This window comes from Choloepus didactylus, chromosome 5, assembly GCF_015220235.1.
Source record: "Choloepus didactylus isolate mChoDid1 chromosome 5, mChoDid1.pri, whole genome shotgun sequence".
NCBI lineage: Eukaryota > Metazoa > Chordata > Mammalia > Pilosa > Megalonychidae > Choloepus > Choloepus didactylus.
In genome coordinates, this window is record NC_051311.1 from 75,405,650 (window position 1) to 75,477,738 (window position 72,089).

General features: G+C 37.0%; 1 protein-coding gene across 1 annotated transcript; it reads right to left on the reverse strand.

Moving 5' to 3' along the window:
* Positions 1-6,993: 6,993 nt before the first annotated feature.
* Positions 6,994-42,735, reverse strand: ANKRD7 (ankyrin repeat domain 7). The gene is made up of 7 exons (XM_037837761.1): positions 42,506-42,735; positions 34,299-34,413; positions 33,961-34,134; positions 22,527-22,633; positions 14,388-14,525; positions 11,910-12,019; positions 6,994-7,175 (listed from the first exon to the last, which is right to left on the reverse strand). Exons 1-7 carry the CDS (start codon positions 42,733-42,735, stop codon positions 6,994-6,996), a joined length of 1,056 nt encoding a protein of 351 aa, XP_037693689.1.
* Between the last annotated feature and the right edge of the window lie 29,354 nt (positions 42,736-72,089).

The following is a 72,089-nucleotide window of genomic DNA, read 5'->3' on the forward strand; positions in this document are numbered from 1 at the left end:
AATCCCCTTATTTTTCCATCTCAACCTCATCTAGTTGGCTGTTCCCCCCCCCCCGCCCCCCCCCACTTCCTCTGTTTGTTTCTTCTTTGGTGTTTCATCTTTCTCCCTATTCATGTCCCTCTTTGATTGATCTCCCAGTCAACCTTCCTTACCATGTGTCCCTTTCCCCTCTTCCTTTTTCCTTCCTTTCTCTCATTACCCTCCTTGTTCTGTCCTATCTTCTGTGTTATCCTCTCTACCCAACTTGAACAGGATTTTTTGAAAAACTGCTGCTTATCATTATATACATTAAATTTTCAAACTCAATTCTTGAATAGTGACCCTGTGATAACACCTGGTTTATCTACAATAAGGATCCATATCTCTAATATCAGGCTAAAAGGATAAAACAGAAGAAAGATTAAATATTTTTTTCCTAAATAATCCAAACTCGTGTACACTAATGGAAAATACGTGTTGCCACAGGATATCTCCAACCAGTTTCAATCTGTACCTCTATATATTCTGCATGAGCCCTCCATTTTACAAATCTGAGCAGAACTTAGATTGTCCACTAGATGGCAAACAGTTACACCTGGAGGCTGACAGTAGAAAAAAAATTTATAGAATTGTAAATTTGGTTATAAAGATGAGGCAGCTTTTTTCCTTTTACAAATAAAACAACTACCAAATAAGATGTCCTAAAAGCACCTTAAATTTTTATCCAAGACAAAATCCTTCCAAATTCCTATTACCTTGTAATTAGTTATGAATTAGAAATAAGGTATAAAAATAAAGTTTACATAGAGAAAATGTTTCTTAGCTATAGAGATTAACCAAAAGGTTTACAATTATTTATCTTTGAAATATGTGTAAACAGATTTAAAATGTGCATAAGCAACCCTGTGAGCAAAATAGTCTGGACTTAAAAACACTGTGATAACTAATAAATGATAACTATGTCTAGAGGGGAAAAAAATATTGATCATAACCAGAGGGCACATTCAAATAATTTAGTAATTCAGTAAAGGATAAACATAGTATGGAGGGTGACACTATAAGGAATCACTAACTTTTTCATATGCAATAAAAATGACAACAGGTTAGTAACCTTAATATTTAAAGAAGTCATGTAAATTAATAAGAAAAAAGTTAAGCAAAGGATACGAACAGGCATGTCATATTCTCCCCCAAAAAGAAATCAAATGGCTAATAAACATGATAAATGTTCCCCCTCCACTATATCAAATGGGCAGATTCTGAAGATTGCTAATAATCAATGCTGGCAGGAGCAAGAGGGAGGCAGGCAGGAGTGGTGGGTAAGTATGTTTATCCTCTATTTATAAGAATATAAATGGGTCCAAGTTTTCTGAGGTCATTTGAGAACAGGTATCAAAGTCTTTAAAACATTCTTCTTTTATCCAGCAAATACACTTCCAGAATTATACTCGAAGAAATAGTTGGACAAGTTTGGGAGCCCAGGGCCCAGGCCTCTCCCTGAAGCTCTGTGAAATTCAAAAAGCACATAGCAGAGCCTGCATGACCTAGGTCAGCTAATGTTTAGCTCACCTCCCTAAGAAGGGAGGGGTGTAAAGATGGTCACTGTAAGCTAGGCACCAGGCTTTCCTCTCCCTAGGATGTCAGCCCATGCCTCACTCTTCTCCCAGAGCCCTTGAGGTGTTATCTGACACCTTGAGGATAGTTAATCTTTCCCCCATCTCACAAACCCTCTTCCCTTCATGTATCTATGTTCTTATACTCATTGGAATGCCTTGTTCAGGCCTCAGTAACTAGCCTTGCTAATTCCCACCTCATTGCAGAGTACTTTCACACCGAGCTCTGAACTGGCCACCATCAAAGCAGCTTGACTGGCTTCACTACTTTAAATAAGATCCCGTAATGAAGTTTATATCTCACTTTGTTCCTGGAGTTTCTTTCATCTCCCAGCTGGACCAGCCCCCTGCAGGCCAGAACAAGTAAACAAAGTTGTATATATAAGAAGGCTCACCAAAATATTGTTTATAGTAGTGAAGAAGTAGAAATAACCTAAATGTTCTCAACATGAGACTATTGTTGAATTAAGTTATGGCACATATAATGAAATTTTTGTTGTAAAAGAATGTTCTGTGACTTAGAAATCTGTTTATAACACATTGCTATGTGAAAAAAGTAGATTCCAAAACAGAATGTAGTATATGACCCTATTATCAAACACGCAAACACACACACACACAAACACACACACACACACGACAGACAGACAATAGAGAGACAGACAAATTGATTTTTATATATACAACATACTAACAGAATTATATTTAGGTTAAAGGATTAGGGATGCTTTTAATTTTATTATCTGTATTTTCTAATGCTTCAAAAGAAACTGGAAGAGTAAATGCAGCAAAGTATCAGCAGACTCACCAAGATAGAATGCTCACTAGCAAGCAACAGAGAAACTTATTTCTCATATTTAGCATTAAGAGAAGATTAACTCACCCTAGAATTCCAAGGCACCCCTATTATGGAACTCTTAAATTATTTCTGAATGCTTGCTAATTTAAATAAATCTGTGATGTACATCAGTGTACATAAAGCTTTGCCTTCTTTTTTGGTCATTTCCTTAAAATATATTACAAAATGTAGAATGAGCAGGTCAAAGAATGAAGATATGCTTTTAATAGCACCATTGTTGATACAGATTCATCTGAAATTATACAATGAAAAAAGATTTCATCTTTCTAAAATAAAATCCTATCACATACCTTTATTATTTCTGAAATGTATGTATCAAAATATTAAAAATTATCAAGTTCAAAAATATAGGGAGTATTTCCAGGGTGCCAAACTAGAGTGGATATTCTTTTCATCTTGTAAAATGTATAGATTCAAACATGTTTCGCATATATATGGGAAAACAAGCAAAATCTAAGCCATATTTCTGAGCTCCTAAGTCTCTTCTCTCAATGACATTTTTAGAATTTTAGACATTTTCTCAGAGGACACAGTCTCTTAATAGTTCTTTAGTAATGATTAAAGTCTCATCCCAAAAGGAATCCATTTTATATATCATTATTTGGTCCAGGGTTTTCTTTTTTAATTTGTTTCCTTATTTTTATAGCAGCCTAGCACTAAAATGCTACTAACTCATTATCTGGCATAGCACAAAATACAAGATAAAAAGTCAAAAATGCCTTGCAAGTAAATAAAAATGAGTGGCTTATAACTTTACCTCTTATTCATTGATTTAAATGCAGAAAGATTCCACTCATTAAAAATTTTCCATTTTACAGGTGTTTGGAATTGAATCATGTCCCCTACAAAAAGCATGTTTCAGTCCTAACCCCTGGTCCTGTGGCTATGAACCCATTTGTAAACAGGACCTTTGAAAAAGTTATTAGTTCAGGTGTACCCAAACTGAATGAGGGTGGGCCTTAATACATTATGGCTGAAATTCTTATAAGCAAAGGAAGTTAGACACAGAAAAAGAAGCCACAGGGAGCTGCAAGAAGCTGGAAGTCAACAGAAGCTGGAAGAGAAAGGGGAAGACACCACTATGTACACTGCCATGTGACAGAAAAGCCAAGAACCAAGGAGCTTCAGCAGCCAGCCCCAGATTGTCACCTTGGACAACAGCAAGGAGAAAGCCTCAATTTTGGGTTTCTTCTAGCCTCAAAACTGTGAGCCGATAAATCCCCATTATTTAAGCCAACCCATTGTCTGGTATTTAGCAACTGGGAAACTAAAACAACTGACTTGATCAAATTAACTGTTTACATTAAGGTTTGAATCCATCAACTTTGTAGAGATCTAGCATGATTATCTAAAGTGCCCAAGGGACAAAATCTTAATTACTTTAACATGTTTATTGTTTCTTTAAAGACATATCACAGTTACTTCTGAACAGATATAGTAGAATCTTTGCTTGAAAGTATTTTATTGGACAGTTATCAGAGAAACTACATGTAGTTCATGTTTTTGTTGTTTAGGTAAAACTTAAGAAATGACTACATACAAAGAAACACACAGTAACTCTTTTAAATTTAATTATATTTTTAGCTAGACTGTAATCAAACCCTATCAAGGAAGTGGCAATCATTTCTATAATAAAATAATTTTAAAAACCGTTATAAATATATGTCTCTATAAAACTTGAAATTAAGACCAGAAAATAACAAGTGAATATACTTAAAAAAACAAAAACAAAAACAAAAAAAAAACTAGCCCTTAAAAGCAAATAAAAAAGGTCAGAGTTTTGCAATTGCTGGGGATTGTGAATCAAGGAAGGTGGATGCCCTCGAGAAGTTGGAAAAGGCAAGGAAATGGATTCTCTCCTAGAGCCTCCAGAATGACATTATGCTGACACCTTCATTTTAGCCCATGAGACCCATTTTGGACTTCTGACCTCTAAAACTGTAAGAAAATTAATGTGTTGTTTTAAGCCACTGTTTGTGGTAATGTCTTAGGGCAACAATAGGAAACCAATATAACTCCTTAGAAAAAAAAACAGCAGCTATTTCTTTTAAAGCAACCTGAGCTAGTTTGGATGTACTGTCCTCCAAAATGCCATTATCTTTGCTGCAGTCTTGTGGGGGCAGGCTTATTGGTGTTGATTAGGTTGAAACCTATTGGTTCAGTGTTTCCACAGAGATGTGACTCAATCAACTGTGGGCGAGAGCTTTCATTGGATTATTTCCATGGAGTTGTTGCCTCCCACCCATTCAGGGTGGGTCTTTATTAGATCACTGGAGAACTTTAAAAAGAGTCACACAGGCCAGACGCAGAGCAGCTAAGAGTAACATTTTGGAGAGCAACTGAGAGTGACATTTTGAAGAGGAGCTGCAGCTAAGAGAGGACAAAACACCCTAAGAGCAACATTTTCAAGAATGCCATTTTGAAATGCAATCCGGGAGCAAGCAGACACCAGCCACGTGCCTTTCCAGCTAACAGAGGTCTTCCGGATGCCAGTGGCCATCCATGATTCACTAAAAGTACTCTATTGTTGATGCATTACCTTGGACATTTTATGGCCTTAAGACTGTAACTTTGTAACCAAATAAACCCTCTTTATAAAAGCCAATCCTTTTCTAGTATTTTGCATCATGGCAGCATTAGCAAACCGGAACACAACCTGAGTGAGATTTGTTTACATTTCACAGGAAACTCCAGAATAAAAGCATCAATTTTAAGTAAAATATGAAGGAATATTTTTTTCCTTGCTACTTGTTAAAACAAAATCTATTTGTGGTGAAGAGCCTGATTTCTTGGAAATGTACCTGGATAAACATATTGCAAGTAAGATGCATCTTGTGGAGCTAACAAGCTTCTTACAAGTTTCACAAACAAGAGAAAAACAATTACCCATAATAAAGAAGGCTATTGATGGGGTACAGAACCAAGTTGCTTTGAGACAATTAGGGAAGAGGAGCAGTGGGCAGTCCAGGTATGGGGCAAAGAGCATGTTTCTTGGTGACTACGTGAATGCAATGCCAGAAACTATAGGCTGTGAACCACTCCCCATGGCTTCTGTATCAGTGAGTTTTGGTGTGGCAATAAATGATTCTAAAATCTCAGTGGTTTAAACAACAAACATTTATTTATCACTCATGAATCTGCAGATGTTGACTGTGGCTTTGCTGAGCCTATCTGGGTTCCTGAGGTCAGCTAGGCTTGAGTTCCAATATGTACCATGTGTATCTCATTCTGGAACCCAGATAGAAGAAAGAACTATTTTATAAGCATGCCCTTCTTAAGGAGGATGGTAAGAGCACAAGAGGGTGATGGGCTTCTGCTAGAAAAAAGGCAACCTTTCACTTCCACCTATATTGCTTTGGGTCATGGCAAATCATATGGGCAAGCCAAGTCAGTGGGGAAGAAAGATAAACTCTAGCCCAAAAAGGTCAGGGAGGAAAAAGTGAATATATGTTTAATAATATTCCAATCTACCAAAATCCCATAATACTTAAGTCAAACTGGGAAAATAATGACATACCTCATGTCATGTGAAATTTTGGTGAAAGTCAGAGTGTATGGTGAGTTTTGCATTAAGGTCTGTATCAGTTTGGATGTGTTACGTCCCCCAAAATGCCATGTTTTTTAATGGAATCTTGTGGGGACAGATGTATTTAGTCTTGATTAGGTTGAACCTTTGAATGAGGTTGTTTCCATGGAGATGTGACCCACCCAACTGTAGGTGATAACCCTGATTGAATTATTTCCATGGAGATATGGACCCCCCCGCCCATTCAGGGTGGGTCTTGATTTAATCACTGGAGTCCTATAAAGAGCTCACAAACAGAAGGACTTCAGAGCAGCTGAGAGTGATATTTTGAAGAACTCCTGAGAGAGGAGGTGGAACACAACTTGGGATCAGCAGACGCCAGCCATGTGCCTTCCCAGCTAACAGAAGTTTTCTGGACGCCATTGGCCTTCCTTTGGTGAAGGTATACTTGTGTTGATGCCTTAACTTGGACATTTTTATGGTCTTCAGACAGTAAATTTGTAACCAAATAAACCCCCTTTATAAACCCCCTTTGTAAAATACCATTTCTGGTATTTTGCATAACGGCAGCATTAGCAAACCAGAACGAGGTCTGAACAGAATGGAATAGGGGAATAGGAAACCCAAATGCAAAGGAAAACAGAAAAAAAAAAAAAAAATCCTCTTTCTTCAACCCAAAGTGAAAGGAAAGTGAGCTAACATTTTGATGAGCAACATCTCTTTATCAGGTATACTGCTCTGAAAAATTACACTCACATTTACTTTCACAAGTTTTTCAAATAAGGAGACTAGTTCAAAAAGGTTAACATTCTTGACTAAGTTCTTCAGTTTGTGTTCTAAGACCACAATACATGAATGCATCATTAAAGAAGGAGCAGAGGAGCTGTGAGGAAAAGCAGTGAGCATACAAAATGAATTTTTAACTACAGAAGACTAGGAAAATGCAAAAGATGGCAACATCTATCAAAATGCAGAAGGACTTGTTTTACATGGAAATGAGGTTAAGACAAGTTGGATCAGTAAGTGCAGGTAAAGGCGTGGTCCATGGGTTTCTGGAAGGCAGCAATGCAACACTGGCATCCAGGAGACTGCTGGTTGCCAGTGGAGGCTGCAGTTTCAGTGAGATAAACAAAGGACACAACTTTGAAAGAGTTCTGTGATGAAGCTGGAACAGGACCACTACTAGCCCACAGGGTAACTGTGAAAATTAGAAAAACGAGCCCTTTTCTCCTTTGGCACGAATCTATGTTAGGGTACATGGTTTGGCAATCCCACTTGTTCCCTCCAAGAGGGTGCCCTAAATCTGTACAACTTCATGCTGTGACCCTAGGTTAGTTGGGGCAGGGGAGAAGTGAAGGTTGAATACTCATTCACGAAGAAGCATTTTCCTATAACACTTTCTATTTGAGTGAGAAAGGTGGTCGATTTATATGGTTGCTTAAAGGAACTTTAAATATACACCTAAAGTTGGAAATGTACTAGTGTTTTCTGTTGTTAAAATTCTTAAAGGAACAGTGAAAATGCTCTATTTTAGTACTAAGAAGTAATTCACCATTTGGAAGTATTCTAAGGATTGGAATACTCAGGAGAATTCAGAAAAGCATGCACAGATAAAGATACAGCAGGGGAGAAGCAGAGCTGGCAAACTCAGGTCAAATATCTTTGCACCATACCCTGTCCATATCACCCTGAGTACACATTTTACCCAAATGGTAGTCAACACAAATTCAATTATAAAATATGCAAGGCTCTTTCTCTCTCCCATATGGTGTTTTATTAGATGTCCTGAATCAAAATTCCCCCCAACCTTCATACTCTGATACACATCCCCACTCCTCCACCAAGGTTAAGCTGGTGATCACTTTCACAAATGATCTCTCCCTCCTCTGATTCTTGGGTGTTTTGTTTGTGCCTCTGTTTTGAATTAACTTTTATTATGGTTAGGTTAAGTTTTGATGGGAAGACCCAGAGAAATCCTACCTATCATTCAAATTCATCCAGAGTTCTTTTTTTAATTGAAATCATCCCTGACCCTCCCTAACCTATTCTAGGTAGCTTACCACTCCCTCCATCTGTGATAATGGTAAAGGTACAGTACACCTGGTCTGACCCTCATATACTTACATGGTTGAGAAAGGCTAGGGGAACTATACACTTGTGAGCTCACTAAAGGCAGGGGATATTTCTCATTCATGTTTGTTCCCAGCACATAATATAGAATCTGGATCACGGTTTCTCAGCTTCAGCACTATTGACATTTTGGGCCAGATAATTCTTTGTTACGTTGGGACCTATTTTACACCAGGCATTTTACAAGTGGTGCAGATTTAACTATGAACAAAACGAAGTAAATTCTCATAGAGGATTGCATTCCAAAAAGAAAGGAGGAGAACAGATAACAAAGTGCTTCTCTGGGTAGCCAGAGAAGGCTGCACTGAGGTCACATATCAAGTGAGGAAGCTGTCCCAAGAGATATCTAAAAGAAGGCTTCCATGGAATATTCCTGAAGTCAGAGCATGCTTGACATATTTAAGGTACAGCAAGGAGCACAGTGAAAACCACATACTATGTACTGTGTTTTTAAAAAGCAAAATGTAAAATTGTAATTTCTCTTTGAGAAAAAAAAAAGGCACATTTTAAAAGACTAGAAAAATATGCCAACATTTAACTAACGTTTTGTTTGGGTGATGAAACTATAGGTGATGTATTTTCCTTTTTTCTTTTCTATAATACCCAAGTAGTTATCCACATTTGTATTTTTAAAAATCAAAAGCCTTTATCAATGAAAATACTTGTAAGGAAAAGAGAATTTCCATTTACATGGAATTATTTATAGTAATCTATTTTGCAGCTGAAATGTTAGCATTTTTACTTTATTTAAATTTTCTTTTGGATGCCTAACACTTAGGAAAAAGTTTACTCTTACTGATATCTCATTCAACATTTTGACTGCAAGTTTTTCTTTGCCAATGTACTGAATATAGATGATATCTTTTCAACTGATGGTTCATTGTATAGATGTCTGTCTTTTGAAATTTCTTCACTTCTTCTAAGGTCTCCTTTTAACAAACTTTTCTTCAAATAGGTATTCAGCAAAAATGCTGCAATAGTTCACTGAACCGCTCTTTCACAAGACACTTTTTTAATTTACAAAAGCAGTAAGGATTTGTAGAAATGAGGTTACACATCTAAAAAACAAATTATATTTGTAACATGTTCATTTGTATTCAAATATTTTCACTCTTAAGCATATTTCTTAAATTCTATGCCTCAACTACAACACAATTCCAATTAAATGCTGATATCTGCATTTTATAGCCATTTACAAAAATGAAAAAAATTAAGTTGCCTCCTTTGAATCTGAAAAAAAAATACAACTTTTTAAGATCATCATGTTTTGCATTGTCCTTGGATAATTTTCTTGACTTAATATTTCTATTAATGCTTTAAACATAAATATTGACAACCTAAAATTTTACTGGAAGTTGGAAATATGTATCACCAGGGTTAAAGGATTGGTAATGGTTTATAAATGTTTACCATCAGGAGACATTCAAAATATAGAAGTAGGGCTTCTGTTTTTCAGTTTCCACTGCCTTAGTTCCCCCTTAGGAATGAAATATAAATCACAGGAGTTCTTTGCTTTGTATAGTTAGAATAAAAAGAAGAAGTGGTGGTAGGATAGGAGGAAATAAGAGTATAGACTAGGAGTTTTAAACACCAAAACTTCTTGAATGTGTGAGATTAAGAAATCAAAGATGAATTCAGAGAAATTTTTTAAGTTTAACTGCCTAAAGTCAACAGGGGTAAGTATTGTTCTAAGCATCATAACTATAGACTTGAGGGGATGAAAAGGGTCTTTTTTTTTTTTTAACACTGTGGGTGAAGAATAAGATAGGAGTTTGGTTGCTGGTGGATACAGAAAGGATAGTTCTAAGAATGGTTTTTTCATCCAACAAAGAAAAAATTGCCAGTATAAGACATATTCACATACTGGGGGAAAAAGCTACACTTTACACCTAAATAACTGTATGTAATTTTGAAAATGAGCACTCAAAATTATTGTTGTAGATGTATTGTAAATTCAGTACTTCACAAATATTGTGTTCATTTATTTTATATTTGTTGTAATAAGACATATATTGGATTACCAGAATTACTTATTTGAAATGTTTTTAGAATAAAATGAAAATTTTTATAATAGTTTCTATCTATTAAAATCTCTATATACATGAAAAAAATATGTTGTATTTTTTTTTTTAAAACTAGGTAAGACTATGAATGAAAAAGAGATCTTGGTCAATCATTCAAGATATCTTTACATTACATATTCAGTCTACACAGAGTAAGAATATTTTAATCACAAATATTCTTAAGAACATTTCTTAAAAATACTTGTCCTCCCATGATACTGACTGGGTTTTAAAACTACAATGTATGTATGAGACCAAGGGAGGAGATATTTCTGGTGCAGGATCTATATTTTCTGTAGCTCACTAGATAATCTAACTTGTAGGATCAGTTTGTTTGAATGCCATAGCTGCAGGGAGGGGTGAATGGGAAGTGGGATTTGGTGAGTTTGTACAGGCTGGGGTGAAATCCCAACACATCCCAGAGTGATATGGGCAGAGAGTGTAAGTGTATTTGTGGAGCCCCCGAGGAGCTGGGGAGAAATGCAGAGGTGTTGGACTTCCCCACCTGGGCTATTGCTGATTTTCCCACAAACTGAGGACTGCCAATTTAGTGGGTGGAGCCCTCAATCTGGGGGCTTTCCCCTTTGAGGCTAGTTGCTGCAAGGGTTGCTAAATTGCTAAGCCCACTTATAATTGTGCCTAGGAGTCCCCCCAGAGAGCCACTTTGTTGCTCAGATGTGGCCCCCTCTCTCTCTAAGACCACTTGGCAAGGCAAGTGAACTCACTTTCCTCCCCACTACGTGGGAAGTGACTCCCAGGGGTGTGAATCCCTCTGGCAACGCGGGAAATGATTCCTGGAGATGAGCCTGGACCCAGCCCTGTGGGATTGAGAGGATCTTCTTGACTGAAAGGAGGAAGAGAGATGAAGCAAAGTAGGGTTCCAGGGGCAGAGAGATTTCAAATGGAGTCGAGAGGTCACTCTGGAGGGTATTCTTACGTGTTATATAGATATCACCTTTTAGTCTTTAGTGTGTTGGAATGGCTAAAGGGAAATACCTGAAGCTGTCAAACTGCAACCCAGTGACCTTGATTCTTGAAGATGATTGTATAACTATGAAGATTGCAAAGTATGACTGTGTGACTGTGAAAACCTTGTGGCTCGCAGCGACTCCTTTTATCCAGTATATGGACAGATGAGTAGAAAAATGGGGACAAAAATTAAATGAAGAAGAGGGTGGGATGGAAGGATTTAGTTGTTCTTTTTTTCTTTTATTTTTAATTTGGAGTAAGGCAAAGGTTCAAAAATTGATTCTGGTGATGAATGCACAACTGTATGATGGTGCTATGAATAACTGATTATACACTGTGGAAGACTGTAGGATGTACGAATATATCTCAATTGAACTATATTAAAAAAAAGTAAATGAACAATGGGAGGAGGAGGAGAATGTGATGTTTTGGATATTCTTTTTTATTTTAATTTTCATTTTATTTTTGGAAGTAATGAAAGTGTTCAAAGTTTGATTGTGGTGATGACAGCACAACTATATGACAATACTGTGTTACAACTGATTGTGCACTTTGAATGATTGTATGTTATATGATTATATCTCAATAAAATTGCATTAAAAATATTTTTTCTCTCAAAATATAAAATTTATACTTCAAATTTACATATTCATTAACAAACTTATTGCTAAACTTTAGTGTAGTTATTCCTAAAAATCAATCCATTGATTAAACAAACAACAAAAAGCAACATCAAGAAAAAATACTTGTTTGGTTTTTAATCTTCCTACCTTTCTTCAGTTCTTCTGGACCAAAAGTAGTGCCCAGAGTTGGATTTTCAGAGTAAGAAGTCTGTTTACCTTTCTTCTCCTTTCCATGATTAGCAATTAATTGATGATATCTAACCATAAAGAGAAAATATGTATGAATTCCAAAACATAAAAATTCAACTCAATTCTTAATATATAAGTATCACATCAAAACCTTAGACATTAGCCAGTTCCTTGCCAAGTATGTCACACTCTCCCTGATGACCTCAAACCTTCTCTCATTCCAACACCACCAATGGACACCATTTTCTACCCCCCCACTCTTACTCTCTGGCACCTCTTTTCTTCCTGAAATCACACACACACACAAAAAGCCACTAGCAAGGTAGGAAAAAAATGGCATTCAATTACATTTAGGTTTAACAGTAAATTGACAAATTGAAGACAACTCAGGGACTGAAGCATGCCTACTAAAGAATAAAAGAGCCAATTCTAGTCACTCATTTATAGGCATATGGTTTCAGAATTTCAGTGAAAGGGATGGAGAATCATATGGGTTAAAGTTAACTGTAAAATAAATACCTAAATATAATTCATTCATTTGAGACAGTTTTGCTTATTTAAAAAAAATCATATTAGAAACATTTTATTTCTCACTTTCTCACTAAGCCATAGAACCTATGAGCTGGGGAAGAGAGCTAATAAATGGTCCTAATGAGCAGATGCCATGTGCTAATTAAGTCAGACAGGCAACTGCTAGTCCAGCAAGAGTCCCCATTACTAGGGGGAGCTAAATACAGAAAACAGGGTGAAGGAATTAGTTTGTAGTTTAGAAGAGTTATTTGCAATTTTTACTATATGCTGATAGTTCCCATATCCTAAAAGTAACTTCTTATTCATTAGGAAGTTACCTCTCTTACTTTTATGTCTTTTAGAAAAAGAAAATCGATGTAATCTTTTTTAGTACTTTCAACATGAAAATAACATTGAAAGGATAAAAATTCCATGAGCAGCTTACCATCTTCATCTAATGATGGAGCAATCAACAAAAAGAACTTTCTGTTCTAAAAACCGTTTGGGGGATGAAAGATCATGAGACTTCCTTCCCATCTAAATATGCAATAATGGCTTCACAAGATTTACAGATATAAACAAGTTATTTGAAATATTTTTTTGACCAGATACATCTGTCTCCTAGTTTCATATATCCAAACTTTCAAGGGATGGGAAAATTCAATATTTGATGAACCTTATAAAATGAGGAATCCTTTTATAGTACAGATATTTACCAATATTTATATTAAATGAAACACCTATTTCATCTAAATTTTTATACACGATTTCTTAAGCCAAAGTAAACTAGGATATATATGTCCAATATCACAAACAAAGATATATTGGATCCTATTATGGTTCATACATTTAATAGAGTATGAATCCTTTAATGTCTAATGTGCAACTAAGACTTTAAAATAAATATCAAAATGTATATGTGAGGATTATTTCTTTTTTAATCTCTTTTCTTCCTACGCTTTTCACATGAGATTAATGATTGACAGGTAACACTAAACTGTGAATAAAGTAGGAGGAAGAAGAATAAGAAAACAATAAACAAAGAATACCTATGAGTAATTAAAAATTGCCCTGAAAATAAAATTATAAAGCAAATAACCTCCATGTTGTTTAACTTCATTGGCTATGAAGTAAATTTCTGTTCATTGCATCTTATTTTCACATTCACTATTAAAAATCAGAAATGTATGTTCATATATGAAAATGTTTTGTCCTTTGGGTGTAATAACTAAAGTTATCTAATAAAATATTAACAACATTCAAAGCATGAATAAGGTCTTTATATTTCTAATGTCTGAAAACAATGAAAGGACCATGTGTGGATTAATCACCTTTTGTCCAACTCTATAGTCCGTTTTATTAATGGTCATGTTAGTATGTGCCTGAATTTCTCCCTTGGCATACCTTCAATTCTCATGCTGCTAGAAGTCAGGCTATAGATTTACCCACTCATAGCTGTTATACCTGCTTGTATCCTAAAAATGGGAGAAATCAAGGATCCAGAGTTCGTAGTAAGGTCTAAGTCTATTCAACCTTTGTACTTTGGAGCTCATGCTTTGTCCCTTAGGATCAAACTCTAGCCATTTTTCCCCCAGTTCCAATAAACAAATGTGGATTGAGTACCTGCATTGGGGACCTACTCAGTATCCAGTTTTGCTGGGATTGGGTTCTCGCCTCAAAGCCCTTCTCTTTCATCCTTAGCAAGACTGGATTCTTTGCCCCTAAAGTCTACTCCCCATGACTAACTTCCGACTATCTATGCCACATTTCCTTAGGTCATGGGCCTGCCTTCCTACACTTCTCTTGCCTGCCATCATTGACACCGTATTTTCTGCAGTGGATTTCTTCCTATTACAACCCATAAAAAAATAACAATATTTCATATACAATTGTTAAAAGATAGAGATTTTATGTAGCCTTACTTACACAGTAAAACCATTAAAAGAATCATATTCCTCAGCTGTGAATCCATAAATATCTTGGCAAGATAGGTCTACATTTTGTTGAAGAAGAAGACTGACTAAACTTGTTGGTTCATCACTGAGAGCAATCATAAGAGCTGTTCTGGAGCAAGAGATGTAAAGAAATATCAGTTTATGGATCTTAAACATGTCCTGTACTTTTTCAAAAAGACAATCTTCTCAACTTAATATTCAAACATAGAATTTCTATCAGGTAAAAAGTCAGGAGAAGAACGTAAAAAGTGAGTCAGATCCACTAAAAGGTGTGTCAATCACAGATCATATATCAAGCAGCCTAAAGACAAAGAGTCTCTAGGAAGCACCTACCTTGATGGTTTTCAATCTCTGTTCCCTCAAAGAGAAGCCTCATTTAACTATAGCAGCTGGGATTTAGAGATTGGACTTCTGTGTACAGGTCTAATGTTATAAATAATAACAATAATACCAGTACAATAACAACCTACCAATCTGGCCCAACTATTTGAATTTTTTCCTTTATTAGAGAAATCGTGGTATAAAAGAAAAATCATGCATAAAATACGAATTCACATATACCTCCTATTCCAGTTTGCTAGAGCTGTGTTATGCAAAATACCAGAAATGAATTAGCTTTTATAAAGGGTATTTATTGGTTACAAATTTACAGTTCTAAGGCCATGAAAGTGTCCAAACTAAGGCATCAACAAGGTGATTCCTTCACTGAAGAAAGGCCAATGGCTCCAGAACACCTCCATCAGCCAGAAAGGCACACGGCTGGCGCCCACTGGTCCTTTGCTCCCAGGTTCTGGTTTCAAAATGGCTTTCTCCAAAATGTCTCCAGGCCTCTGTCTCTCCCAGCTTCTCTCTCTCAGCTCCTGTGCATCCTCGCTTGTTCTCCAGGGTGTTCCCTTGAGCTTCTCCAGGGAAAACTCTGGGCTTCATTTCTTAGTCTAGCATCTCCAAATGTCTTTCTGTCTGCATCCCCAAGCATCTGGGTCTGTGTCAGCACCTGGGCTCTCCCAAGAACTCCAACAAGCCAATCAAGACCCACCCTGAATGGGTGGGGTCACACCTCCAAGAAATGATCCAATCAAATCTCATCCACAGTTGGATGGGTCACATCTCCAAGAAAACAACCCAATCAAAAGATCCCAACCCCAACAAGTCCGCACACACAAAACTGGATTAAAATAACATGGCTCCAATGGAGGACACAACAGATTCAAACCAGCACCCCACTCCACCACTAACACCCCACAACACCACATTGTATTGGTGTGCTACATTTATTATAGCTGATGATAGCACATTTTTATAATTGTACTATTAATGAAAATCCATGGTTTAACTTAGGTTCACTGTTTGAGTAGTGTAGTTCCATGGATTTGTTTTATAATTTTTTATTCTGTTGCCATATATACAATCTAACGTCTCCCCTTTTGATCAAATTCAGATACATATTCCAGTGCTGTTAGCTGCATTCACACTGTGGTGCTACCATCACCACAATCCATTACCAACACATTTCCATCATTTCAGAGGAACCCTGTACATTTTAAGCCTTAACTTCCCATTCCTTATCTGCTTCCTGCCCCTAGTCCCTTGTAACCTATAATCTAGATTCTGACTCTATGAGTTTGCTTTATTCTAAATGTTTCAAATCAATGAGATCATAAAAAATTTGTCCTTTTGGGTCTGGCTTACTTCACTCAACATGATGTCTTTGTTATCACAAGGCTCATCTATGTTGTCACATTTATTATAACTTCATTTCTTTTTACAGCTGAATAATATTCCATTGTGTGTATATACCACATATAATTTTTCCATTCATCAGCTAGCTGATGGACACTTGGGTTGCTTCCCTCTTTTGGCAATTGTGAATAAAAACACTACAAACATCACTGTGCAAATATATGTTTGAGCTCCTGATTTCAATTATTTGGGTATATACCTAGTAGTGGGATTGCTAGATCATATGGTAGTTCTACTCTTAGCTTTCTGAGGAACCACCAAGCTGTTTTCCTCAGTGGCTGCATGGCTACATCATTTTCCATTGCCACCAGCAATGAATGAGTGTTCCTATTTCTCTGCCTCCTTTCCAGCACTTATTATTTTCCATTTTTTTTTAATACCAGCCATTCCAATGGGTGTGAAATGGTATTTCATTGTGGTTTTGATTTGCATTTCCCTGACGACATAATTTTGAGTATCTTTTAATGTGCTTTCTGGCCTTTGTGTATGTTCTTTGGAGAGACGTCGGTTCAAGACATTTGCCTATGTTTTTAATTGGGTTGTTTGTCTTCTGTTGTTAAGTTGAAGGATTTCTTTATATATATTGGATATTAATTGTTTATCAGATATGTTGTTTCCAAATATTTTCTCTGATTGTGTAGGTTGTCTTTACTTTCATGATTAAAATCCTTTGAGGAATAAAAGTTTTTGATTTTGAATGGTTCCATTTATTTGTTTTTTCTTTGGTTGCTTGTGCTTTGGCTGTAAAGTCTAAGAAACCATTGCCTAACACAAAGTCCTAAAGAGGCTTCCCCACATTTTCTTTTAGGAGTTTTCGAGTTCTAGCTCCTATATTTAGGTTTTGGTCATTTTGAATTGATTTTTGTATATGGTGTGAAATAGGGGTCCTTTTTTTTTTTTTTTTTTTTCAAATGGAGATCCAGTTTTTCCAGAACCATTTGTTAAAGAAACTACTCTTTCCCAATTGAGTGATCTTTGCACCTTGTCAAAAAGTTGGCCATAAATATATGGGTTGATTTCTGAAATCTCAATTCTATTTCACTGGTCTATATGTATGTACTTGAGTCAGTACCACGCTGTTTTGATTACTGTGACTTCGTAATATGTTTTAACATCAGAAAGTATAAGTCCTCCAACTTCATTCTTCTTTTTCAGAAGAATGGGCTCCTTACCTTTCCAAGTCCTTTGATTATTGGCTTTTCCTCTTCTGAGGAATACTGATTGAAATTGCATCAAATCTATGAATTGTGTTAGGTAGGACTGACATCTTAATGACATTTAGTCTTCCAATCCATGAACACAGAGTATCCTTCCATTCATTTAGGTCTCTTTTATTTCTTTTAGCAATGTTTTGTAGTTTGCTGTATACAAGTCCTTTTCACTCTCCATTACATTTATTCCAGGATATTTGATTGATTTAGTCGCTATTGTGAATGAATTTTTTTTCTTGATTTCTTGTTCCAGTTGTTCACTGAAGTACAGAAACACTACTGAATTTTGGGTGTTGATCTTATACCCCACAACTTTGCTGAATTCATTTATTAGCTCTAAGAGCTTTGTTGTGAATTTTTCAGGATTTTCTGCATATAAGATCATATCATCTGCAAACAGGGAACATTTTACTTCTTCCTTTCCAATATGGTTGCCTTTTATTTCTTTTTCTTGCCTAATTGCTCTGGCAAGAACTTCCAATACGATGTTCAATAACAGTGGTGACAGTGGGCCTCTTTGTCTTGTTCCTGACCTTAGGAGGAAAGTTTTTGGTCTTTCACCATTAACTAAGATGTTAGCTGTGGGCTTTCCATAGATGCCCTTTATCATATTGATGAAGTTTCCTCCTATTCCTTGATTTCAGTGTGTCTTTATTGAAAAGAGCTGCTGGATTTTGCCAAATACCTTTTCTGCTTCCATTGAGATCATAATGTGTTCTTTTCCCCTTCATTTTTTAATGTGGTGTCTCACATTAATTGCCTTATATCTTACTTATATCAGGGATAAATCCCACTTGATCTTGGTGTATGCTTTTGTTAACATGATGATGCATTCAGTTTGCTAGCATTTTTTTGAGGATTTTTGCATTCATAAGAGATATTGGTCCATAGTTTTCTTTTATTGTGATATCTTTATCTGGCTTTGGTATGAGCATGATGTTGGCCTCATAGAATGAGTTAGTGGATGTTCCTTCCTCTTGGATTTTCTTGAAGAACTTGAGCAGAGTTGGAGTTAAGGTTTATTGGAATTTTGGGTAGAAATCCCCTGTGAAACCATCTGGTCCTGGGCTTTTCTTTGTTGGGAGGGTTTTGATTACTGATTCAATCTCTTTACTAGCAATTATTTTCTTGAGATCTTCTATTTCTTCTTGAGTCAATGTAGATAGTTTGTGAGTTTCTAAGAATCTGTCCATTTTATCTAGGCTATCTAATTTATTAGCATGCCACTGTTTATAGTATCCACTTATATTTCCTTTTATTTCAGTGGGGTCAGTAGTAAATTCACTTTTTCACTTCTAAGTTTCATTACGTGTATCCTCTTTTTTTTTTTTTTTTTACTTTGTCGGTCTAGCTAAATCTTGTCAATTTTGTTGATCTTTTTGAAGAACCAACTTTTGGTTTTGTTGATTCTATTGTTTTTCTTTTCTATTTTTCTCCACACTCTAATCTTTGCTGTTTTTTTTCCTTCTGCTTGCTTTGGGTTTATTTTGCTCTTCTTTTTCTAGTTCTTCTAGTTGTAAGGTTAGGTCCCTGATTTGAAGCCTTTCTTCTTTTTTAATGTAAGCATTTAGAGCTATAAATTTCCCTCTCAGCACTGCCTCTGCTGCCTCCCATAAATTTGGGTATGTTGAATTTTCATTTTCATTCACCTAAAGGTTATTTCTTAATTTTGCTTTTGATTTCCTCTTTAACCCATTGGTTGTTTAAGAACATGCTGTTTAATTACCACAAAATTTTCCATTTCTCCCTCTGTTATTGATTTCTAGCTTCATTCAATTATGCCTGGAGAATATACATTGTATGATTTCACTATTTTTTAATTTATTGAGATTTGTTTTGTGACCAAACATATGGTCTAACCTGGAGAATGATCCATGTGCATTCTAGAAGAATGCGCATACTGTTTTTGTTGGGTGCAGCATTCTATATATGTCTGTTAGGTCTAGTAGATTTAGTGTATCATTCAAATCCTGTACTTCCCATTGATTTTCTCACTAGAAGTTCTATCCATTATTGAGAGTGGCATGTTAAGGTGTCCTAATATTAACATAGAACCATCAATTTCTCCCTTCAAATATGTCAGTATTGGCTTCATATACTTTCAGGCTCTGCTATTAGGTACACATATATTTATGACTGTTTTATCTTCCTGTTGAATTATTCCCTTTATCAGTATGTAATGTCCATCTTTGTCCCTTGTATTTGTTTTTTACTTAAAGCCTATTTTATCTGATGTTAGTATAGCCACTCCAGCTTTCTTCTGGTTGCTGCTTGCATGGTATAGTTTTTCCTATTCTTTCACTGTCAACCTGCTCGTAACTTTGACTTTAAGGTAAGTCTCTTTCAGACACCATATAGTTGGGTCATGCTTTTTTACTGTTCTGACAAGCTCTGACTGTTGGAGAGTTTAATCTATTTACATTCAAAGTCACTACTGATACTATTTAGCTTTTGTAAGTCTTTAACTATGTTTGTTCATCACTCCATTAAAGCCTACTTCTATATATATTTTCTTTTTTGTGTTGTAGCTATACTATATTGAGTGCCTTCTCTTTTCTATCTGGATATATTTTTCATCTGTTTTCCTTGTGGTAAAAATGGGGTTAAAATTTTACAATCTTAAATATATAACAATTATATTTGCTTTGATACCAACTTAACTTAATAGCATGCATATATTTTCCTATACTCCACTTGTCCCCCCACCTTTTTTTTTACTTGTTACCACTTATAACTTTGTACATTGTATGTCCAAAAACATAGATGTATCATTAATTTTAATGCATTTGCATTTTAGCACCTGTAGGAAGAAGTGGAGTTATATACCATACCATACCATACAATAGAATATGATAACACTGGCATTTATAAATACCCAAATGGTTACTTTTACCATGTTTTTATTTCTTTATGCTGCCTTGAGCCACTGCCTAGCATTCTTTTGTTTCAGTCTGAAGAACTCCCTTTAGCATTGCTTGTAGGGCAGGTGTAGTGGTGATATACTCCCTCAGCTTTTATCTCTCCTTCATTTTTGAAAAAGTCTCACTGGATATAAAATTCTTGGCTGACAGTTGTTTTACTTCAGCACTTAATTTCAATACACTGCTTTCTTGCCTTCAGGGTTTTTGTTGAGATATCAGCATTCAATCTTATTGGGATTCCCTTGTCTGTAACACATTGCTTTTGTCTTGCAGCTTTCATAACTTTCCTTGTCTTTTGCATTTGATAATGTAATCAGTATATGATAGGGTGTATTTTTCTTCATGTTTATTCTGTTTGGTGTTCTCTGAGCTTTCTGGATGTGCACATTAATGTCTTTTGCTAAGTTTTGGAAGTTTTCTGTCATCATTTCATTGACTATTCCTTCTGCCCCTTTCTCTCTTTCTTCTCCTTCTGGGACTCCCATCATGTATATATTGGTGTGCTTGATGGTGTCCCATAGCTATCTTAGGTTATTTTTACATCTGATATTTCTTTTTTCTTTTTGCTCTTCAGCCAAACTCACTTCAAGTGTCTTGTCTTTAAGTTCACTGATTCGTTCTCCTGCTCTTGAAACCCTCCTAGACATTTTTCATTTCAGTTATTGCAGTCTTCAACTCCAGTAGTTCTGTTGGGTTCCTTTTTAAAATCTCTATCCCTTTACTTGGTCTCTTTATTGTTCATTCATTGTTTTCCTGATATCCTTTAGTCCTTTCTTTGTGTTTTCTTTCCTCTCCTTAGCATTTTTAAGATCATTTTTTTAAAGCTTTGTTTCATATGTTCACATTTCCATCTTCTTCAATGATGTTTTCTGTATTTTTAACCTCTTCCTTTGGAGGGCCATCATTTTTCTTTCTCTGTTTGTCATATACTCTTGTTGCAAACTGTACATTTAATATTTTGAAATGTTAACTCTGGGATTTACTCCCTGGGATGCCTGTTTCCTGATTTTATAACCAGGTAGTAATAAGACAGAGTTTTTCTTGAGCTTCAGCCTTCCTATCAGGAAGGTCTGCCCAAGGAAAATGCACTGTGTAGTCTTTTTCCTGTCTTACTGGGCCTCTGTCTTGTCCTGGGCTTTTGTTTGTTAGCTGTTTTGAAGTTCCCCTGCTTACAGGAGTTTGGTTGCACTCTCTGTTTCTCAGGGGACAAATCTCCCTCTCCTGGGTATCAGAAGCTGGCAGGCCTTTGTCCCATACTGTCTGCCTCTATAGTTTTCAATACCCCTTTCATTGTCTCATGCTGCTTTTGCCTAGAGGACAAATTCTGGGAAGAGGGTCACTCTGGGGAGGACTTTCCCAATTCAGTCTTTCCCAGTTGAAATAGGGCCAGGGACACATGAAGGGGTGCAGACTGGCTCCAAAGTGTCCTGAGGAGGGGATCAGGAAGAGCGCCAAAATCTTCTCCAATGGCTCCCCAAAGCTGAGCTTTCCTGGCCTGAGCAGCAAATGCAGTCCTTTAGCTAACTTTCCCCTACAGCCCTGAGGAAGCCCTGTATTTTTTAATTTCTGCCTCCACCCCTCTCTGAGGAAGTCTGAAACAATGGCTGCCACCACCTTGGTCCAGGGCAGGGCTGAAACAATAGTCGCTGCTGCCTTCGTCTGAGGTGGGCTGAAACATCAGCTGCCATCAGAGTTGGACCCAGTGATCCAAATTCACTAATCAAAAGCCATGATCATTTATCAGCCATGCATACTCATTCTTGGGGAAAAAGACTTTAATGTCCCTTTCTATTGGTAACAGCTAACTAGGGACTGGAGCCTGCCATTGTCTGCCATGAGTGTTGAGGAAGGATGCTGGTAGCTGTCTTGCAGAGAGGGGAATTTATAGCTCTTTACTATAATTTATCAGCCTCTTCCCCGGATGCTTTACAGTGTTCTTCTAGCCTCTACAGTTTCAAAATAGTTGGTTCAGACAGTTTCTGACTGTTTAATAGTTGTTTTGGTGGGAGAACTGAGTCCCAGATCTCCCTACTCTGCCATCATCACCAGAAGTCTCCTCCCAACTGTCTGATTTTATAGATAGAAAAACAGATCCTGGGAGTCTAAAAAATTTATCCAAAATCATGTCATATAGTTATTTTCCAATATCAAATATATATCACATATATCAAATATTTGATCTCATCCCCTTAGGTACCTGTAGTTATACATTATCTCATTTAGCCTTATTAATTATACCTTTGGGACTTATCTGAAGCATTCACATCTGCTCCTCTCTTCAGAAGAAATTCTACCATTTTCTCATTATTTTCAGTTATGGCAAGTAAAAGTGGGGTATACCCATCCTGAAAAATTATTTCAAAATGATTATTTTAAATATTGTACCAACATTACAAGCCTTTTAGATTTGAGTTAAATTTTAAAAATAATTGTGCTATAAGAAATCTCTGAATATACACTTCAATTTTTAAGAGGTTTTGATGCATAACAACATATGATTTCAAAGATCAAGAAACAAAGTGGGGTTGGGCTAGACAAAAAATAAAATTATAGGCTTAATTCAAAATGTGGAAAGGTGGAGGCGGGGCAAGATGGCAGACTGGTGAGCTGTATGTTTTAGTTACTCCTCCAGGAAAGTAGGTAAAAAGCCAGGAACTGCGTGGACTGGACACCACAGAGCAATCTGTCTTTGGGCATACTTCATACAACACTCATGAAAACGTGGAACTGCTGAGATCAGCGAAATCTGTAAGTTTTTGCGGCCAGGGGACCCGCGCCCCTCCCTGCCAGGCTCAGTCCCGGGGGAGGAGGGGCTGTCAGCTCCAGGAAGGAGAAGGGAGAATTGCAGTGGCTGCTCTTACCGGAAACTCATTCTACTGATTCAAACTCCAACCATAGATAGACTGAGGCCAGACACCAGAGACTCTGAGAGCAGCCAGCCCAGCAGAGAGGAGACAGGCATAGAAAAAAAACAACACGAAAAACTCCAAAATAAAAGCAGAGGATTTTTGGAGTTCTGGTGAACACAGAAAGGGGAAGGGTGGAGATCAGGCCTTGAGGCGCATATGCAAATCCCGAAGCAAGGCTGATCTCTCTGCCCTGGGCACCTTTCCTTAATGGCCCTGGTTGCTTTGTCTATTAGCATTTCAATAACCCATTAGATCTCTGAGGAGGGCCGTTTTTTTTTTTTTTTTTTTTTTTTTTTTAAATCCTTTTTGCTTTTTCTAAAACAATTACTCTAAGAAGCTCAATACAGAAAGCTTCAAAGAATTGAAATTTGGGCACGTCAAGTCAAGAGCAGAACTAAGAGAGCTCTGAGACAAAAGGCAATAATCCAGTGGCTGAGAAAATTCACTAAACAACACAACTTCCCAAGAAAAGGGGGGTGTCCGCTCACAGCCACCATCCTGGTGGACAGGAAACACTCCTGCCGATCGCCAGCCCCATAGCCCAGAGCTGCCCCAGACAACCCAGTGTGACGGAAGTGCTTCAAATAACAGGCACACACCACAAAACTGGGCGTGGACATTAGCCTTCCCTGCAACCTCAGCTGAATGTCCCAGAGCTGGGAAGGGGGAGCAGTGTGAATTAACAGAGCCCCATTCAGCCATCATTTGAGCAGACTGGGAGCCTCCCAACACAGCCCAGCAGCCCAGAACTGCCCTGGGGGGACGGCACTCACCTGCGACATAGCACAGTCATCCCTCAACAGAGGACCCGGGGTGCACAGCCTGGAAGAGGGGCCCACTTGCAAGTCTCAGGAGCCATACGCCAATACCAAAGACTTGTGGGTCAGTGGCAGAGACAAACTGTGGCAGGACTGAACTGAAGGATTAGACTATTGCAGTAGCTTTAAAACTCTAGGATCATCAGGGAGAATTGATTGTTAGGGCCACCCCCCCTCCCCGACTGCCCAGAAACACGCCCCACATACAGGGCAGGCAACACCAACTACACACGCAAGCTTGGGACACCAATTGGGCCCCACAAGACTCACTCCCCCACTCACCAAAAAGGCTAAGCAGGGGAGATCTGGCTTGTGGAGAACAGGTGGCTCGTGGACGCCACCTGCTGGTTAGTTAGAGAAAGTGTACTCCACGAAGCTGTAGATCTGATAAATTAGAGATAAGGACTTCAACTGGTCTACAAACCCTAAAAGAACCCTATCAAGGTCAGCAAATGCCACGAGGCCAAAAACAACAGAAAATTATAAAGCATATGAAAAAACCAGACGATATGGATAACCCAAGCCCAAGCACCCAAATCAAAAGACCAGAAGAGACACACCTAGAGCAGCTACTCAAAGAACTAAAGATGAACAATGAGACCCTAGTACGGGATATGAAGGAAATCAAGAAGACCCTAGAAGAGCATAAAGAAGACATTGCAAGACTAAATAAAAAATGGATGATCTTATGGAAATTAAAGAAACTGTTGACCAAATTAAAAAGATTCTGGACACTCATAGTACAAGACTAGAGGAAGTTGAACAACGAATCAGTGACCTCGAAGATGACAGAATGGAAAATGAAAACATAAAAGAAAGAATGGGGAAAAAAATTGAAAAACTCGAAATGGACCTCAGGGATATGATAGATAATATGAAACGTCCGAATATAAGACTCATTGGTGTCCCAGAAGGGGAAGAAAAGGGTAAAGGTCTAGGAAGAGTATTCAAAGAAATTGTTGGGGAAAACTTCCCAAATCTTCTAAACAACATAAATACACAAATCATAAATGCTCAGCGAACTCCAAATAGAATAAATCCAAAAAAACCCACTCCGAGACATATACTGATCACACTGTCAAACATAGAAGAGAAGGAGCAAGTTCTGAAAGCAGCAAGAGAAAAGCAATTCACCACATACAAAGGAAACAGCATAAGACTAAGTAGTGACTACTCAGCAGCCACCATGGAGGCGAGAAGGCAGTGGCACGATATATTTAAAATTCTGAGTGAGAGGAATTTCCAGCCAAGAATACTTTATCCAGCAAAGCTCTCCTTCAAATTTGAGGGAGAGCTTAAATTTTTCACAGACAAAGAAATGCTGAGAGAATTTGCTAACAAGAGACCTGCCCTACTGGAGATACTAAAGCAAGCCCTACAGACAGAGAAACAAAGACAGGACAGAGAGACTTGGAGAAAGGTTCAGTACTAAAGAGATTCGGTATGGGTACAATAAAGGATATTAATAGAGAGAGGGAAAAATATGGCAAACATAATCCAAAGGATAAGATGGCCGATTCAAGAAATGCCTTCACGGTTTTAACGTTGAATGTAAATGGATTAAACTCCCCAATTAAAAGATATAGATTTGCAGAATGGATCAAAAAAAATGAACCATCAATATGTTGCATACAAGAGACTCATCTTAGACACAGGGACACAAAGAAACTGAAAGTGAAAGGATGGAAAAAAATATTTCATGCAAGCTACAGCCAAAAGAAAGCAGGTGTAGCAATATTAATCTCAGATAAAATAGACTTCAAATGCAGGGATGTTTTGAGAGACAAAGAAGGCCACTACATACTAATAAAAGGGGCAATTCAGCAAGAAGAAATAACAATCGTAAATGTCTATGCACCCAATCAAGGTGCCACAAAATACATGAGAGAAACATTGGCAAAACTAAAGGAAGCAATTGATGTTTCCACAATAATTGTGGGAGACTTCAACACATCACTCTCTCCTATAGATAGATCAACCAGACAGAAGACCAATAAGGAAATTGAAAACCTAAACAATCTGATAAATGAATTAGATTTAACAGACATCTACAGGACATTACATCCCAAATCACCAGGATACACATACTTTTCTAGTGCTCACGGAACTTTCTCCAGAATAGATCATATGCTGGGACATAAAACAAGCCTCAATAAATTTAAAAAGATTGAAATTATTCAAAGCACATTCTCTGACCACAATGGAATACAATTAGAAGTCAATAACCATCAGAGACTTAGAAAATTCACAAATACCTGGAGGTTAAACAACACACTCCTAAACAATCAGTGGGTTAAAGAAGAAATAGCAAGAGAAATTGCTAAATATATAGAGACGAATGAAAATGAGAACACAACATACCAAAACCTATGGGATGCAGCAAAAGCAGTGCTAAGGGGGAAATTTATAGCACTAAACGCATATATTAAAAAGGAAGAAAGAGCCAAAATCAAAGAACTAATGGATCAACTGAAGAAGCTAGAAAATGAACAGCAAACCAATCCTAAACCAAGTACAAGAAAAGAAATAACAAGGATTAAAGCAGAAATAAATGACATAGAGAACAAAAAAACAATAGAAAGGATAAATATCACCAAAAGTTGGTTCTTTGAGAAGATCAACAAGATTGACAAGCCCCTAGCTAGACTGACAAAATCAAAAAGAGAGAAGACCCATATAAACAAAATAATGAATGAAAAAGGTGACATAACTGCAGATCCTGAAGAAATTAAAAAAATTATAAGAGGATATTATGAACAACTGTATGGCAACAAACTGGATAATGTAGAAGAAATGGACAATTTCCTGGAAACATATGAACAACCTAGACTGACCAGAGAAGAAACAGAAGACCTCAACCAACCCATCACAAGCAAAGAGATCCAATCAGTCATCAAAAATCTTCCCACAAATAAATGCCCAGGGCCAGATGGCTTCACAGGGGAATTCTACCAAACTTTCCAGAAAGAACTGACACCAATCTTACTCAAACTCTTTCAAAACATTGAAAAAAATGGAACACTACCTAACTCATTTTATGAAGCTAACATCAATCTAATACCAAAACCAGGCAAAGATGCTACAAAAAAGGAAAACTACCGGCCAATCTCCCTAATGAATATAGATGCAAAAATCCTCAACAAAATACTTGCAAATCGAATCCAAAGACACATTAAAAACATCATACACCATGACCAAGTGGGGTTCATTCCAGGCATGCAAGGATGGTTCAACATAAGAAAAACAATCAATGTATTACAACACATTAAAAACTCGAAAGGGAAAAATCAATTGATCATCTCAATAGATGCTGAAAAAGCATTTGACAAAATCCAACATCCCTTTTTGATAAAAACACTTCAAAAGGTAGGAATTGAAGGAAACTTCCTCAACATGATAAAGAGCATATATGAAAAACCCACAGCCAGCATAGTACTCAATGGTGAGAGACTGAAAGCCTTCCCTCTAAGATCAGGAACAAGACAAGGATGCCCGCTGTCACCACTGTTATTCAACATTGTGCTGGAAGTGCTAGCCAGGGCAATCCGGCAAGACAAAGAAATAAAAGGCATCCAAATTGGAAAAGAAGAAGTAAAACTGTCATTGTTTGCAGATGATATGATCTTATATCTAGAAAACCCTGAGAAATCAACGATACACCTACTAGAGCTAATAAACAAATTTAGCAAAGTAGCGGGATACAAGATTAATGCACATAAGTCAGTAATGTTTCTATATGCTAGAAATGAACAAACTGAAGAGACACTCAAGAAAAAGATACCATTTTCAATAGAAACTAAAAAAATCAAGTACCTAGGAATAAACTTAACCAAGATGTAAAAGACCTATACAAAGAAAACTACATAACTCTACTAAAGAAATAGAAGGGGACCTTAAAAGATGGAAAAATATTCCATGTTCATGGATAGGAAGGCTAAATGTCATTAAGATGTCAATTCTACCCAAACTCATCTACAGATTCAATGCAATCCCAATCAAAATTCCAACAACCTACTTTGCAGACTTGGAAAAGCTAGTTATCAAATTTATTTGGAAAGGGAAGATGCCTCGAATTGCTAAAGACACTTTAAAAAAGAAAAACGAAGTGGGAGGACTTACACTCCCTGACTTTGAAGCTTATTATAAAGCCACAGTTGCCAAAACAGCATGGTACTGGCACAAAGATAGACATATAGATCAATGGAATCGAATTGAGAATTCAGAGATAGACCCTCAGATCTATGGCCGACTGATCTTTGATAAGGCCCCCAAAGTCACCGAACTGAGCCATAATGGTCTTTTCAACAAATGGGGCTGGGAGAGTTGGATATCCATATCCAAAAGAATGAAAGAGGACCCCTACCTCACCCCCTACACAAAAATTAACTCAGAATGGACCAAAGATCTCAATATAAAAGAAAGTACCATTAAACTCCTAGAAGATAATGTAGGAAAACATCTTCAAGACCTTGTATTAGGAGGCCACTTCCTAGACTTTACACCCAAAGCACAAGCAACAAAAGAGAAAATAGATAAATGGGAACTCCTCAAGCTTAGAAGTTTCTGCACCTCAAAGGAATTTCTCAAAAAGGTAAAGAGGCAGCCAACTCAATGGGAAAAAATTTTTGGAAACCATGTATCTGACAAAAGACTGATATCTTGCATATACAAAGAAATCCTACAACTCAATGACAATAGTACAGACAGCCCAATTATAAAATGGGCAAAAGATATGAAAAGACAGTTCTCTGAAGAGGAAATACAAATGGCCAAGAAACACATGAAAAAATGTTCAGCTTCACTAGCTATTAGAGAGATGCAAATTAAGACCACAATGAGATACCATCTAACACCGGTTAGAATGGCTGCCATTAATCAAACAGGAAACTACAAATGCTGGAGGGGATGTGGAGAAATTGGAACTCTTATTCATTGTTGGTGGGACTGTATAATGGTTCAGCCACTCTGGAAGTCAGTCTGGCAGTTCATTAGAAAACTAGAGATAGAGCTACCATTCGATCCAGCGATTGCACTTCTCGGGATATACCCGGAAGATCGGAAAGCAGTGACACGAACAGATATCTGCACGCCAATGTTCATAGCAGCATTATTCACAATTGCCAAGAGATGGAAACAACCCAAATGTCCATCAACAGATGAGTGGATAAATAAAATGTGGTATATACACACGATGGAATACTACGCGGCAGTAAGAAGGAACGATCTGGTGAAACATATGACAACATGGATGAACCTTGAAGACATAATGCTGAGCGAAATAAGCCAGGCACAAAAAGAGAAATATTATATGCTACCACTAATGTGAACTTTGAAAAATGTAAAACAAATGGTTTATAATGTAGAATGTAGGGGAACTAGCAGTAGAGAGCAATTAAGGAAGGGGGAACAATAATCCAAGAAGAACAGATAAGCTATTTAACGTTCTGGGGATGCCCAGAAATGACTATGGTCTGTTAATTTCTGATGGATGTAGTAGGAACAAGTTCACTGAAATGTTGCTATAGTATGTAACTTTCTTGGGGTAAAGTAGGAACATGTTGGAAGTTAAGCAGTTATCTTAGGTTAGTTGTCTTTTCTTACTCCCTTGCTATGGTCTCTTTGAAATGTTCTTTTATTGTATGTTTGTTTTCTTTTAACTTTTTTTTTTTCATACAGTTGATTTGAAAAAAGAAGGGAAAGTTAAAAAAAAAAAAAAAAGAAAAAAGACAAACAAGGAAAAAAAAAAAAAAAAAAAAAAAACGATGTAGTGCCCCCTTGAGGAGCCTGTGGAGAATGCAGGGGTATTCGCCTACCCCACCTCCATGGTTGCTAACATGACCACAGACATAGGGGACTGGTGGTTTGATGGGTTGAGCCCTCTACCATAAGTTTTACCCTTGGGAAGACGGTTGCTGCAAAGGAGAGGCTAGGCCTCCCTGTATTTGTGCCTAAGAGTCTCCTCCTGAATGCCTCTTTGTTGCTCAGATGTGGCCCTCTCTCTCTGGCTAAGCCAACTTGAAAGGTGAAATCACTGCCCTCCCCCCTACGTGGGATCAGACACCCAGGGGAGTGAATCTCCCTGGCAACGTGGAATATGACTCCCGGGGAGGAATGTAGACCCGGCATCGTGGGATGGAGAACATCTTCTTGACCAAAAGGGGGATGTGAAAGGAAATGAAATAAGCTTCAGTGGCAGAGAGATTCCAAAACGAGCCGAGAGATCACTCTGGTGGGCACTCTTACGCACACTTTAGACAACCTTTTTTAGGTTCTAAAGAATTGGGGTAGCTGGTGGTGGATACCTGAAACTATTAAACTACAACCCAGAACCCATGAATCTCGAAGACAGTTGTATAAAAATGTAGCTTATGAGGGGTGACAGTGGGATTGGGAATGCCATAAGGACCAAACTCCACTTTGTCTAGTTTATGGATCGATGTGTAGAAAAGTAGGGGAAGCAAACAAACAGACAAAGGTACCTAGTGTTCTTTTTTACTTCAATTGCTCTTTTTCACTCTAATTATTATTCTTGTTATTTTTGTGTGTGTGCTAATGAAGGTGTCAGGGATTGATTTAGGTGATGAATGTACAACTATGTAATGGTACTGTAAACAATCGAAAGTACAATTTGTTTTGTATGACTGCGTGGTATGTGAATATATCTCAATAAAATGATGATTAAAAAAAAAAAAAAAAAAAAAAAAAAAAAAAAAAACTTACTACAAAGCTACAGTTACCAAGTGGTATTTGCATAAAGATAGACATATAGATCATTGGACTAGAATTGAGAGTCCAGAAATAAACTCATACATCTACAAGGGTATCAAGACTATTCAACAGAAAAAGAGAAGTCTTTTAACAGTGATGCTTGGACAACTATGTAACCACATGCAAAGAATGAGGTGAGATCTCTATCTCACACTATAAACAAAAGTGAATTTAAACTGGATCAAAAACCTAAATGTAAGAGCTGAACTATAAATCTCTTAAGAAGAAAACATAAAGGCAATACTCCATGACCTTGGATTTGGCAAAGGATTGTTAGGTATGACAACAAAAGCACAAGCAACAAAAGAAAAAATAGATAAATAGGACTTCAACAAAATTAAAAACATTTTTGCATCAAAGGACACTATCGAGAAAGTCAAAAGGCAACTTATAGAATTGGAGAATACAGATTTTGAATCATATATCTGATAAGGGACTAATATCCAGAATATATAAAGAACTCTTACAACTCAACAATAAAAAGACAAACAACCCAATTGAAAAATGAACAAAGGACTTGAGTAGACATTTCTCCAAAGAAGATACACACATGGACTTACAGGCAACCCTGGGTGGAGTAAGTCTGTTTAATTTGGGGGCTTATTTAGAAGGATTTAGGAGAGGAAAGAACAGAGGGAAACACATCAAGCTGTTAGGCTCCTCCCAAGAGAAAAAGGGGAATTGCTCAGAATGCTTGATTATTCCCCCATTTATCAACTGGATGTGAGATGCTGTCACTCCAGCACTGAAAAGAAAAAAGTTGTGGAGAGAGGCCCAGAATTGTGTTCATTGAACTCCCTACACATGGAGGGAAACATCAGGAGAAGAAACGACATTTTCCTAATAATCATATAATCAGAGATATATATGCACTCAGATGTAAAAAAAAGTATGGTTTTGTTTGTTTTTCAGGGCAGAATGTTTAAATTAAAACATCAAGCTGTTGTCACTTGTTTTTGAAAATCCAAATTCTAAGGGCGTTATTTCCAGTTTGGTTTGAGTGATATATTTTACATTTGAGCGGAAAAGCTACTCTGTAAAAGATGCACCAGAATGTCTGTTTCACCCAAGTAGGACTTGAACTTGAGCCAACCAAGTCACTTTTCAGATTTCCACAGAACCATAGAGCTTCTTATCTTTATATTATTTGTATCAAAGTCAAATGTCCTGTATGGACCATTCAGGTTCCAGACGGACCATTCATATTATTGACTGCTGAATCTGCAAGGTAATATTTAAGCTCCCATGCAGTGTCTGGATCCAGATCAAAGTGGGTTCTAATACTGGCTCTTCCACACTGTGAGACCTCAGGCAGTCATTTAACCTCTCTCTGAACTTCAGTTGCTTCATTTGCAAATGGGGGTTAAAATAATAGTAAACACCTCATAGAGTTGTCCTGAGGATTTAATAACAAGCAGATTTAAAGTCCTTGGCACAGAGCCTGGTCAATGGCAAGCATTCACAGAATGCTATTTTATTTAGAGTCGTATTGTCACCTTGGGAAAGTCATATATCCTCTTTAGGCCTCAGTTTCTTTCAGGATAAAATGGAGCTAATGTTCACCATTGTCTCTTTAGGCCCTACCACAGAGCCTGCTATGGAGTAGATGCTCAAAAAAAAAGTTCATTTTTGAATGAATGAATGAATGAATGAGGAGGAAGAAGAGGGAGAAGAATGCCTTCTGTAACTATCTTAAAGAATTACCACAGAAGACTGTTGCTGCAAAGGAGAGGCTAGGCCTCCCTATAATTGTGCCTAAGAGCCTCCTCCCGAATGCCTCTTTGTTGCTCAGATGTGGCCCTCTCTCTCTAGCTAAGCCAACTTGAAAGGTGAAATCACTGCCCTCCCTCCTACGTGGGATCAGACACCCAAGGGAGTGAATCTCCCTGGCAACGTGGAATATGACTCCCGGGGAGGAATCTAGACCTGGCATCATGGGATGGAGAACGTCTTCTTGACCAAAAGGGGGATGTGAAAGGAAATGAAGTAAGCTACAGTGGCAGAGAGACTCCTAAAGGAGCCAAGAGGTCACTCTGGTGGGTACTCTTACACATAATATAGACAACCCTTTTTAGGTTCTAGTGAATTGGAATAGCTAGCAGTAAATACCTGAAACTATCAAACTACAGCCTAGAACCCATGAATCTTGAAGACAATTGTATAACATTGTAGCTTATGAGGGGTGACAATGTGATTGGGAAAGCCATATGGACCACACTCCCCTTTGTCTAGTTTATGGATGGATGAGTAGAAAAATGGGGGAAGGAAAACAAACAAACAAACAAAGGCACCCAGTGTTTTTACTTTAATTGCTCTTTTTCACTTTAATTTTTATTCTTGCTATTTTTGTGTGTGTGCTAATGAAGGTGTCAGGGGTTGATTTTGGTGATGAATGCACAACTATGTAATGGTACTGTGAACAACTGAATGTACACTTTGTTTTGTATGACTGCATGGTATGTGAATATATCTCAATAAAATGAATTAAAAAAAAAAAAAAAAAAAAAAAAATGTGGAAAGGAGAAGCCTGAAGCATTTAAATGATGAGCACATAGACTTAATATAAATATTACATATCACCAATTCACTTTTCATAATGTTATCCCAATTGGGTTTCCAAAGGGTTTCATTTAAACTTCCAAGGTTGGTACTTATTTTAGGCTGTAATGTAGACAACGTATCAGTGAACAAAAGTGTTAGATACTTTAAAAAAAGTATTCACGTTACTCATAATGTCTCATTATAATGTCTCAATAGGAGAGTCAGATTATTTTTATCATAAGTGATTTTCTAATTTAACCTTATTTTTATCATTATTTGCATATATATAAATATCATAGAAAAAGGTAGGCTTTATTACACATATAAGGCAATCAAATATTTCTGATTTGATATGGTCTTCTGAATAGATATCATTGTTAAACGTGAAGTTACTTTGGGGCACAGTCTGAAATGAAATGGAGAAAGATTATAAAAGAAGGAAAGCTTTAATTAACTGTCAATTCTTGATAATCTCATTCTCCTTCTTTCCCCATCTCCAATTTCAGTTTGGAAAATTCACTCTCTACGTAGCCTGTATTTCAAACAGATATAAATTATCTGCAATGTATACATTCTTCAGTTGCTTTCTAAAATATGTCCTCTAAACATTAAACTTTTTCTTTAATAGAAGACTACCTTATTCTGAGCTTCAAGATTAGCTTTGTGTTCAAGTAGTTTCTCTACTAATGAAACACTCTGACCACAGACAGCATAATGAAGAGCAGTATTGCAATCAAAATCCACCAGATTTGGGTCTGCATCATGATCTAGAAGAACAGTAGCACAACTCTCTTTCTGACACTGTACTGCCTATAAATGCAACAAGAGTAGATGAGTAACCAATTTACTACCTAGATATGACATATTAAATTGGCATTTAATGTTTGAAGTATGCAAATCAACAAAAGTTAACTAAGAGAACTCAAATATATTCTAGGTATAAATCCAATCGAATAGGAAAATTTAGAACACACCTTAATCAGCGGGGATCTGTTTTCACTATCCAGAACATTTATTTTGCACTGTTTCTCAATTAAGAGAGACACAATATTTGGAAATCCATTAGCACAGGCCAGGTGCAGAGGTGTTCTATGTCAACAGAACAAAATACAAAGTTAGAGATAAGTCTGGTTTGAGAAGTTACTTACACCCAAGACCAAACATATTATATTTTGCAAAGACATTTTTTCACGTGCTTATTCACATCTACATAATATGTACATTAATTATAATTACTTTTTACAGAATTTAAAATGCTGTACAAATAAATTCTCCGGAGATTAAAATTTTAACTGGTTTTACTTTAAGGATAAGTTAACTTGTAATGACTTGGAAAAAGTCTTTTTCCAACACCAAAAATGGTGTCTGGGCATTGGAAATGATGATAAAATTAGATAGGTATCAAAATAAATTTTAGATATGATCTCCAAAATCTGAGATACATATACTACACAGGAGGAAGGAATACTGACTGTGTTTGGACCCCTTATTCAGTTGCATGGTATTTCTTGATTGTGTATTTCTCCATCTTTGCCCAGCTATTAAAGTTGGTATTTGCATTTGAGAAATGAACACAAAGGTGAAGGCCTAGAGACCATCTCAGTTGGATATCTCAACCTAATTTTAAGTTATTTCACTAATTTCTACTTCTCAAAGAACCTAACTCTGTGTGGCCTCCCTGAAATGAAGCACACATTCATAAAACTATGACAGAATACTAATTAACTCTTTTTAAACTTTGCAGTTTTTAGCCTGGACTGGCCTTCAATAAACTTTCATTTATTTGTTAAGTTGATATCACTATACATTTTTTTATTTAACAATTTATAATATAGAATCACATATAGATAATCCATGTCCCAAATAAGAGACTTTAGATGCCACTCCCCACATCGCTTCAGGTCTTCAGAAGTACTCTACGGGTGCCTAAACAGACCTGTTATTTACACACAGGGGTAGCAAAAAAGATGATCTTCAAGAACTTGAAAATGACTTTCAAGAGTTAAAATAGCAAAATCCATACACAATGAGACATAACTTACCATCTATGGGAAAAATGAAGATAATATAAAAACAACTTTGAACAATTTGGGAAAGCTAAAATTCCAATCAAGTTTACCTGAATGTAACCTCTGGATGCAGGACTGTAATATAAATACAACATAAAAATCAGAAATTTAATCAATTATATTATTCTCTTACAGAAGAAAGACTATAATCAGGAAGAGGATGGTCAGCTTAGATGATAGAATGGAACCAGAAGTTATCTGTGATTGATTAATTAACATCTTCCATGGAAGACAGAACCTGAATTTAAGGAACTCATACTTCCCAATCATTGAAATGGAATACTTTGTTGTAGGACAAACTTGATTTCTCAGTAATTCTTGAAACCAGGAAAGGAAGCTCTCTATACCGGGCACACAGACAACTTTTATTTGTATGTGTTATATTTCAGCCTTCAGTGTATTCGATTGGCATGACTGTGTTTCCTTGTCTTTAAATGTCTCTGGAACACTGACAAGGTTGAGGACCAGTCCCTGGCACAAAATGAAGTCATTAACACATAGCCAAACTTCCTGATTTCCTGGTGGACAGTCTCCTAGTCTTCTGATGGCAATATGCCAACCTTAACTTAGTCACATGTTCAACCAACATCAGCCTTGTGATTCTGGATCCAGATGCCTGGATATGGCTTCTAGAAATAACTTGGGGTTTCCAGGAAAATAACTCTCTCAAGATAATAAGCACAGACCCTGAGAGGTTAAAAGAGTTTCTAGAAAAGCACTGCCTCCTCATACCAAAAACTATCCAGTCTCTACATGAAAAATCTGAAAATTTAAAATAAACGGTAAATATTTTACATATACTTTTTACTAAATCAGCATCCCAATCATTATCATAAGAATTCTAAAAAAAGATATTGCTGATGAACTATACTCATCAAGAATTCTGTAATGTAATCCCTCCACTAATGCCAAAACTAACTTTAGTTAAAAGACCACTTGGTTCTAAACTCAAAGTTCCTTTTACACAAGTCTGTCTTAGGTCTTATAAACTTTCCTGTTTCAAGATAAGATTAAGGAATCTCTTATTATTAACTCTCAACCACCTGGTAAGATAATATAATCCAGTAATGTGCTGGTTTGAATGTACTGTATCCCCCAAATGCCATTATCTTTGTGGTCTTGTGGGACAGACGTTTTGGTGCTGGTTAGATTTGCTTGGAATGTGCCCCACCCAGCTGTGGGTGGTGACTTTGGTGGGATACTCCCATGGAGGTGTGACCCCACCCATTCAGGGTGGGCCTTAATCAGTGAAGCCATATAAAACATGCTGACTCAAAGAGACTGGAGGGACTGCAGCTATGAGTGACGTTCTGAAGAGGAGCAAGCTTGCTAGAGAGGAACGTCCTGGGGGAAAGCCATTTTGAAACCAGAACTTTGGAGCAGACGCCAGCCACATGCCTTCCCAGCTAACAGAGGTTTTCCGGACGCCATTGGCCATCCTCCAGTGAAGGTACCCGATTACTGATGTGTTACCTTGGACACTTTGTGGCCTTAAGACTGTAACTGTATAGCCAAATAAACCCCCTTTTTATAAAAGCCAATCCATCTCTGGTGTTTTGCATTCCACAGCATTAGCAAACTAAAACAGATTTTGGTACCAGAGAAGTGGGGTGCTTTTGCTGCTGAGTTTGCAAATACCAAACATGTTGGAACGGCTTTTCAAATGGATAAGGGGAATATGCTGGAAGAATTGTGAGGAGCTTGATAGAAAAGGCCTAAACTGCTTTGAAGAGACTGTTTGTGGAAATATGGACTCTAAAGATACTTCTGATGAGGTCTTGAACAGAAATGATGGATGTTTTGTTGTGAACTGGCAGAAAGGCGATCCTTGTTTTAAAGTGGCAGAGAATTTGGCAAAATTGAGTCCTGGTGTCAGATGGAAGGAGGAATCTGGAAGCAATAACCTGGAATACTTAGCTGAGGAGATCTCCAGACTACCTGTGGAGGATTTACCCTGGCTTCTCCTTGCAGCTTACAGTAAAATGCGAGTGGAGAGAGATAAACTTAGAACTGAATTCTTGGGTTCAAAGAAACCAGAAGCTGATGGCTTAGAAAATTACGAGCTTCCAGGGGGTGGAATCCCAGAAACTACAGCCCAACATGAGGATGTAACCAAACATGGAATCCAGCCGCCATTTCAGTACAAGCCAAGATTGGAGATGGAATTATCCAGAAAGGATTTGCGGAAACTCCTATTCTCTGATGGCTTTGACCCCTGTGTGCTTCATGCAAAGCCAACAGAATTTTTGCTAGAACTTTATAGACAGAGCCGCTGCCAGTCTGGACTGGAGGAGACAGACAAGGAACAAATTGCAAGAAAAATTTCTTCAAAGACAGAGCCATGGAGGTTGAGGTCTGGAGTCAAGAGGCCTTGGGCTGGGAGAGTGGAGCAGCCCACAAGCATGGAAAGGGTGAGTTTGCCCCGGAGGTCGAGGGTGGGCATTCCACCTCGATGCTCTGGAAGAGTTTTGCCACCCGAGGTCCCAAAGAGGGTGGAGCACATTCCCAGGGAATTGGGGAGAGCCTGGCTGCCACCACACTGTTCTGAAGGGGTTGAGCATGTGCCCCGGAGATGGAAGGGAATCCAGGAGCAGCCCCGATGTTTGAGGAGGGTGGGGCCGAGAAGGTGGTCTCCCCAATGTGTGGGTATGTTGGAGCACTCACCTAAGCGTTTGGAGAGGAAAGGGCTGCCGAAAAGGTCCTTAGGAAGGGTTAGACTCCCGCTCTCTCAAGCCCCAAGGATGCAACGTCGTTCTGTTAATGACTGTCTGACTTTGAAATCTAATGGAGTTTGTCCTGCAGGTTTTAGGAACTGTCTTGGTCCTGTTATGCTTTCTCCTTATGGCAATGGAAATGTTTATCCTATGAATGTCCCTCCTTTGTATATTGGAAGCATATAACTTGTTCTAAGTCCACAGATCCAAAGCTAAAGGAGAATTGTGCCTTAGGACTGACCATACCTATATTTGATTTTGATGGGATTTTGTACTTAACTTTTGTTACTGAAATGGTTTAAGTTTTTGTGATATTGTGATGAAATGAATGTATTTTGTATTTGGAAAGATAATGTCATTTTGGGGTCCAGGGGGTGGAATGTGCCGGTTTGAATGTATTGTGTCCCCCAAATGCCATTATCTTTGTGGTCTTGTGGGACAGACGTTTTGGTGCTGGTTAGATTTGCTTGGAATGTGCCCCACCCAGCTGTGGGTGGTGACTTTGGTGGGATACTCCCATGGAGGTGTGACCCCACCCATTCAGGGTGGGCCTTGATCAGTGGAGCCATATAAAACATGCTGACTCAAAGAGACTGAAGGGAGTGCAGCTATGAGTGACGTTCTGAAGAGGAGCAAGCTTGCTAGAGAGGAACGTCCTGGAGGAGAGCCATTTTGAAACCAGAACGTTGGAGCAGACGCCAGCCACATGCCTTCCCAGCTAACAGAGGTTTTCCGGACGCCATTGGCCATCCTCCAGTGAAGGTACCCGATTACTGATGTGTTACCTTGGACACTTTGTGGCCTTAAGACTGTAACTGTATAGCCAAATAAACCCCCTTTTTATAAAAGCCAATCCATCTCTGGTGTTTTGCATTCCACAGCATTAGCAAACTAAAACAAGTAATACAACTCAGTGTTCCTGACAGGGAAAGCACTGATTAACTTTTCCTTTAACATCCATAATTGAGCATAAGGATAATATTCCTCGTGTAACTGGAAGTGTTTCGGATTGCTAAAGCTTCTCTGAGGAAAGGCTGCTGGCATCCAGGGTTCCTCTGTCACACGGGAAGGCCCATGGCAATGTCTGCTGATCCTTCTCTCCCAGCTTCTGTTTTCTCTAAGCTCTTTCCAAACTGTCTCTGAGTATTTATTTCTGAGCATCTGGGGGTCCTCTCTTAGCAACTCCAGGGCAAACTCTGGATTTCGTCTCTTAGCTTCTCTCAGCTCTCTGAGTTTCATCTGTCATTTATCCTCTCGTAAAGGACTCCAGCAAGGGGCTTAAGACACACCCTGAATGAGCTGTGTCACATCTCCATGGAAACAACCTAATCAAAAGTCCCATCCACAGTAGGTCTGCACCCACAAGAATGGATTAAAAGAACATGAACTTCCCTGGGGTGCATAAAAGCTCCAAACTACCACACGAAATTTCTAATGCCTTCAACTCAAATGTACATAACTTTAAGCCCACCTAAAATAACTCCTTGCAATAGCACAGCAAATCCTAGCAAACATTTACATCTGTCTCCTCCATCCACTATTACACGTATCTGAAGAATTTAGTCCCAAGGAACTTGGTAGATTTTATTCAATCTTCAGATCACCTCTCCCTCCAACTTCAGTTCTCTTTTATCACTAATTAAAAAACAAAACAAAACAGAAAAATGCTTCTCTCCCTGAGAAAAAGTAAAGGTTATTTGGATAATCCCCACCCAATAGGTCTTCCAAAAGTCTGCTGCACCCCTGCAAGATAATTTCACTATTCCAATCAAAGCCTAAAACCTACAGTAACAATTAAATCCTTTATAAAAATCTCAGAGCCCATATGTATGCTCCAAGTAACTTAAGAAATTGTCCACAAATTCAATAAAATAAAATAGTCATGAAAGCTTCAGCTTTCTAAGAAAGTACTGAGCAATATACTACTGAGGTCCTGCACACAAAATCTGAAAACAAGAACTAATCTATCTTGAGCAGTTTACAATATCCCTCAAACCTTCAAGACAGTCCTGTAAAGAAGACTGATTTTACTTTGAACATTTGGCATCCTTTTAAAAGAGCCACACTTATTTAAAAAATAAAATGTTTTAAGAATATAGTTTTAACATTTACCTTCAGTTATTTAAGTTTTAGAATTAACTAGTTTTAAATTCCAGAACTCACAATTTGGGTACGCAGCAAATGATGTCTTTGTTATGGCCACGCATTCAAAAGTTTACACATGTAATACAAATGCTTACAGGCCAATAGCATTGTTTCTTATGTCAAGAAAACAAAAACTATTCTATTTTTTCAAACAGTTGAACACAAAGAGTATATTTACAGGTATCATAGAGAAATACTTTCGAATCAAGAATATTATTTCATTTTTCAAAAATCCTTAGCATTTATTTTATCAATATATTATATTCCTAATTTAAGACTTTAGTTTATATTGTTACTTTTTAACTCATCGATTTCTCTAACAAGAACTCTAAATCCCTGTGAGGCCTAGTGCTAGTTCCTGGGGTTTCAGGCTAGCTAGTGTCACTTTGCTTCCCTCAGGTTCTATTTTGCTGCAGTCTCTCACTCTTTCACATCAGGGGAAGAACTGTCAGCATAGGCTAAAATGTGGTTGGGTGATGAAAGATCAAAACACAGGAATCTCTAATTAAAGTTTAGCAAAAGGCATGAACTAGATGGACATGTGTCAATACTGGATAATTACTATGGAAGCTAAAGTGAAAAGTGCTATCCACTAAACCCAAGGCAGGACCAGAACATGGCTGCAGTATAGAATGGGTCTCATCATGAGAATACCTTTGAGCTGACTTTGTTGGGCTCTCGATAACTTAGAAAGTAAAGAAGTAATCAAGGAAGTTACCTCATACTAGGTCATTAAATTATTTTCAACTCTAGGTGGGCACTTCAGATCTAATCCAAGATTTGAGTACCATGACTGCAAGTACTAGTTAGGAATTGGGCCTTCACCTACCAGGCTAAATATAGAGCAAAGGGACTTTATATTAAAAGTCACATAAGTAATTTAATTTTATAGCTGGAAGAGATATTAAACATCTCCTATTCATTTCCAAACTTATTAGGTACAGTATCCTTTAAAAAAAAAAAAGCATAAACAGGGGCCAAATATGCAAAGCATGTTAACAGGGAGCTATTCTGGATTAATAAGAAGTTGCCTGCAGCCTGGCTTTGAAGATCTTGGCATTAAAAACCATTAATTAGTGGAAGATCTGATTTTACACATAAAGGAAAGTCAGGGTCAAAGTCATACATCTGCAGAGCAGGCCTCAGACTCAGATCTTGATTCCCAAAACAGTGCTGTTCCTAGTAGGCCACTATGGCCTCTAGAACAACCTTCTCATTGACTCATATTGCTTTACCCATACTCTCCCAACCAAAATTTCCACTTTTAGTATCACTATTTTTACTGGAAGACATATTTAAGAATATTACTTCCATAAGGCCATTATATACTTAAGACTGAGAATTCAATACTGAATTACATCATGTTGAGGTAGTTCATAACCTTGGCAAAGTTTAGTGCAGTGGTGTGGGATAAAGGCTGGATAGAAGATTAGATGATACCTTGGTTTTCTTAAAAGAAAAGGAGGTAAAACTACCAGCAAGCTAAATACAAATCCTCTTTCTAACCATACAATTTCCAATTATGCACAACTATGATGAAAGAAGGCACTTACCATACCCACTTCAACTATGATGAAAGAAACCTTCTCCCAAAAGATGTTAAGGCAATCACAAAGAGTAATATTTTCCTTTATTAACACCAAACACAAATCTTGGTTTCTGAATAACCACTGATTTGCTTTCTGCTTCAATAGTGTTGCCTTTTCTAGAATTTCATATAAAAGGTATCTATCAGCCATTTATGGTATTCCTCTTCTTTGTGGATGGTATTTCTGAGGATATTCTGTCTGCAGTTGAAGAAACTTTTCATAGGAGATCCACATCACAAATATTACCAGGTGTTTCAAAGTCTTAAAATCTTAATAAGCACTGTTCTAGGTGGTTCCAGCTACTCTTTCCCCAAAGGTGCACTGGTAAAACAGGGTAAACCTTGGGTGGCTGGAAAAAATCTACACCAACGAGTAAAATAGCAAGATGGGGAAGGGTGGCTGCCCAGCAGAGAGAAAGACAGTGAGAGGAGTGAGCAAAATCAGGAAGAAAAGAAAAGTTTAAGCCTCAAATATCCAAGTAAGCCTTTAAAAAATAAAATGAGCTGAAAACTCGAGTGTGGCCCTCTGCCAATGGTTACCAGAAAACATCTCTGCTCCAGCGAGGTCGCCAGCTATGCCCTGCTTCTGGTGGTGGACCCAGTGACCCCAGCTTCCCCAGCAGACCGCCCATCGTAAGCCCCGCCACCCCCTCACCTATGGTCACCTGAACTCTTTGTCGCGCACGTTCACGTCATGTTTTTTGAACTGAAGGCACTCCTTCACCTTCTCCAAATCCCCCACTGAGGCAGCTCTGTGAAGTTTCTTTAAATCCTTATCTCGAAGGTTGTAGCCCAGCTGGGAGGGAGAACCGGCAATGGTACGGCCTGTCCGCAGATCTGAGGAGCAACTGCGCGATTCTTCTTTCCTCCTCCAGAGGCTGAAAATCTTCTTCATGGCGACGCTGAAGTCCCGCGGCCTCCTAACCGCCCCGCACGCCCCCCTGTCCCCGCCTCCCGGCTCGCGGCCGCCTCCACCTAGGCCCTCGCCCCCGATGCGGAGTCCCAGTGGGCCGCTGACCGGAAGTGCGCAGCGCTGCGGTTGTGACCCGGTACTCTGCAGGGCGCCTGTGGAGATTCTCATCTATGTTCTTGACCTGAAGACTACACACTCACACTTCGTATTAGAACTTCAGCCTTTGGATTAAGAGCTACAGCTCTTAGAAATAACCCCTTCTCCTTCAAAGATGGTCGTAATGGCTTGAACTCTTGCAAACTGAAATTTATTTTCCTTGTGATGGGGATGGATCTCTTCCAGTGACACAGTCCACCAGCCTACCTCCAGGGTCACATGTTACAACTTTTCTTTAACAATAACTTCTATCTCTCCAAAATCTCAATTTCACACATAATTTTGAACACCACCTCCCATATGTTCAGCTCGCCTTTTCTAGTCACAAAACCAAAAATCCTTCCAACTCACTGTTCCTACAATCCGTTAATCCTACCACCTTTCACTGACCTTAACCACCCCACCCCATGTCCTCACTACCCTACTTAGATAGATTAAATTCCATGGTCAATCATTATAATCACTTCCTTCAGCATTTCTGCCCCCACCCATTCCTCTTCTTTGCCTAAATCACAGCCCTAGTTTAAATCTAAACTCACATCTAAAATTTGTCTGCCACTGAGCTACTAAATGTGATGCAGTCATGTTGTCTGCTCTCACTTTCAATTTATGGATGGTGTCTGAATCTCTTGACTCCTATCTTCATCTCTTCCTTTAAAAATGTTTGTGTATGTCTGTATGTTTCATAATAGACATGCTCTATACTAACACATGCACACATATTTAATATGTGAATCAATAAAATACACACATTAAGATGTTTGCTTTTGTTTTCAAATCCCATCAGCATCAAACTATTGATCTAGTGCACATCTACAATCCCTAAGTCCAGGGCCTAGAGACCACCAAATTGCCTCTCTTTAATAAATATCCATAGCTCAGCATTCCATTTCCTATCCCAGGATGTGTCTCTTCTTTGGATGAATGAAATAGAAAATATCCACCCTCTTATAGACAAGACTCCATAAGTATTAAGACTCCTTTTTCTATGTGCTTTTAAAGTGGCAACTGATTGTTTTTCACGTTTGTTTATGGTTAATTTTTTCTTTTCCTTTTTCCTCATCATTTTTCTCTATTGGACACACTTCCAACATGCTTCTTTTCCCTCCTGTTCAAGGAGATGCCACCTCTGTCCAACAAGATCATCCATCAAACATCAAAGGTAAGGAGTTCTACCTTAATAAGAGAGGTATACAGACATATGAAAGAATTATTGCCTTCTTCCTCTAATGAGCCACCTCCATCTCTTCTATCTGGATCTATGTCCCACTTCTATTGCATTAGCCCAGGTTCTTATTTTTTCCTCAAATTATTACAACAGACTTCTAAATGATCACTGCACCTAAACTTTCCCACTCTTATCCACCTCCACCTGCTGCCAGCACTGACTTTGTAAAAACATTGATAAAATCCCTCCTATAGATCTTCACTGCCTACAAGTCAAAAGTCTGAAAGCTTTGCCTGATGTGACATGGATCTATTACACCAAGTCATGTAACACATGGTCCTATAGTAACACAGAAGGGAGAATGCTGGCTTGGGATATTTTTCAGTTAATACATTCAGCTTCTGATTTCTGCTTGTAGGATTAGGCTGTGCCTGACTGAGAGAAGAAAACTTACCTTACATAGCTATTTCTTTCAAAACATGAATCAGAATAAGTCACTCCCCTTGGTTAAAACTCCAAATTGTTTCTTCACAGAAAAAAATTTTAATCTTCAGCAAGTCCATTAAGCTTCTATGTGGTCTTTGTTCTAAGTAGATCTTTAAACCACTCTGTCCCTGCTCACCTGTGCTCCTGCTGCACCAAAGGCTCTCAGTTCCTTGAAAGAGCCAAATCCCTGACTTCAGGACTTTCATACATCCTGTTCTCTCTGCCTGTAATACACTTTAGCTTCATTTTTATATCATGAGTGGTTTTTAGGGTTTTGGGTTTGTTGGTTTGTTTTTTGTTTTTTGTTTTTTTTTTACCAGTATATTCAAGAGTATATATAAGAAGCAAGAGTTTTTCCTGGAGGAAAAGATTTTGACTTAGACAACCCTGTGAGAGCTAGAAACAGGCAGTTGACCAAGTGCTGACTTACTATATCAGCAAGGACTTGACAAGCAGCAAAAAGCAAGGCACAGGAGGCTTTTATGGATACAAGTTGAAGGTTAGGGTCCACAGCAATGGGTAGCATAGACCAATTCTTGCTGGGACATCCAAGAAAGCTGTAGAGAGTAGATGGTCAAGAAGGCACAGCCTGAAAAAAATTGGGACAAATTCTGGGAGAGGCACATGTTCCTGCCTTTGACTCTACCCCTGCATGAGTTGTATGTCTTCAGAATCCCCTGCTAGGCTCTTCATTTCTCAGCCTTTTCTGCACCTGGGATATTGTAGCACTTGAAACAGTAATTACACTGAGGGCCCTGCACCCAGTCTGCATCTCAGTCTTTCATGAATCAAATCTTTAACAACAGCAAAACAAAAACACAACTTTTCACTGGATCCTGATCTTTCATAATTCCCCATTAGAAAGCATTTTATTGAAAAATTTAAAGCAATTTAAATTTCAAAAGTATCAGAAAGTATAACAACATTTCCTTTTTTAATATACACATTTTAAATCATCAAATAGCATATAATGGAAAAGTATGAAATGATGCAACTCCCATAATATAACAGCTTTTGAACTAAAAATATGTTTGATAAATTGAACAAACTTTTATGATATTTCTGCTTTACTAAGGAATCTTAGAAAAACCTTTGAAGTGGAGCGATGCTCCATGTTCTTGAACAGGGTGACTCATTATCTAAAAATTGTGAACTTTTCCCCTATGATTCTAACAGTTTTCTATAAGCCAAATCAAAATATCAAGATTTTAAAAATTAGTATTATTTGTGATGCTATTCTGGTATAACACTGTTAGATGATATTAAGAAAGTAAAGAGATACTTAAAATTTCCAACTAATTAAGTATTGTTTTGACAGCAGCCCAGACCAACAAATGACTGGAATAGAATACAAAGTCTAGAAACACACCCAAATATATGTAAAATCAGTACTTGTTCATTGTGGCAATTCAAATTAGTAGAGAAAGAGTGAATTATTCATAAATATTGGCAGAGATCTCTCCCAGTCTTTGTATTAGTGAACCACAGTTGGAGTCCAAGAATACAGCTTTTTTTAGTTCACACTGAAGTGCTCAGCCACTGTTCCAAAATCAGCCCCCAGCCCCCCAGCCCCCTCACACACACCCACACCCTCAATTCACTCAGAACTTTGGAGCCCAAGTCAACACCCAGGCCTACATTCTGAGTTTTCTTTCAACACCTTTGTTCTTACCATGAACTCAGGACTGGATGAGGCAAATGGAACACTTAGGTTGCAAAATTTAAGAAGTGTTAGTAGGGACCAGCTTAAACCATTAGAGAGATTCAAATAAGGTTGCAGGAAGGGATCAGTCTCCTTTTTTCTTAGCTCCCAGATGTTCACCCAGGGCCTATGTCCTGCATAGCTCCCTGTGACAGTCTATGAAAGCTCCTATGTCGTCTTTCCTCAGCAAATTGGGACCTACTTGTCTTAAATTTCACAGCTAAGGTTGGCCACACAAGTACTGTGTTTCACAGAGTAATGAAAATCTCCCAAGTGACCTGGGTGTCTACTTCAGTTTTAGGAGAGGCTGCCATAATTTTCAAGTTTCAGCAGAATTCTCTGAATCTAAAGGACCTAACTCTGCTAGGGAGAGTTCATTTACATCCCTCTGTGAGTGTGGTAGATTGAACCATGTCCCCCACAAAGTCATGTTCAAGTCCTAATCCCCAGTTGAGTGGGTGTGAAATCATTTGTAAATAGGACCTTCAAAGATCATGTCTGGAAGATGTCAAATTGAATCAGGAAGGATCTTAATCTAATATGGCTAATGTCCTTATAAGCAGAGTAAATTTGGACACAGTCAGGAGAAACATAAAAAGGGAGAGAGATCACTATATGATGGAGGCAGAGATGCATCTATAAGCCAAGGAACTCCAAGGCTTGCAAGTAGCCAGCAAAAAAATTCTACAGACTCCAGGAGGAAGCACAGCCTGGCAATACCTTAATGCTGGACTTAGTCTTGCTCTGCATTCTGCTGGGTGTGGCCCCAATGTAAATAAGATCACTTCAAGATGTAATATCAGTTCAAGTGTGGACCCACTGAATAAGTTTGGGTTTTATCCAGGTTTCTGGAGTCCTTTATAGGCAGAATGAAAGTCAGATGAAGAGAGAAGCCAGGGAAGGCCACCATGTGCATTGCCATGTGACAGAAAAGCCAAGGACCAAGGCAGCCAGTCCCTGAATGCTACAGTCTTTGGGAAGAAAGAATTGTCTTGTTGACACCTCAATTTTGGACTCCTCCTGGCCTCAAAACCCTGAGCCAATTTCCATTGTTTAAGCAAACCCATTGTATAGTATTTGTTTTAGCAGCCAGGAAACTAAAACACAATGTAACCTAAAAGATTTCTACTTTTATGGTTCAGACACCCTAAAACAGAGGTTCTCAATTTGGAAACCCCTATGTCTCACAGGGATTCACAGAAAGTAGAAAGGGTATTCTTCAAGTTTTTTTCTTATACTTTAAAAATTCATTTGGAATTCTGACATTTACTTAGATTAAAGCTCCACTTGCTAGCATGGAGCTGTGCTTGCCTTTATTATTTCAACTTAGTTTATTTACACTGATGATCGCAGGCTAACCATATGCTCTGATTAGCAGACAGTGTGTGCATATAGGGAGAGGGGATAATATATGGTATCTTTTATTACTGAAAGTGGAAAAAAATAAGCATTCTTTAATGACTGTTTGCAACATGCAATCTTAAAATATAAATGAAGTTCATGGATGTCAGACAATATTAGGGATCGTTGGTGATGAAAAAGCCTTTAAAGTTTCACTCCTACATCTCTTGCCTTCTTTCACATCTTAAAAAAAATGTAAATCTGACAATTTGGTTAAAATGCATTTTTTGTTACATGTTTCTTTTCTGTATCATGGCACTTGGTAAAATTTGAATCTAGTGTGAACATAAATTTATCCTATTTTTCATTTGCATGGAAAAATTAGGTCATTTAAGGCAATTATTTCTTATGTACATTTATGGTGCTTATGTAAGGCTTAGAAAACTAATCCTGAAGATTCAGAAAAGACCCTTTCATCCCAATATGTTTAGAATTTTTTATTTAAAATGATAACTCTAAGCAGTACCTTAGTAAAAGTTTATTTTTTAACTCATGCCTTTAAAACATGAAAAGTAAAATGTCATACAATTTTTTAAAAATAAAACACCATTCTAATTTGAAAAATGTATTTATAACAAGTCTAGTAATTATTTATTTTTAATGCAATTTTATTGAGATATAGTCACACGCTATATAATCTGTCCAACATATACAATCAGTGGCTCACAGTAACGTCATATAGTTGTACATTCATCGCCACAACCAATTTTATAACATTTTCATTACTCCAAAGTAAAGAAAACATTAAAAATGAAAAAGAACACCCAAAACATCCCATACTCTGTGCTCCAGTTTGCTAATGCTGCTGTTAGGCAAAATACCAGAAACGGATTGGCTTTTATAAAGGGGATTTATTTGGTTACAAAGTTACAGTCTTAAGGCCATAAAAGTGTCCAAGCTAAGGTGTCAACAATAGGGTACCTTCATAGAAGAATGGCCAGTGGTGTCTGGAACACCTCTATTGTCTGGGAAAGCGTATCACTGGCGTCTTCTTTCTTTGCTCCCAGGTTGTGTTTCAAAATGGCTTTCTCCCAGGACATTTCTCTCTAGGTGTCTGGGGGTGCTCTCTTAGTATCTCTGAGGCAAACTCTGGAGTAGCAAAAGTTTACTTTCAATGGCTGTCTTCAAACTGTCTCTCTTGGCTGCAGCCAAAGTCAGAGGTCCACAACTCCAAGCATCTCTGAGCTAAGCCAGCTAGCATCTGGGTCACTGCCAGCAGTTTTAAAGGACTCCAATGATTAAATCAAGACCAATGCTGAATGGGTGGGGCTACACCTCCATGGAAATAATCCAATCAGAGTTGTCACCTACAGTTGGGTGGGTCACATCTCCATGGAAACAACCCAATCCAAAGGTTCTAACCCAATCAAGACTAAATACGTCTGTCCCTACAAGATTGCATCAAAGAACATGGTGTTTTGGGGGACATAATACATCCAGACTGGCAGCCCTATATACTCCCTATTAATTATGCAATTTTAAACTTAAAATGTTTGATAGAAATCTTGTTTCAAAAAATTAATATACTGGAGATCATAATTTATAATAGAGTTCTTATGGAAAACAAAATATACTATAGGCATTAAGTAAATCCCAGTCTTGAAAACCAAAAATACAAAAGATAGAAAAAGTGAAGATAATGTTAAACTTCTCTGAAAAACAAAGTATAGAGCATATAAAACATAACTGTGAAAGAATAGTGCATTTGTTCTAGAGAGGAGTACATATGGCAGTCTCTGAAGAATTGGTGTGGGTCTGTCATATTTGAGTTATTTACATTTTAATAAATGAAAACTTTAATTTCAGTTTTTTCAGATTGGCATTCTACTTGTTTGTCTATAAAAATGAGATTTGCCAAACTTCCTGGAATTTAAAATTTGATAATCCATAAATTCCTATTACAGCCAGTGACAAAATATATAGTCAATGTCTGTGGAATTTGGCCAGATAACTTTCGTAGATGAGGGATACAGTGTAATTGAAGCTGTGTTTGTTTTAGGTAATTATTATCTAGATGCTGTATGAATGACAGCTTCCAGACACAAAGGAGCAAAGAAAGTAATGCAGAGGTATAGAGAATTTAACCCCAAAGTATCTCAGCATTTTTTCACTATAGTTATGACTTTTAAGTTATTATTAACAGAGAGTAGATGACAAAATCCTTCTGTGGCAAATTTACTTTCATGACTTACTCACTAATGTAGACCTGCAACCAAGCAGAACACCTTTTAGCAAGGCATTTGAATTTCCTCCTCTAACCAAAGTGCACAGAAATAAAAAAAAAAAAAAAATACAGAGAATAAAGAGAAAGTAATTTAACTTAGACCAGTATGCAACCTAAGTTTAAGAGTGGATAGCAGGATCACATTTAGAACTTCAAAGTAGCTGAGTTCTGAGGTTACTTGCCCACAGACAGAGAAGTTCCAGATGCCACTGGCCTTTCTTCAGTGAAGGTATCTTTGTGTTGATGCCTTAGTTTGGACACTTTTGTGGCCTTAGAAGTGTAAGTTTGTGAACTAATAAATCCCCTTTATAAAAATGCCAGTCCATTTCTGGTATTTTGCATAACAGCAGCTTTAGCAAACTGGAACTATGAATAAGAGCACAAAATAAAGGCATAGGACTACTAGCTTTGAACTTCAAGGAAACTTGGTATCTTTCACTCAAATGGAGAGAAGTTTATAAAAAAGTTCAAATGATCTGTATTGGTAAAATTAAATACTTTGCTTTTAGGCTATACCCTGCCAAAATACATGAGCATGTGCAAAAATTATGTATGTCAATGTTATTTATTACAGCATGATCATAACAAAAACATGGAGGCGTTCTAAGTATCTATCAATAGTTAGAAATAGTTAAATGATGTTATATCCATATAATAAAGCACTATGCATATATCCAGGTATACTGATTATTTCACAACTAAAATGTATTTCATATATTTTACAACAGTTATCAAGCAAAATTTCTGTAGAATACTTGTAATATCTATTCAGTATTAACAAAAGAAAGTTGCATCCTATGCTGACACTCAAAAAAATTCATTATTGGTGTTTTGGGTTTTCTAACCAACGGATTGGTGATCAAATATTGGACACTGATTATCACTGAGAAGTTACTCATTACAATTTGCTTCATATTCAAGAAAAATTTAAATAATTATCTAAAATCTGTGGTAATATCCTATATCAAGATCCCATATCAAGAGATCTTTGTTTTGCTAAAGCAGTGTTGTTACTACAATAATTCTTCTTTAAAAGGTACACTACATGCTGTCCCTTCTTTTTAAAAAGATAAACAGTTCAGTATTCACCACACTGTAGTTTTCTACAATAACTTTATATTATACCTTTACAAAAATTCCATTTACAAAATAAATTTCCAGTTATTTTTTCCTTCATTTCTTTTTCAATAAAATGTGTGATGACAGAATTCATTATTTAGATATTACTAATTATTCTTATATTTTTTACCATTATCCTAGCATAAGATGAGTTTTATCACAAAAGTAATACTGCCCTTTGAAATGTATATTTTGTTCTGTGGTTTAGTAAATATGAGCAAAGTAATAATCCAGTTTTCTATCTAGATAATCCCTAAAGAGACTTCCAGCTTTGTAACTGTGAATACACTATTTAATGCCTTGGTCTTGCATTTTTCTACCTTTGTGCCACATGTATCCAGTATTTTCCAAAATAACTTTAGCGTTATGAAAATACTGTATGATAATTTGGAAAACATTGAAAACTGCAGCTAAACAAAAGGAAGAAAATTAGTCATCCATAATCTTGCATTTACCCCTAAGCACTATTGAACTTTTGATGTTCTTGGAAGAACTGTCTGCTTCCTGTCTCTAATTTCCCTTCCATTCACTCGTGAACCCAGTACAGTCAAATTGTAGCCCCTACCGCACCACCAAAATTCTCTCTTTCAAAGTCATCAGTGGCTTCTACTTTGGTTAATATCCAAGATATTTCTCAGTCCTCGTCTTACTTGACCTATCAGCAATACTTGATCCAATTGTTAACTTCCTTTTTCCTAGAAACACTTGTTTTGCCTGGCTTCCAGCATGCCCTGCTCAACGAGTTTTTGCCCTGCCTTTCTAGCTACTAACTCAGTCCCTTTTGCTGTTCTTCCTCATCTCTCTGACCTCTCAACATTGGAGTGCCCCAGAGCTCAGTCCTTAACTGTCTTAGAAGTATGCTCACTCCCAGATGATCTCATCCAGCTTCATGACTTTTATTAACATCTTGTACTGGTTCCCATACTTATATAACCAACTCAAACCTTGAATTTCAAGATCTGAATACCAAACTGACTGTTTAATATCTCTGGATAGCTATTGGGTTGCTCAAACTTCCCTGTCCAAAACTGATCTTATATTTCCCCACAGACCTACCCCTCATATAATCTCAATTAACAGCAACTTCGTCTTTCTAGTTGATTAGGTTGAAATCATGCCATCCTTGACTCCTGTCTCCTATCATTTGATCCATCAGCAAATCCTGTCAATTATGGCTTCAAAAATGTATTCATGTAACAATCACATCTTAACACTCCCATTGCCACAATGCCAAACCAAGCCACCATCTTTTCTGATCTTGATTAGTATAATGACATGTTAACTGTTATCCCTAATTTTACTTTTGTCCCCTTTCAGTCAATTCTCAATATAGAGAATTGTACACTATAATAGGAGAGGACCTATTAGAGCATAAGTCAGATCACATAATCTTCTGCTCAAAACCTTCAAGTCAGTGACCTTTCATTTTACCCAGCTTAAAAGCCAAAGTTCTAACTAAGACATATAAGTCGCTACATGATCTGCCGCCTCTTGTCTCTCTAATCTCAATTTATATTACTCTACCCCTTTTCTACTCTGCTTTAGCCACACTGAAATATTCACCATTCTTCAAACACTGCAGGCACAATCTTGCCTAATGGCTTTGGACTTGCAGTTCCTTTTTCTGGAAATCTTGTTTGCAGATATCTTCATGGCTTGTGCCCTCCGTTCTTTGACACATAAGTTACTCTGATGAGGCTTTCCCTGGGTTACCTGGCTAAAATTTCAACAACTCTCTCCTCTGCAAGTCTATGAATTTCGTTTTCCTACTTATGTCTTCTCAACACCTTTCATTACTTAATGTAATGTACTAAATATTCTGCTACTATCCTGTTTATGATTATGTATTCACCCTACTAAAATTAAAAATTCTTATTAGAGCATTTTTTCCTGTTTTGTTCACTGTCATATTCTTAGTGCCTAGAATAGGGCCTAGCGCACAGTGGTACTCAGTAAGTATTTATTGAATGAATAAATAAAGTATATTCTGTGTGTATTTTAAAGCAATTTTTTTAACATTAGGTTAATTCTTAGTAATATTAAACAAAATTGATGAGTCCATTCTGACAATTTTCTGACAATTATTTGTACTTTCTCAGGTAGATGATTCCTTTGACTCTTTCTAAAATACCAATTTCTATTAATGTTTTTCCAAATAGAAAAGTCCAGTATTATAGTTATTTATTATTTATTATTTTATTGGAATTTATGATAATTTTGATTGTGTCAAAATGGGCCAAAAATAGCAAATTTCATTTGCACTTGATTATTAAAGAAATACAAAATTTAAGAGTGATGAATTATTGTAGGATTTTTTTTAAATTATACTTTTAACCAAATGTCCTCTAGTTAGATGTTTCCTTCCATAAAATGCTCAAAATGAAAATTATTTTATATTCAGGGATTATAGACTTCTTTTTGAAGCTTTGGTCAATAAGATTATTTAATAATAAATTTTCAAAAAGAGCTCTCTTTTTCATAGTGTCAATACACAGATAATATAATTATCATATACTTAGATACATTTACAGAGACTGTTGTTTGCCTGACCCCCAAGGTCCCACTGCCATGAAGGACCTCTGGTTGCCAGAATTTTTTTCCTCCCAGGAGGAATCCCTCACCTAATTCTCTTGGGCCATTTGGAAACTTAGACACATTCCACAGTAGCTTTCCTATTCCTGCCCATTCCACAGGCTTTGAACTGAGGGCACCACAAAACCTAAAAGCACAATCTAAGAAAGGAAGAAATTGAAAAGTTAAGGTTTAAGATTGTTAGAGGATGCACTTTCAGGCTGGTAGGACCAAGGAAAAGATGATGACTATTTTTGCTTATGAATCATTAAGAATGAATCAAGAATCATTGGAGAAACAACATGCAATTTTTCAGGTTAGTTGTTAATTCTTTGCATTTATATAACACACATTTGATTTCCAGAGCTGGTCTATGAGAAAGGGAAGCCAGCGTTTGCATTTCTGTCTGTGGGTCAGGAGGAGATCCAGTGTGGTTTGCTTGGCGACATCCAGCCCAACATTCAAGTGTGCTACAAACCACTAAACTAGTTAAGATACACAGTAAAAACAATCAAAAGGAAATGTCATTTTAGTTTCCTGTGGTTAAATCTCTGATGCAGGAAGAGAAGAAAGGTTTATGAGTTATAAGCTTAGAATACCCTACAAAATTCTTCCATGTAAAAATACCTCTGCCTCTTACCCATCACTGGAGTATCAAATAGAGCTTAAGGAAGTCAAAGCATATCAACAGGCCCAGGCTGTGTCCAGAGGTCCTGGGAGAAAGGAATAAGTTGCGTAAATGTTTGGATTGCCTGGATGAACTTCAGTTGTAAGACTGAGTAGAATATTTATAGAGTTGAATATAAGACTGAGCTGAATTTAATTGAACCTAAAACCTCGGGAAATCTGAACCTTGAAGTCATTGGTAGCTTTAGAGCCATGATACACAGGAGCCAAGAATCTCCTGTGACCTTTAATCACGCCAGGGTGGGATGAAGTTCAATATTCAACAGGCTCTGCAGCTGAATAGGTGCACGGTTCCCCGACCTCACAGCCACCATGCCCCCCTGCCAGGCGGGTTTATCAGCGTTTACAGTGGCATTGGAACAGAATGGGCAGTGGCCTATTCATGTGCACTCAGTGATCTAGATGTCAGTTTTCTGGCTTTATGAGAAGAATGCTGTGTTTGAACTTCTGGTTTGGTTCTTTGCATTGTTTGTTCTGTTTACTCTTCAGGAAAGCAGGTTGGCTTTTGGTTTTAGTGTCACATTTAATGGCTCTTCAACTCCATTTGCAGAGGATGAGATGGCAAATTTCAAAGAAAGAATAAAAGCAGCTGCAAACAGCATTTCTCTGTTTAAACTATTGTATATATACAGGTTCATCTTAAAATAGAGTCTTTGTAGTCACTCCATGTAGGAGGTAGTAACAATCTATCAAGTGGCTCTAGGTCAGGAATCAAGTTTCAAATCTACCTCACTGCTAGGAAAGATAGTGTAGCCTCTTTGGGCTTCACTTTCATAGTGAAGAGAAGTTGAGATCACTAACTTCTGATGCCCGTCTCATTTAAAATGTTTTATGATATGTTAAAGTTTTGCATTCATCAAACATATCTGAAATGTTAATTTCTCATTTGTCTTAGGCAAAGGGATAGAACATATAAAGCATACAGCTGTATATATAGTCACGATTTTTGCTTGCAGAAATTTTATTAGCTCTTTCCACTTAGTTCAAAATATGGGAAAATATTTTGATAAGTGTATACAGGGGTGTACATTTTTCCTTTTGCCTCAGGCTCAAAATATGGCTTGTCATGGACTGGGTTATGCATCTGGGAAAGGGATTAAGGGACAAGAGTTATTCTGCATAGGACAGAACAAGGATCAACATGTGGAAAATATGGAGAGGCAGTTTAAGCTTCATAAAAGGTATTTACTAGTGGCTTCTGTTAGGTTTGGAGCCGTTCAAGAATCCACACAATGCAGCGAGTCAAAGTTTAAGTATAAAGTTTAAGATTTATTAGAGGAAGAAAGCAGGTGGGAGCCAGCAAAAAAGAAGAAAAAGATAATGCCTCCCGCTCTCTATCTGAGAGCAGCATTTTTTAATGAAAAAAGGAACCCATGTTGGGTAGTGTGTCTGCTGTGATGTTCTGTGTCTCGACTGGGTAAGTGCCTATCTAGTTTTGGGCTGATTGGTTGCTAGGATTCTGAGACAATATTCTTTTTAGGAAAGCAGCTGCATTATCTAGCTAGGGAGAGCAGGCCTTTTTGATTGTTCTCTTATGAGCATATCTGACCTTGCCTTACTCGCCTTTGAGGCGCTACTGTGGCTGGAACGGCCTTGAACAGCTTTGAACAGCTGTCATTCTTTAGTTTATGGGGCACCTGTTTTCTTGTGAGATAAGCTGTGGGACCCCTGAGTTAGAAACTCCTTCTACATGTTAGTTTCTTCTTCTGGGATCTAACAGTTTCTAACAATAGAAGTATTTGAAAATTAGAAATTATATTGTAAATTTGGTATGCTCCCCTGCTTTGGAAGAGAGCCAAAATGAGGTCCAATGACTGCAAGTAAGGGCTGTAAAAAAATTACGATATTGGGAAAGGAGTGTGGTTTGATTGCTTTTGAGATGTTTGCTTTTACACTCTGACCATGACAGGCATTGCTGGCTGCCTACCCCATTTCTATTCTTCTCATCATCCTAATAGCACTCTATTTTTATTTAGACTGGCAAAGTGCCACCATGAGAGAAAAAACACACACACGCAAAAATATCTTGCTTTCCAAGCCTCCCTTGCAACTGGGACATATGACAAAGTCCTAGCCAATGGCATTCAAGCAAGAATTTACTGAATAAAGTTGGAAAAGTATTTGTCTTTCCCATATGAAAATCTCACTTCCCTATTTCCCCTTTCTTTATTCTTTCTGACTAGAAAACAAGTATAAAGCATGAGGTCCCACAGACAAATTACAGTTATGAGGACAAATGGATGGGAAAGCAGAAAAATAGTGATCTGGGTACTTGACAACTTCTTTGCACAGCTACTAGAGACCTGAGCTGCTTTCCCATGAAATATTTGTTCTTCCTCTCCTAAAATAATTGATCCCCTGCCTGTTTAAAACAATGTTAGTTAGAGTTTCCAGTGCCTACTCCCAAATGCACTTCTAACTGATACACTTACTAATGATATTCATACCTTACTTTTGTTTAACACACTATTTTTTCCCCAAGTACTTTACATGCATTGTGTCATTTTTCATAACAACCCAGGGAGAAGGCTGGGCCTTTGTCTGATTTTTTACAGATGAAAACATTGAACATCTGGGAGGTTAAATTATTTATGTATTTAAGTGGCACAGCCAAGATTCAAATACAATCTCCTGTTTGAGGTCGCAAGCCTAGATTCCATCTCCAAGAGCCACCTACCTTCTGTATATCATGCAGCTAGATAAGCAAAAATGAGAAAAGGCAAGCAGGAAATATTTGAGAACCTGGATAAAAGACTGTTTTACCAAAAAAGGACATCAGGATTTGGTTTGCCAGTGAAACTGATGCCATTAAGAAGCTATCTTGGACTTTACACAGTGTTCTGGTTTGCTAATGCTGCCATTATGCAAAATACCAGAAATGACTTGGCTTTTATAAAGAGGATTTATTAAGTTACAAAGTTACAGTTCTAAGGCCATAGAAGTGTCCAGACTAAGTATCAATAAGATGATACCTTCACTGAAGAATGACCAATGGCATCCAGAACACCTCTGTCAGCTGAGAAGGCACGTGGCTGGTGTCTGCTGGTACTTTGCTCCTGGCTTGTGTTTCAAAATGGCTTTCTCCAAATGTCTCTGGGCTTCTGTCTTTGCTCCTCTCCCTCATCTCCTGTGTGTCCTTGCTTCTTTCTCCCAGGACATTTCTTTCTAAGCATCTGGGGGTCCTATCTTAGCTTCTCTGGGGCAAACTCTGGGCTTCATCTCTTAGCTTAGCATCTCCAAATGTCCTTCTGTCTGCATCTCCAAGCATCTCCAAGCGATCAGCACCTGTGTTGGCTCTTGAGCTTTCTTAAATACTCCAATGAACTAAGCAAGACCCACCCAGAATGGGCGGGGTCCACACCTCCAAGGAAATAATCTAATCAAAATGCCTCACCTACAGTTGGGTGAGTCACATATCATAATCCAAAGATCCCACAAGATTGGATTAAAAGAACATGGCTTGAGCTGGGGGACATAATATATCCAAACTGGCACACAGAGCAAGAGTACCTATGCTTATTTTTTTAAATAAGACAATATTTCTTATTTAAAGGTTTCTCTTCCTGTGCCTCAGGAAGATTCACAGAGTTTGCAGAAATACTCTGCTGGGTGTTTTCAGTTCACAACCCTCTGCAAGAAGACACATACCGGCCACTACATGAAATTCCACAAAGCAGATTTCACTTGTTTAATGATGCAAGCCCATTTGGACCTAGGAGATAATTCACCATATCAGAGGCAAGGTGGCCACAAGAGGCTGATTATCCGTTAGCCCACAGCAAAGGCAGGGCTGAAAGTCCTAGAGGACTATCCAGAAGGTTTGCCAGCGGCCATACTTGAAGCCTTTCTGCAAAAAGCAATCTGGGGGAATTTCAGTGTTGTTTTCAGAAATCGGAATGAAGTCTTAAAGACTTGGAAAGATCCCTCTGAAGAAAGCTGTGACCAGGAGATTTCATTTACATAAAAGTGTTCTGAAGAAGGGACACTGGTAAAACCCTGAGCAGGAAAAACCAGTTTGTAGAGATACTGTAAGAAGGCTGACTACTGTGGGTTTATTTATTATTGTAATTTATGTTCACAGAGGGATTTATAACATTGATATAGCTACATGGTTTTTTCTTATATACAGCCCCTCATTTACAGCTCATTTAGCTCATTTCCATTTATTTATTTATTACCTTATATTAAAGTGAGCTATTTATGACACAGTTGTAACCAATAACTATGGTTGGGCAGCTGGCTTTTATCAGATATTATAGCCTTTTGTTAATTCCTTTACTTGCTGTCTTATGTTAATTGAACCCATTTGTTATCTTGTGTTTTACAACACTGCTGTAACCTGTAACCTCAGTTCCATTCATTTACCTGTTATCTTATGTTAATTGAGCAATTTACAACCCTGTAATAAACTGTAACCTGATGCTTAACCTAGGCTGGCTTTTGTCAGTCTCCAAGAGTTTCTTGTGCCCACTCTTACACACTTCCAATTAATCATAACTAATCAATATCTGCCAACATCACTATCTCCACCCACCTTTTGTTTAAAACCTATAAAAGCCATAAGCTCTTTAAACTCAAGGAGACAGATCTGAGCTTGCTTTGCTCCTGTCTCCTTACAGTCAACCATGTAATAAACCTCTTTCTCTCTTTGAAAACCTGGTGTCACTGAATTGATTCTGTGAGCACCAGGCAGCAAACCCATTTTGTCTGGCAACACTGGGAGGATGCTTTCACATGTTCCTAATCACTCATGCTGCTATCAGAGTGAAAGAAAAACCCACCTGGACTCATGTTCCCCATATGAAGCCAGCATCTCAAGAAGACTGATCGACTCACACAAAGGACTTAAAACAAGTTTTCTGAGTAATGCATGCTCTTGAAAAGCAGTATTGTAATGGACTTACTGCTACAAATAGATTGCAGTCATATTCATATAACTCAATTTTTAAATTCATCCTATTGTAATTCTGATAATTACTTTACTTTGTCTTTTGCTGATAGCTATTTCAACAGTTACAAATAGCCCAAAGTAAAGATAGAAAAAGCAATGACAATATTTAGAAAACTATAATGTTACTGTAAAATAGTAAAAAAAAAAAAGGGATATTTATAAGGGTAAATGATTGAATTTTCTTTGAGAAGGAAGGAGGTGGCTCACTTTTCCCTCATTAGGGCATCACCTTGAAAACAATAGGCCTGAGAAGAGGCCTATTCTTTTGATTTAACAGTGCAAGGTTGTGGATCTTCTAGCCCTTGGAACAGTAAACACATCCCTCTGAAATTAACTCTCAGGCAGTGTACTAGGAGACTGTACTATCACAAGGTGTATCTATTTGTCTCTCAATAAGAGAAATTTTCATTATTCTTCTACCTTACTATATAAATTTGCATAGAATTCTGTCCAAACTTTATAGATATTTTAATACTACCTTTATATGCATATGCATCTGCAATACTAGCTCCTAATAAAGTGTGTTCTCTCTCTTTAAACAAACAAATAAAAATCCAGTCTCCTAGATTTGAGTCTGACCCCATGTAGTTAACAGGAATTTCTTTTACCAAAGTTCAAGTAAATCTGAGATTTCATCCCTCCTTCAGAATTGTTGTGAATATTTTCCTAATTGATAAACCTGTACCCTAAACAGATATCAGAAGACTTCAAATGCATCACCTGTGAGATAAGCAAAAAACCAGCCAATGTATATATTTCAACACATCCCTAGAATCCTTATTCTTAATAAATAGCATTGACAAGGTAGTCAACCAGGATTTTTAAGCTCTCCTGCATCACTGCTTCCTGTGTTAAAGGATACTAGTCTGGGTCCCACCAGTACTTAAGCAGAATTCTATAAATTTACTTCAAGTGATCAGGACCCAAGAAATGTATTTTTGTCATTTACATTCACATTGACTTATAAAATGTGTGCCAAAAGATTGATTTTGAACTAGGACTGTTTTAATTTCCCAGCTGCTAAAACAAATACAGTAGGTTGGCTTAACAACAAGAATTTTTTGGCTCATGGTTTCAGAGGCTACAAGGCTTGCTTCCTGCCAAGGCCAGTATCTTTAGGCTGGCTGGTGATCTTTGGTGTTCCTTGGCTTCTCCATCACATGGCAATATACATGGCAGCATCTTCACCTTCCTCTTCTGACCTCCCTTGACTTCCAGCTTCTGGCTGCTCCCTGTGGCTTCTTTTCCTGTGTCTGATTTTTTCCTTATAAGGACCTCAGCCATATTAGATTAAGGCCCATGCTCATTCAGTTTTGTCACACCTTAACTCACAACATCATCAAAGTCCTATCTATAAATGGGTTCACAACCACAGGACATAGCTCAATCCTTAACAAGGATCAAATCCTTACTCATATGTAGGGAACTCAGAAGATAAAATTACATTCAAAGACTGCTTAATGGAAATATAGACATACAAAGGATGCCCTTAAGGGGAAAAAAATGAAGGCATTACTATAAATGTATATATGAGATTCCCAAATTATTAACAATAATTATTTTTTGTATTTCCTATGATTAGGATTGTAAGCTTTAATTTTGTAGCTCTAGGGCAAAGATAAACTCACACTTTATTTTTGAAATAAAAGCTATAAATCTGGGAAATTATGTAGGTTTATAACTTTTGGAGTACCATATAGACACATTCCTAAATTAACCAACTTTATTAAGATTGTTGTACATAACTTACTGATATTTAATGAAAGATAAATAAATATATTATTAGGACCCTTGATAATACATTATAAAATGAATCACTAAGTGGTTTGTGCAAAGGGAACTTTTTGGTTCATGTAACTGAAAAATCCTCTCGATTTAATAAAATGACAATTATTTGCAATTGACTATTGTATATTAAAAGTTTATTAAAGGTTTATTCTTATAATTAATTTAAACTTACACTGCATTTCTAGTAACTCTTTTCTTTATGAGAAATATAAGCTATATCACAACCTAGCTGAAGCTGATTTGTCATAAATTGCAAGTTAATTGAAACCAAATTACATAGATTTTAATGTAGCTGAGATAGTAATATTAGTGTACATATGAAAAATGATCGTAGAGAAAGTATTAAAGAGGAAGCTTATCCATTGATTGCCTACCCAAACTTAAGGATTGGAACTCTCCTCTTTATAAGAACAAATAGAAATTGAGATAGGGGAGGAATGATGCACATTAGCCATTGCAGACCTCAGTTTGTTACGTTAAAATATTGGTTGCCTTGGGAGCAGATTATGTTACAGGGGAGAGGGGCAGAGTGTAAAATCCAAACATTTGAGGAATAATTTCCAAAGAGCTACTGAAAGGTATGTTGTGCTTTACCAATTAATCAAAATCCAATTCTAAGGAATGACAAAATATAAGTTAACACAATATGGCAGTTTATCTTTAATTGTTATGTAATAATTCCTTAACAATGGTTTGATGATTAAATGGTTAGCCACATTCTCTTCATTTAGAGATAAATAGCAAAGATAAAAGGTACAAATAAATGAAAATATTAAAATAATTTCTATTTGATAGGGACCACTCAATTTTAGTTTGGGTAAAGTCTCAACCTAATGGCAATAATAATATTCCAGAATGAAAAGATGTGATTATGAAGTGTTGCCCCTGGAAGCCAAAATTCAAGCTTTCTTGTAAACAACATATAGTTGGGTCTTGTTTTTCTGTTTTTTTTTTTTTTTTTTTTTTAATCCACTCCGATTGTCCCTACGTTTCAATTGTGTTTAAACTGTTCACATTTAAAGTAGTTCTGGTATGGTTGTTTTAATATCCACCATGTTTGTAAATGTTTTCTATTCATTGCTCTGGTTCTTTGTTTCTGTTTTTGTCTTCCCCTTTTTTTCTGCTTTCTCTGGTGTTAAATGAATATTTAGCTGTTCAGCTGATTCCATTCTCTCTCTTCTCTTAGCATATCAATTATACTTTTTAATTTTTTTAGTGGTTGCTCTAGATTATGCAATATACATTTACAGGTAATCTAAGTCCACTTTCAATTAATAATAACTGCTTCACGGGTAGTGCAGGTATCTTATGAGAGCGTATCCCCAATTCTTCCCTGCTCTCCCTTGTCTCATTCCTGTCATTAATTTCACTTATCCGTAATCTTTGATCATCCAACATACTGTTGGTGTTATATTTTGAACAGAGTGTTTTCTGTTAGATCAGTTAAGAATGAGGAAAATAAAAATTTTATTTTATCTTCATTTTTTCTCAAAGCTTTTTTTTCTTTATGTAGATTCAGATTTCTGACCTATATCATTTTCCTTACCTCTGAAGAACATCTAATATTTCTTTCAAGCAAGTGACAAATTCCTTCAACTTTCTCAAATTTTGTTTGCCCTGGAAAGTCTTTATTTCTCCTTCACTTTTAAAGGATACAGTATTGTAGGAGGGTGGTTTTTTCTTGCAACACTTAAAAAATTGCACTTCATGCTCTTTTTATTTGCATGGTTTCTGAAGAGATATCCAAGGTAATTTCTATCCTTGACTCTTTATAGGTAGGGTGTTTTTACCCCCTGGCTTTTTTGAAGATTTTTCTCTTTGTCTCTGATTTTCTGTAGTTTAAAATATGATACGTCTAGATGTAAACTTTTTGTTATTGGTTCAAATGCTATATGAGCCAGCTTGCAGAACTGAAGGAAGCCTCTTTTGAGTACTCTATGGCAACTTGTATCAGTATATAGCATTGTCTTCTTTGTAGGGTTACAATTTAATTACAACCTATGATTTTCCTGATAGGAAAATAGGTGATATACATTCTGTGCATGTTTTCAGATATCAGACAGAAACATATCATCTCCCTGCCTACCTCCCCCAACACACACATACACACAGACGCACACACACACGTTTTTTGTTTTTTTTTAATCTTCATTTTATTGAGATATATTCACATACCACGCAGTCATACAAAACAAATCGTACTTTTGATTGTTTACAGTACCATTACATAGTTGTACATTCATCACCTAATCAATCCCTGACACCTTCATTAGCACACACACAAAAATAACAAGAATAATAATTAGAGTGAAAAAGAGCAATTGAAGTAAAAAAGAACACTGGGTACCTTTGTCTGTTTGTTTGTTTGTTTCCTTCCCCTATTTTTCTACTCATCCATCCATAAACTAGACAAAGTGGAGTGTGGTCCTTATGGCTTTCCCAATCCCATTGTCACCCCTCATAAGCTACATTTTTATACAACTGTCTTCGAGATTCATGGGTTCTGGGTTGTAGTTTGATAGTTTCAGGTATCCACCACCAGCTACCCCAATTCTTTAGAACCTAAAAAGGGTTGTCTAAAGTGTGCGTAAGAGTGCCCACCAGTGTGACCTCTTGGCTCCTTTTGGAATCTCTCTGCCACTGAAGCTTATTTCATTTCCTTTCACATCCCCCTTTTGGTCAAGAAGATGTTCTCCGTCCCACGATGCCAGGTCTACATTCCTCCCCGGGAGTCATATTCCACGTTGCCAGGGAGATTCACTCCCCTGGGTGTCTGATCCCACGTACCCCAGAGATGTCCCCCAGTACCAGTCCTGGTTTCTTTTCCTTTTATTTTTTACATATTTCAAGTGTACTAACAATTTTGTACCATTTTCATTCTGTAATATTGGTAATCCTGTATCTATGGGAGGAAGAAAACTCCTAAAAATAAAATGTTTAAAGTACAATTGAAAAATACTCTAATGAGAAGGAAAAAGAAGCCATGTCATCTAATTGAAAGAACACTGGAGTGAAAATAAGATGGGATTTCAATTCTAGCTGTAACAATGTTTGTTCTGTGCTACTTCTGGCAAGTAATACATCCATGGAATAAAATGATTTTTTTTACAAAAAAGAATATGTACAAAAGAGATGAGAGGAAAATGGCCTTAATGGAAAATTAATTAAAAATTGGATGTTTTTATAAATAATGCTAAACCTAGGAAAAGAGCTCTGAATGATGTTTTGAAGAACAGTTCTCAACTCCTACACCTCAAAATGAGGCTAGTAGGCAGCAGATGGTACACTGTTAACTAATGACAGAAAACTCTGCTGGTGAATTCCTATTTTTGCCTTTATCCTTAGAGTTATACAGCCTACGTAGACTTGGCAATCTTAGAACAGGGAAAAGGTGGGAACATAATGATTAATATGAATTACATCCATTTTTAAAAGTTTATAGTTGCTTTTAAATAAATCCAAGTCACAAAAACTATATTAGAGAACAGAAAGAACTTGAAGAAATCATGTATAATCTTGGACAGTAAATCTTTGAATCAGAAGAACTTGGTTGAGATGTCAGATAGACAGAAACAAGCTTCACAAGGACAAGGATTTGTTAATATTGTTCCCAAGTACAGCCACAACTTCTAACACAGTGTCTGCCATATTCCAATGCCCTGACAAATATCCCTGCCAAAATTCCAAAATCTATTTTTTTAAATTTGTGGACATTGCGAAAAGGAAGCGTTGATCACTAGGAGGCAGCATTCGTTCACAAATCCAACTATATCCAGGTCATGATTTCTTACTATACAGAGGAATGAAGATCACAAACCATTGGACTAAATTTCACATGAATAATCCTTGTAAAAACAGGGTGGAAAATAAAAACTAGATATCTTACAGTTAAATGAATTTGTATGTTGTTGAATTAGGGCACTGTGATGTTTAATGGATCAGTCTCAACCTGGAAGGAGATGGTCCTCCTTGTTAACAATTTTTTTTCATACGTGCGTATAAACAGAAAGCACTTTTATCAAAGTTGCCCATGACTTAAAAACAGAATAACAGCCTGCAATAAAAATCAGTCCAATATTAGTAAAATGAAACGTAAAAAGGATAATGAAAATCCTATACAAATTTAGGATAAACAAGGCCCAGTTTATATGTGAAAGACTTGAGTTTTCATTTTCAAGCTCCATGAGTTGAGATGACTGCAATAGAAACAAATTTAATCATACAGTATATTTGTTAAATATAGTGCAAACTTGTATGTACCTCCACATAACCTGAATTCCTCATATTCTCTATATTCTAGTCTCTTATAGAGATATAGCAGACAGTGGGACTGAAAAATTAAGGTGTTATGGCCCACATATGTAACTTTTCCATGTGGCCTTTGAATTCTCAGAATAGCTGTTTACTGTTATGTCCTAGAAATCACATCAAGAATTTTTAATGTATTGTCTAATTTTATTTGTCACAACCCATAGTGATAGGCATCATTATCCCTGGCTTAAAGAGAAGGATTCTGTGGCTTAATTAGGGGCTTATTCAGGCACATGTCAAGTGCCAAGTCTTTTAGGAATAATTCCACCAGTCTTTCCGTACTTCGCTATTTAGCTAATTCCTTTTGCCCCACTCTAGACTCAATGACTGACAATCGGAGTACAAACCAAGAATATTTCTTTAAAGTGCCTCAAGTGCAGTCATAATTGGCAACTACCTTAGATCATTTAAGTATGTCTCTCAATCAAGCTTCCGATAGATACGCAATAGCAGAGATTTTGAGATTATATGTTCTGCTAATAGGCCGTACTATATAAGTACAAAGACCTGGTCAAATTAGAGTCCTGCTACTCTCCAGTGCAACCTCTTCTGAGGCACTTAACCCTGATTTTCCTATATATAATACGAACATAACTACCTCACTATTGTAAATACTTTGTGCCTAGCATATGATACGTACTCAGTAAATGCTATCACCTTCTAAAGGTTAAGGCCCAGAATATACTCTATTGCCAGTTAAGAATTGCTTTATATCTGGCTACTTTCTCACCCACATGTGAATGTTTTGTGTTAAAAATCTGAGAAAAATAATAACCTGATTGCCCTGTATTTCTATTAAATATCATTTGGTAGTTACTTTTATCGTACATCTTATTTCAATCAGTTTAAAATTACAGAACGATTTTACAAAGATGTTAAACGGCATAATTAAGTAAAGCAAGTATTAAAAACGCTTACCTTAGTATGTCTTGTTCTTCTGGAATCAAGATGTGTAATATTTAAGCTAAAATTGTCAGCATGTGAGGTCATTAGTATCTCTTAAGCTAAAAAGAGAAAATTAAGAAGTCTTTTCTTTTTGTGTTAATTGTGTTTTCCAGAAAACTTTAATGAAAATATCTTACCAGGAAACATTTATTCCTTTGATTCATTGTTAGGCTGGGTTTAGAAAGTGCCTGAGTCAAAGCATAGAGGTACTTACATGTTAAAATTTATTTGAGTCTCTTTATAAATAGGAAACTAATTATAGAATAAGAATCTCATTCAAGAATTTTTAAAAAAAACCTCAGCATTGCATATTAATCATGGTGCTAGTCAGAGTCATGGTTCTCTTACAATGATCATGCAAAAAGAAATCCACTTTGAATTGGTTGTGAGCATAGAAAGTCTACCTTGTGCAGCCAGGAATAAAGAATGGTGTATTACATTTGGTATATTATTCACTTTCTCCATAGACCACTACTAAAACAAGATATCTGAGATGATTCATATTTTGGGAATGCTTTCTCTCACATCAACCAGAAAAAATGATATTTATGGGGGTTTTAGATGATTTTAAAAAGATACATCGTATTAGAAACATTACTGTGAAAGGGGGTTTATGGTTGTGTTTACAGGTTTATGTGTAATATGTGTTGACTTGTCAAGTGGATCGGGAAAAGATGTGTCTCTACCCTCCATTTGCACTGTTAGAATGTATTTTACTTATCCAATGAATGATCTGTATCCATTATTTGATTTTGGGGATTATTTTACCAATTTAAAGTAGAATACTATTATTTATTAAAATAGAACATTTTGTGCATGGTATGTAATGAAACTTCCCAAAGTTTGCATTACCTACCTCTGCATCATATTAATTTAATTATTATATTGATCATGAAACTGGTTGCTACCAAAGCCAAATATTTATGAATAGCTAACTTACCTTTAATCCTCCCTGAGGACATCAAGACCTGGACATCAACCAAGTTACTCTGGACTGATGGAGCTTGGTGAACAGTAAAGAAAACTACCTCAAAATTTCTCTCCTTCAAGCCTCATTCTAGAAGTAAGGCTATTTCCTTTGAAAATCTGTCTTATTTGTAAACCAATCATGTCTCATAAGTAAAGAGATGTGTTTGTTTATTTCTTGACTCGTTTATTTATAACAGAAGTTGTAGGTTTACAGAAAAATCAAATAGAAAACGCAGAGTACCCATGTACTCTCCCTGTCCCCAACATACAGTTTTCCCAATTATTACAATTTTCATTAGCGAGTTACCTTGATTACAATTGATGAAAAAACGTTATTATAATTATACTATTAACTATAGTCCATAGTTTACATTAGGGTCCACTGTTTGTGTTCTAACTGTAGTCCATAATTTACATCAGGGTTCACTCTTAGTGTTCTACAATCCTATAGTGTTTTTAAAAACTATTTATTCTGGTAACATATGTACAACCTAATACTTCCCCTTTTAACCATTTTCAAATATATAATCTGGTGGTGTTAATTACATACCAAGGCATTACCATCACCCCAAACAGAAACTTAGTATTAATTAAGGATTAACTCCCCATTCCTTCCTCCCACCCTGGCCCTGGTAACCTACACTCTAGCTTCTAACTATGAATTTGCTTATCCTAATTATTTTGTATCAGTGAGATCATACAATATCTGTCCTTTTGAGTCTGGCTTATTTCACTCAACATGATGTCTTCAAGGTTCATCCATGCTGTGGTATATATAAAACTTCATTCCTTTTCACAGCTTAATAATATCCCTTTGTATGTACATGCCATATTTTGTTTGTCCATTCATATGTTGATGCACAAACACTTGAGTTGCTTCCATCTTTCAGCAATTGTGAATAATGATGCTGTGAACATCTGTGTACAAATTTCTATTCAAGTTCCTGCTTTCAGTTCTTTGGAATATATAACTAGAAGTGTGATTGCTGGGTCTTATGGTAATTCTATACTTAGCTATCTGAGGTTCCACCAAATTGTCTTCCACAGCAGCTGCACCATTTTACATTCCCAGCAACAATGAACGAGTGTTCCTATTTCTCCATATCCTCTCCAATACTTGAAATTTTCCATTTTTTTGAATAGCGATCATTCTAGTGGGTGTGAAATGGTATCTGATTGTGGTAGATTTGCATTTCCCTAATGGCCGAAGATGTTGAGCATCATTTCATGTGCTTTCTGTCCATTTGTATATCTTATTTGAAATGTCTATTCAAGTCCTTTGCCCATTTTTAAATTGGGCTGTTTGTCTTTTTCCTGTTGAGTTGTAGGATTTCTTTAGATATTCTGGACATTAATCCCTTATCAGATATGTAGTTTCCAAATATTTTCTTTCATTGTAGGTTGACTTTTCACTTTCATGATGAAGCTCTTGGATGCACAAGTGTTTTTAATTTTGATGAAGACCCATTTATCGGTTGTCTTTTGTTGTTCAGGCTTTTGGTATAAAGTCTAAGAACCCATTGCCTAACAGGAGGTCCTGAAGATGCTTCCCGATGTTTTCTTTTGGGAGTTTTGTAATTTTGGTTCTTATATTTAGGTCTTTGATCCATTTTGAGTTATTTTTTGTATATGGTGTGAGGTAAGGTTCCTTCTTCAATCTTTTGCATATGCATCCAATTTTCCCAGCACCATGAGGTGAAGAGACTATTCTTTCCCCATTGAGTGGACTTTGTCCCTTTGTCACATATCAGTAGACTATAAATGTGAGGGTTTATTTCTGAACTCTCAGTTTGATTCCATTGGTCTATATGTCTGTCCTCATCAGTATCATACTGTTTTGATTACTGTTGCTTTGTAATGAGTTTTAAAATTGGGAGGTATGAGTCTTCCAACCTTGTTCTTTTTCAAGGTGGTTTTGGCTACACGGTTCTCCTTCCCCTTCCATATAAATTTGATGATTGGCTTCTCTATTTCTGAAAAGAAGACTGTTGATATTTTGATTGACATTGTATTGAGTGTGTAAATCACTTTGGATAGGATTAACATCTTAACAAAATTTAGTCTTCCAATCTGTGAACATGGAATGTCCTTCCATTTAGGTCTTCTTTAATTTCTTTTACCAGTGTTTCATAGTTTTCCATGAACAAATCCTTTTCTTATAAACATGCTTAAATTTATTTCCAGATATTTGTGTTTTTTTGTTAGTCTATTCCAAAAACAGAATTTTTGTCTTGATTTTCCGTTCAGATTATTCATCATTAGTGTATAGAAACATTACTGATTATGGGTGTTGATCTTGTGTCTTGCCACTTTGCTGAATTTTTTTATTAGCTCTAGTAGTTTTGTTTTGTTTTGTTTTGCTTTGCTTTGTTTTTGTTTTTGTTTTTGTTTGGATTCTTCAGGATTTTCTGTAGAGAGAGTAATATCATCTGCAAATAGGGAAAGTTTTACTTCTCCCTTTCCAATTTGGATAACTTTTCTTTTTCTTGCCTAATTGCTCTGGTTAGAACTTCCAGTACAGTGTTGAATAATAGTGGTGACAGTGGACGTCCTTGTCTTATTCCAGAACTTAGAGTGAAAGCCTTCAGTTTTTCACCATTAAGTAGGATGCTAGCTGTGGGATTTTTTTGTATATGCCTTTTATCATGTTGAGGAAGTTTCCTTCTATTCCTAGTTTTCTGAGTGTTTTTATCAAGAAGGGTGGCTGGGAATTTATCAAATGCCTTTTCTATGTCAATTGAAATCATGCTTGGTTTTTTTTTTTCCTTCATTCTGTTAATGTGGTGTATTGTTTTTTTGTTAGTTTGTTTTTTTATGTTGAACCACCCTTGCATGCCTGGGATAAAACCCATTTGGTTGTGATACATAATTCTTTTAATGTTATGTTAGAATCTGCTTGCTAGTATTTGAGGATTTTTGCATCTATGTTTATAAGAGATATTGGTCAAATTTTGTTTTCTTGTGGAATCTTTATTTGATTTTTCTAACAGGATGATGTTGGCCTCATAGAATAAGTGAGGAAGTGTTCCCTCCTCTTCAATTTTTTGGGAGAGTTTGAACTAGATTGTTATTAATTCTTGGGAAGTTTTAAATTCAGCAGTGAAGCCACTTGGCCTTAAGCTTTTCTTTGATGGGTGATTTTTGATTCCTGATTTAGTCTTTTTACTTGTTATTTGTGTGTTGAGTTCGTCTATTTCTTCTTGAGCCAGTGTAGGTAGTTTGTGTGTTCTCTAGGAATGTGTCCATTTCTCCTAGGTTATCTAATTTGTTGAGGTACAGTTGTTCATAGTACCCTCTTTATTTCTATGATGTCAGTAATGCCTGCCTTTCATTTGTGATTTTAGTTATTGGCATCCTCTTTTTTTTGTTGTTTTTTGTTTGTTTGTTTGTTTGTTTGTTTTTTGTTTGTTTGTTTTTGTCCTAGCTAAAGATTTGTCAATTTTAATTATCTTTTCAAAGAAACAACTTTTGATTTCATTGGTTCTATGTCTTCTTTTCTTTTTTCTTTTCTTTCTTTCTTTCTTTCTTTCTTTCTTTCTTTCTTTCTTTCTTTCTTTCTTTCTTTCTTCTTTTTCTTTCTTTCTTTCAACTCCACTCTCATCTCCTTCATACTGCTAGCTTTGGGTTTAGTTTGCTCCACTCTTTTCACGATCTTACAGTTATGAGGTTAGGTCTCTAATTTGAGATTTTTCTTCTTTTTTAATGGAAGCAAGTTGATCTATAAATTTCCCTCAGCACTGCCTTTCCTTCATCCCTTGAGTATGTTGTGTTTTCATTTTCACTTCCCTCAAGATATTTCCTAATTTCCCTTATGATTTCTTCTATGACCCATTGGTTAGGAGTTCATGTTTGTGAATTTTTCAGTTCTCTTTCTGTTATCTATCTTTCCATTGTGATTGTAGAAGATACATTGTATGATTTCAGTATTTTTAAATTTATTGAGACTTGTTTGGGGCCCTAACATATGATCTTTCCTGGAGAATGACCCATGTGCACTAGAGAAAAATGTATTTTCTGCTATTGGGTCCAATGTTCTATATGTCTGTTAGGTGCTATTTCTTTATTGAACTCTGTCTATCTGTTTTATCTGTAATTGAAAGTGGTGTATTGAAGTCTCCTGTTATTAATGTAGTACCGTCTATTTCTCCCTTCAAATCTGTCAACATCTGCTTTATATTTGGGGGCTCTGCTGTTAGATGTACATATTTAAAATTATGTCTTTTGGTTAACTTAACCCCTTTAACAGTATGACCTTCTTTTTCCCTCTTAACAGTTTTTTGACTTAAAGTCTATTTTATCTGCACAGAGAAGCCAAGGATCTCTGGCAGTTGGTCTTGGGGAAGAAAACGTCTCCTTGATAATGCCTTAATTTGGACATTTTCCCGGCTTCAAAATGGACTATCTTAGATATTCTCAGAGAGAAAGCCTCTGGAATTGGAAGCTTAAAGCAATGAAACCCAGGAGTGAAGGACCAGCAGATGCCCACTATGTGACTTGCTATCTGACAGAGGAACCTCAGATGCCAGCAGCCTTTCTTCAGAGAAGCTCTTAATCCTCCTCACATGGAGGGAAACCTTACTGAAGAAGACATGTCATCCCAGTGAAAGGAGGTGGTGTAGAAATGTGAACCTGATGGGATCCTAAGGCATATAAATGTCTTTTTCATTTAATTTTAAGGATTTTTAAAAATTGATGCATTCTTCCAGATGTTGGGGTAAAATTTTTTTAATGGTTATTTAAAAGGAGAATACTGTTGAGTCCATTCAAAGCAAGAAATAATTGGATGACAATGGCATTTAAAGAAATAGGGAATGCTCTGGAAATCCAGTTCCCTTTTGGATTTGTCTGTTTCAAGATG

Coding starts and splice junctions, on each gene's coding strand:
- ANKRD7 (XM_037837761.1), bottom strand. CDS start 42,735: ATGAAGAAGATTTTCAGCCTCTGGAGGAGGAAAGAAGAATCGCGCAGT. Junction 34,135..34,298: donor ACAGATCCCCGCTGATTAAG/GTGTGTTCTAAA, acceptor TTGCATTTATAG/GCAGTACAGTGTCAGAAAGA. Junction 22,634..33,960: donor ATCTTGAAGCTCAGAATAAG/GTAGTCTTCTAT, acceptor ATAATTTTTCAG/GATGGGTATACCCCACTTTT.